Here is a 70,442-nt window from a genome sequence, read left to right as displayed (position 1 = left end):
ACTCGCCGGCCATTGGATAAATGCCACGATTTTGTCCCGCCCCCGGACGCTGAGCTTCTGCAAGATGATTGGAGGATCAGTCGAAAGGCTGAATCCCGTTTTGATTGACAGCTGTCGCTGGGAGCTTCAGTACCATCGCGGATTTTGCGAGTGAAGTCGGAAAACAAACTGCAACCCATTTCAGGCCATTTTCTTGAAAACTAAGAAAGGGGAGAATTTATACATTTATATATAAATAAATTGACAAATTTTATGATGTAAGCCGACAATGAGCTTCCCCTCTTTGAAAGACCAGCAGCCGCCTCTGATATATATACCGAATTACTTATACACCAACAAAGCATTGACTTTGCCTTATGCCTAATCATTCACAATTTCCAATTAAATTCCTAATGGGTAATTAAAGAGTAATAATTTAATCTACATTTTCCTGTCTGTCTAACAGGCAAGCCAACAGGTTATGGCCCCAGTTCACGGCGCTTGCACAACCGTGGCATTGTGGATGAATGCTGCTTTCAGAGTTGTGAGTTGAGACGGTTGGAGATGTATTGCGCCCCAGTTAAATCTGGTAAAGCACCACGATCTGTACGAGAACAACGGCATACAGATGGATCAAAAACACCAAAGGTAAGCTAATTCTATTCATGCAAGTGCTCTGGTATAACCCACATGATGTGTTTAGGAAAGCTACTACAAGCTGATTGTAATTTAATCCTTATTTTATTGCAACAAATCAAACGTTATATAATTCATTGTTTTTGATTCATGTTCATTAAATGAAAATCTTTTTTTCTTTTCTCTTTTACTTTTATTTCAGAAACCTATATCTAGTCACAGCCACGCATCCTGTAAGGTATGTTTTTCACAAAAAAGTGCTTATTATAGTTAAATTAAGAGATTGCAAATGCTGCTAGTGACCAATGGAAGCAAATTGACATCATTTATTGGGCTGTTTATGTGTGAAAAAGATGTGTGCATGACAAAGCTGTTTCATTACCAGTAAATGTTTGATCAGGTACTTTTACAGCCTCTCTAAAAAAGTCATTAAAAGGAGAGTTGGCTTAGCGATAGTAGACTTGAAGACACTTTCCTTCTGGGTTAGTCCTACTTCTATGTCATGTTACCACAATTTTTGCATCCTGTTCTCCTGTAGTGGACTATGGCTTCTAACATTTATCTTATTAATTATTCATAGTGTACATACTGGATATGCTGCTTTAACAAAGAATGTAATCTATTCATTGACAAATTGTGTCACAGTTTCAGAGAGGATGAAGTTTGGCATTAGATTGCTCCCCTTATCTTTATGTATCTCTAGTATTTGTCATCCTCTGATACAGAATATCTTCTACTCTTCTGTTTCAGGATGTTCATCAGAAGAACTCAAGCCGAGGGAACACTGGGGGGAGAAACTATCGAATGTAGCAGTCTAATAAGAAAGATAAATGGATCTAATGGACAGTGCCACACAGAGACGTGGGAAGTGGTAGAACCTGACCTGGTCCACCTGGAAAGTGGTTCACTTGGGCAGCAGAAAAGGACAATAAATGAGCACTATGTACATAAAATCAATACAACTTCAAAGACTATATTAGACACTGCACCTTTTTATACTGAGGAAAAGCATTTGTTAAAACAGCAAAATTAATGTAACTGCTAAAAAGGTAAAAATTATAACAATAATAATATCAGTTTTTGTTTCGCTCTTGTGGGAACTGTTACTTATCATGGCAGTGAGTATCCTTCTATAAGAGAGCCACTGGATACCTTAATTGACCCATACTGCTTTAAGGCACCACTTTCTAATGGGTAGGTGAAAAGGTGAAGCTTTTTTGTGAAAACACTACAACAGTCCCTTTTAAATACAAACACAGAGACATGCCTTCTCAATAAATTCCAGATTACTACCATCCAGTACAAAATGCAAGCTGGCAGGATTTCAACCAGAACCATTTCTGATTAAGCTGCACTCTTAAATAGGTGATGGCATCTCTGTAAGATGGTACGCAAGCTGTTGCACTGATGAGAAATAGGACAGACCAAGAGCTTAATTAGAAACACTGTTTATATAATATATTGTTGAAACAGATGTTACACTTTTAGGAAAACACCATGGCAGGAGAATTGCTATTTTCTGCAAGACTAAATAAAGAGTAAATGAAACCTCATGCAAAGGCTTTAATATCTGCCTCTCCAATAAAAATGATAAATAAAAATGATCAATATTTCATTTAACCTATTTAGTAAAGAAAAAATTTTTGCTTCTATTGTAATATCACATGTCACTGCATGGTTCTTTAGATGTACAAGAAAGACAGTTTGACAGAAGCATGTACACAACATACACCAGTAACCACATACACCTACATACTTAATGATATTTATATCTGAGTAAGTGAGTGCAGCAGTTAAATGATTATTTCTGTTTCACAATATCACCACTAGACATTCTCAGCACCTCTCTGGCTCTCTGGATTGCACAGCTGATTTCCAAGAGGTCGCAGGTTCATGCTCTTCAGAAAACCAGGTTGGTCCGAGCAATCTCAGAATCAATCAGACTGTTCATGTTCAAAGACCTGAAATCTGAAATGTTGCACTGACATTTAGTCATGCATTCATTTTCAGTAACCGCTTTATTCAATTTAATAATTTCATGATTTCATTGTCCTCTCTGTAGCCATGTATTAAATTACTATTGTTATGTTAACCATCTCATTTTTTTTACAGACATACATAATGGCAATGTATAAAAGACAATATAAGAACTTTACCCACAATTAATGGTGCTATTTTGTAGTGTAAGTGCTGGATAAAAGCAATGTGGAGGTAGTATATTTGTTATATATTTGTTCTTGTTATCTTAAGATTGCTAAATGGTTTTGTTTGTCGTGATTTTGAGGTTTTGTCTTGGTTGAGAATCATATGCCAAATAAGAAAACACTGTGAACTAAGAGCTTCCAGTGCTGACAAATTTGTAATGTAGCTTTTATTACATGTTACATACTTTATTTGAGCAAACTTGGCACTGAGGCTTAATGTTTTTGCTGCAGGACTGTCATTTTGTAATTTGAATATGTACTTTCAACATCCTTTTACCATTTTTAAATAGTTTAGATTTTTCTAAATCTATTTAACCTTACCTTTAAGCTGTGGTGTTTATTTATTAAATTACCAAGGACATTTGGTTGAGAAATGGAGGTAAATTCCATAAACATCATGCAAAATGGCATAAAGCAAACATATTTTATATTTTATAACATCTATTTGATGGCTATAACTTGGGGCTCTGTGTTTTAAGTCATACAACATTAAAATCAAAACTGTAGTATAAAATAATAGTAAAAATAAAGGTGACAATGAAGGTTTTTCTCTTATTTTTGCTTATAATGGCCAGATTCTTATTTCTCAACTGTATCTACTTATAATCATTCATCATGGTATGTTACATTAAGGTACTAATTTAATGAGACTATCCAGCTTGGTGAGTTACAAATGTCTACAGCTAAAATTGCATAAAATTGACAAGTGCACAAATTTGAGTTTGGGACTGAGCCAAAATAGTGGTTGTTGTTAATTCGAATACACTGGCTCTCTGTCATCATGAGACTTAAGAACTTTTAATGAAAGTAAGTTCCCTAGACTTGTTTCTTAGACATTAAACAATACGAATTTCATTTTTATCAAACGCTTTAACCTAGTCAGAGTAGCACTGGTCCAGGTTCCACCAGAAAATACTGCAAGGTAGCAATAACCTGGACAGGGTCCCAATCCACTACAGGGCTTTGTCCATCCACTCTCAGACATAGTCCATCATGTCTTTGTAGATTCCTCTCTGGCCGGGTTTGAATCTCACCAGTGGTGAGCTAGAATAATAGACTGAACCACCACAATAAAAATATTCATAAATGGTGTATTATTAAAGATATAAAATTATGTAAAGATTTATTAAAAAAATATGAGGCACTGATTTCCTCCTATTTGGACCACTCAAAGAAGCTTTAGGGGAAGAAGATTTTCATGTGATGATAATGTGAAACCAGTGGTGCATCAGTGGCTACATGCTCAACCAAATTTGTTTTTGCAATTCTTAATAAATAGAATTAAAAAAGTGAGGAAAGTTTTCGAAAAACCCTCGTATATAAAGCACATAAAAATATTAATTGTTCAAATCTACCAGTTTAGGAACACTTTAAGTAAATATTAAACAGTTGAGGGATCTTATTTTCTGAACATATTCATCTTCTTTTCATTTTGAGAATTTTCTTTTATTTAATGCAGTTCATAATCCAATGCAATTATTTTTGTAGTAATGCAAAAAGCATCACTGTTTGTTTTTCTTTTTTTTATGTTTATCTTGTTTTAGTGAGCATAAGGTGTCTTAAAACACTACAAGCCAGTAATCAAAGAAGAAAGATCTCTTTTTTTAAAAATTTATATTGTATATAAACATAAAAGCATAAACCGTTGATGTTACAAAGCCAAAAGAACTTAGCAGCAAAAAGGTTTCTCACTCTGATACCAAAGATTTTACGTATCTGGCAGTGACATTATGTGTCAAACGTCTCTGTTCTTTTAAAGGTTATTCTTTTCTGCTCTTTGGAGATCTTTAAATACTAACTCATGTACTGTAACTGGAATCATGTACTCGTATTTCACAGGGTTGCAGGATAAAATGGAGCATATTACTCACAACATCATGAAAATATGAAATCTTTGCTATTTAAAACTTTTTAATGATGGCAAAGTAGCCTCGAAATGTACAGTGTTCTGCTCTTGTAGTCATTTAACATGCTTTAACACATAAAGGAATATGTTGAACAAAAACACAGAAATATGGAAGTAAAATAAAAATAATTTGTTTTTAATTGAGAATTTATCACAACATACACTGTATGGCCAAAATTATGTTGACACCAGACCATGAACTTGTTGGACATCACCTTCCAAAACCAAGCCATTTGCCTGCTCAGGTATTAATGTTATACAAGAAATATTCACAAACAATGTTGCAATTAATCCCGAAGGTGTTTAATAGGTTTGAGGTCAAGGCTTTGTGCAGTATATTAGTTTCAACACACCAAACATGTCCAGTGAAACAGGAAAATCATTTTACATTGTAAGCATGCAATTTATTTAATATCATTACTTTTATACACCTTTTATACACCTGTTAGCAAAAAACAACAACACTGAATTTAATAATTAGAAGAGGTGTTCACATATGTTTAGCCATACAGTGTTCTCCACCGTTCTCCACTGTTGTGGAGATCAAAAGGTTTATCACTGATAATTACGTTTGTTTTTATAAGGCTTCCATTATTTGTAATTTGTTGTCTTCTGTAAACTGTTAGATTAACTGTTCACCATTCCTGCTGAATAAACCATGTCAGTATTCAACAGACGTGTGCAGTGTTGTATAAACATTTTATATTTTACATGTGACATGAACAAATATTTAAGCTTTCAAATCATATGAATTAGTCAAACTGTTTTCACAATGTTATTAAAGGCACCTAAAATGGCAAAAAATATTCATTTACAGATATGCCAGAAATGTCAAAAATATTTAATATATTTTTTAAATTGCTTGGCCATTAAGGAGAACTCTTAAGATCCATGTAGAATTTTTAGTAGCTTTATTTTAGTTTCTGAATTTAAAAATAAGTAAACTTGAAACACCTCACTAAACACAAAGTGTAACTTTTTAGCTTATCTTTTGCTCAGTGTTCCAGGTGGTTTAAGCTCTAGAACAGACACACAAACACACACCAAGAAAAGGAACACACAAAGAATAATAAAATTATTTATAATAATAATAATAACAATAACAATACCATCTGTGACCCTGAATAGTATAAAGCGCTGGTAAAAAAAAAAAAAGACAATCAATGAATGAAAAATAATAATATAAATAATAATAATGGGCAGCACGTTGGCTCGGTGGGTAGCACTGTCGAGATCTTGGGTTCCATTCCCAAGTGGAGTGACCCGGGTCCTTTCTGTGGGGAATTTGCATGTTCTCCCTGTGTCTGCGTGGGTTTCCTCTGGACGCTTAGGTTTCCTCCCACAGTCCAAAAACATGCAGTCAGGTTAATTGTAGGTACTAAAGTCCCCCTAGGTATGAGTGTTTGTGTGTTTGCCCTGTGATGGACTGGCGACCTCTCCGAAGTGTTTCCTGCCTTTAGCATCAGAGCATGTGGGGTAAAAAGTAAACAAACCATTTGTATGTTTTTGTTGTTCACCTTATTACCAATATAGCCAAAAGGGCCACAGGAAAATGCACTTCCACAGCAAGGCAAAGTGATACTTCCTAAAAGGTATTTTATTGTGCCAATGCAAACAAATTGGGTTGTGGATTCACAGACTAAAAAACTGCACATTCAGCTTTTTGGAGAAAGGCCACAGTGACATGTCAAAGCTCTTGTAGGCTGTCAGCACTTTTTGATGTATATATAATGAAACAACCAAGCTTTTTTAACAAATAAATTGGCCATCTGGCTCAGTTTCAGCAGACATAATGGTTTATAAATGTGAAACAGGCGGCTGGCAGCAACCTGGTCAAGCTATTCTAAATCTTATTTCATCCTTCTTCTCTTGTGATTCATACAAAATCAATTCTAGCTCCAATTAGGCAAATTACAGCCTGAATAAGGACATGGAATTTGGTATTCATAGTAATAACATAATCGTTCAGCCTGTCATTGTGGCTATTCATTGTTTTTAAAGTGACAGTTAAAAACAGCAATTTGGCCAATGCATTGTGCTTCTGTAATAAAAGAGGATACAAATGAGTCATATAACAACCTCCCATGTCCTTCAGAAGTAGTGAAAGTTAGCTTTCTAAGCACTTCTAGTGCATCTAAGGACAATTTTCCTGGACTTATCCCTGAAACTGAACCTCTGAGCATCTACTACTAACCCACACTCTTGTCTTTCATACAACCTTGTGGTCGGTTTCTGTGCACTCTCCCATTTCCCCACAGTCATTTTAGCAGGGAAAGAATTAGTGTTACACTGTCAAAGTCATATTTTTATTGCTAATGAATGCCAGGAATCAGTTATATCATTTTAGGGACTGATTTGCACTTACAGAATGCTGTGTCCTAAACAGTAAATTGCAAATATATGGAAATGGAACAATATCATCTTCCAAAAACATCCTGAAGGTACGTACCTGAAAATTATATTATTGTTAATAGAGAAACATCATCATGAAATCCACTGTTGTGTAAAGAACCAGAATCTTGGGAACTTGTCTAGCAACAATAACAACAATCAGATATCAGACCAATTATTGTTATTCATGGGGTGATGTTCATGCATGATTCCTGTCTCTTGGTCCTTCTTTCCCTCAGCAGTGGAAATTCACTGAGTGCTGATTGTGGCAAGAGTGTGTTGGCTCAGCTGTGGGCTTTAAGAACCCATGATGTCAGACTCTTATTTTCCTTGGAGAGCATCTCATCAGCTACATTGTTCCTGGAAACCATGGTCTGCCTTCTGGACAACACGGTACCCATTCAACAGTACCCATTCTAATATGGAACCTAGAAATTTAGAACAATGGTTTTCAAAAACCCTCAGTGTTCTGCAATGCCTGTAAAAGCTATTGCTATCTAATAATATGGGGCAATCTAATCTATATTCTCACCCTCTCAATTAGAAACTGTGGCAGCTGGGCAGTTCATTTAGTCACAGACTTATTCAACTTGTATTACTCCAATACCTGTAATAGTTACTTATAGTTAGATACACCCAAGACAACAAAACTATTTACTTTGCACCAATTGGATTATTATGCTTCACTTTTTAAATTTACAATTTGATGTTGTGTCTTTTTTGTCTCATTCCTTTTTTTCTAAGGGATTTATGAACAGACACTGGTGACAAACTTGATTCCCTAGTAGAACATAAATAAGAATTGCCCCTAAGTCTCTCAGAGCAATCTTTGAGCATTAAAATGTTATGGTTAGTTTTCTTGTTAAATGTATCTGGGAAGTGTGTGCAAAGCTGCAGGAAACTTACACAGTCAATGGGAAAACTCCTTACAGATAATGACCAGAAGCAAGAATTAAACCCTTGGATCTCCAAAGTAATGTTGCTGTATGGTAGCCACTTCACTGACTGCTCCATTGTAGTGCCCAATGATAAAATATATTTAAATTGTGTCATTCTGCACATTAATTTATCTTTTAAACTTGAATGTGTTGGGTCTACACAGAAAACACTGATTGGACAGGACAGGGTGCTGGTCCAATGCAGGCATCACACACTCACTGATGATTACAGTAGCCAGTTCACCTACTACTGACTACTCTAAATACCCCTATGTGTAAAAAATGTATGAGTGTGTGATTCCTTAAGGTATAAAGTATATCCCTACTAGAATGTTTTTGTGAAATGCCAAGAAACTAAAGTACCTAAAAAACCCTAATAGATACTGGGAGAACAGACCAGACATCATACAGACAATGCAAGGATCAAACCCAGGTTTTTTGAGCTATGCAGCACCCAAAATACTAGCTGCCCACATTGTGTAGGCTTAGTATGCCAAAGCTAATACAATCCCACTAAAACAAACATAACCAAAAGAAAGCATCCTCATTAGATATGTTGTCTTTGAGATAACCAAAAATATTAAATAAAATGATTGTAGATATGTTCTAATGGAATAAAAAATTGTAGCTGTGAATTCTGTAAAGGTTTCAAGCTGGTTTCATGCTGACAGGCTAAATATGTTTGAAAGCTTAACACTAGTTATGCAATTAACTGTGGTTTTATGAAATCCAGATGACTACCAGAGGTATTTAAAAGCAGACTGGAAACTTTGTGCGGCAGCTTGACAGCTCAATAGTCACGTATTGACATGATGCAACACAGCCAGTAATATAAATGCCCAGGGTCAGATATATTTATATAGGGTGTAATACAGAGCTGCAGAGGGGCTTGCTTTGGATGTCCTCAATGACAAGAACTGAAAAAATAAATCTGATAGATCATTTTGCTATGCACAGAGTAATTAATTAGTGACTAATTAGTGACTTTAGGTGTTTTAGCCACACATAATGTTAAAAGGTGTATAAAGGTGTACAAGCTTCAAACATTCGTGTGCAATAGTTAGGAAGGACTCTTTCCTGTTTTGTGACTGTGCCCCTATACACAAAGCAGGGTCCATAAAGAGATTTGGTGTTAAGGAGCTTCAGTAGCTTTTTGGGTAAAATGGAACATTGACTGCAAGCCAGGTCTTCTCGTCCAACATCACTGCTTAACCTAACCTAATCTTTTGATGGAATGAGCACAGATTACTACAGACACACTTTAAAGGCTTTGGAGAACACAAAGGCGGAAAGTACATATTAATTGCCCATGGTTTTGGAAAGGGATGTCCAACAAGCTCATGGTCAGGTGTCCATACACTTTTGTCCACATAATATACTTGACTTAATTGGACTTTTATGTAAAATATTTATGTTATTAATATAACTAATTACACACATTTTTTTTTTACTTTTCTTATGCACTTATTCTTCTTTTGTACACCAGAATGTTGCACTTTAAACAGGTTGCACAGAAAGCTCATGAGCCACAAGCCAGTATTGAATTATGCCATGTGGAGTAATTCTGTGCACCTGGTTGTAAGACTGGTATGAGTTTTATCTTTATAAACACTGATATTTCAAACTGTGTTTCTTAATCCCCTTAAGCTTTTGTTCTGGCCAATGAATCTATCAGCATTCCATAAGCAGGTCACCTGAATTAAAGCTGGAGCTATGTCACTCAGCTATGTGGTAGGGGCAGTTTGTTATATACTGTCTCTGCTTGAGAACGGACTCCAGTCTCTTCTCCAGATGCTGTGCTTGCTCTGGATCCTTCTGTGTTTGAACCCGCCGGCCTGTCAATGTTGTTGAACTGCTGCCCAGCTTAACTTAATTTTTGCCAAACAGAATTCAACACATTGTTTGGCCTTCCTCCTGTGGTTGTTATAAATTCTCTGTCCACTGCCAACACCTGGTAATAGTGTTGCATTTGTGGGTCCTTATGTGATGTTATGTACTCTCCGTGTCCCTAGCTAGCTAATGCTTAAACATTTTGTTTTAGCATTTGTTGATGTCATCACATGTATTGGTCCTGTCTGGCAATGCGGTAAAAGTCATCAAAGTATTAATATTGACAATATTTTTATCATACAAACCAGCAGAATCTCACAATCACATTCATGCTGTTCATTTTACTTCAAATAAATGAGCATAAAGAAAATCCCCAAAAAGTTCAACATTTAATAATGCTCTGCTATCATTGCAAAATGAAAGCGGACAATAAACAGCAGCACCGCGACCCAGATCAACCACACAGCAGCATAAAATCATAACTGCTGCTTACCTGAGCGTCTCTTCTTCAAATTGAGACCAAATCTATATTCGTGTGTTATTCTATTAGGGATATAATCCACTTGTTTTTCTTCTTGGTGGCCATCTTGTATGTTTCCAGAATATTTCCAAAATATATAAATCCATATCGAACTGTGTCTGTCCACCAACTAACGAAAACCGTCTTAGTCTGATCATTTATTCTCATGGCTTTCGCAGTATAAAGCTAAAACTGGTAATTCGTTAACTAAGCTGTCACTTATACTTCTACAACCAATAAAGAGAGTTTTTCATTGCCAGCTCACCTAAATGACACACATCGGGGGAAAAAAATAGCATATATTGCTTTGGATTAGAGGAACAACTGAAATTCTGTCCAAAATCTGAATTCGGAAGCTCTGATTGGTTTATACAGATGTTTTTCAAGGCTTTTCAAACTCAATGCCACTCGAACCAATTGACGTTGAGTTTCAAGGTATCTTTTATATGTACATTTACTTGATGTTTTAAGGTAATACTGTTTTGCTATTCTAGTTGAAACTTTAGTCACTATGCCTTGATTTAATCTGAAGTGAAAAACTAGTATTCAGGTCATATGTGTGCCCAGAATTCACCCAGAGTTGTTGGACCTCCATTCCTAAACTACAAATATCATTACTTTGAGGTATTGACTGTTTAAAATAAGCTTTAATTAAACTTTTCAATAACATATTTGTAGACAACATGCATACTATGGATTTGGCTATTAATTCAATCTTCATACAAAGTATGGAAGTAAGTTTGTGTATGAGAGAAAGCCCTGTAGTAGTGTTTTTTATTCTCAGGACCTCTTATACTGGTACTTTGCATCAGTGACAAGTTGGGCCTATGGTTCTGTTGAGATAGCTATAAAAACACATGGGCAAAATGCTTATGTATGTTTTAGTAAGAAAGTGAAAGCCTCTGAGACGAGAATGACAACAGAGTAAGTAAGGTTAGAATAACAGTATGCTTCAAACACAGTTATACCACTCCTGGAACACCAATATCTCCATAGACCAGTTCAGTCCTCCAGTAGAGGCCTTCTTTTTCCAACAAAAATACTCACAATATAAAGGCTGAGTGTTCCAAGTAAAAGCACTTCAACTGAGTTTAATAACTATTATTCATGTGTCATTTTTTCTGCGCAATAGCTTCATTGGTATTACTAGGGAAAAATTATCAACCACAGGGTTGGCTGAACAGCCTAGCTATTAGAAGCTGCAGTTTTCAGTGTGCTTTCAGTGCTGGTCCCAAGCATTAGGAAAGGCACCTGGCATAAAAATGGTGGCAAATCAGGTATGCACACCTAAATGCAGCAGGGGAAAAAATTAATGGGTTATATCCTGTACACTGAGAATGTGAGTTCCATGGCATTGCTGCCCAAAATGATATGCTTCCAACTTTGTGGCAAGAGTTTGGGGAAGACCCTGTTGTGTTCCAACATGGCAGTTTTCCCAAGCACAATGAAACTTCCATTGAGATATGATTAGATAATTTTGTGGTATAGGAACTCCAGTGGCTACCACAGAGCCCTGGCTTCAACACCAATAGACACTCACTGGATGAATTAGAACAAGGTTTGTGAGCCAGAGCTTCTTGTTTAACATCAGTGCTTATCTTATGAATGCTCCTTTACAGGTTTTTTACATGTACATTCTAAAATCAATTCTGAAAGCCTTACCAGAACAGTGAGGGCTGTTATAGCTGCAAAGTGAGGGCACTCCATATTAATCCCCGTGGTTTGGAACAAACTCATGGCCAGGTGTCATGTAATTTTACTTATAGTATTAATTATTAATTATTTAATTTCTATTAATTCTGTCATAAAAATGTGTATTGATTTGCATTGTTGAGGGAAAGTGAATGACATAAGGTTTTATATGTACCTCAAAATCCTAATAAAGAATTTAACATAAAAAACTTCTTGGTCTTTAATTTAGATGATAAAACCATTTTTTCCATCCAGTTACACTTTTGCAGCACAAATAGCACATGTTTGAGTGGTCAGGTGCTGGTGTCCCTCGTACCCCGCATAGGTAGCATGTTCAGTTTCGAAGGGCAATATGTTCTGAAATTACAGGTCACTCAGCTCTCACCAGAGGTACAAGAAATAATACATCATTCACTGGATTAAATATCTGTTGATATAATAGATGATTGTGTCTCACTTTCTCTTATTTTATTCACAGTATGAACCCTTTTCTCATTTTTTCTTATCACCGTCTTAAGATGTTATCCAAAACATGACATTTGTACAGGACCCTTGACCCAAACTGTCAGACTGGTAGAATGGTTGACATGGAACAAAAAGAACAGCTGGAAAAGTACTTTTTTTTTTATATTTGCCCTATTAACTTTAAAATTGAAGAAATAATCCAACTGTTAAACTGTGAAAAGCACTCAAAAATATAATCTTGTTTGGACATTGGTTTCCTGCAAAAGGGCATCTACCTTTTCTTAAGGCATGAAAGGCCACTTTCTTTGACGTCACCTTCCGAACCAACCATATATAGCTGGTGCATTTACATTTTCAGACCTATAAACGATGTTGGCAGTCTTAAAAAAAGGTTTGTAGATCAGAAACTGGCACCATTTCTACAAACAGGTTGACCATCTCCTGCCACAATGATCAACAGGTCCTCAATCGTTTTTGTGTTTGCACTTTTAATCAACTCATTTGTGCACTCAGCAACCTTAGCTATGCCCACAGACAGAACTGAAGATAAAACAGACAAAGAAAGTTTAAATTTATTGTTGGGAGAAGATGTGGCGAATGCAGCAGAACCTGCCGATTTTTCCTCCATGAAGTTCCCCATCATAGAAGGAAGACTGGCTGATGAAGATGGGACCAAGAGGATTTTCATTCTTTCAGTGAGTAATACTTGAAAATACTATAAAATGTAAGAGTAGACCTCTCAGTAGTGTATAACAGATGTTTAACACTTATACAGTGGTGTTAAAAAAAATAGCAGTCCAACACCATTAACTTGATAAATCAATGTTTTTAGTAGCAGTGATATTTCTACATAGCAAAAAAATTACTTGAATTACTTGTGTTGTAGAGTATTAAAAACAAAACAAACCCAACAATTAGGACATGCATGCCACTCATTCTGAGTAATCGAAGCATTGATTGAAAGGGGGTTGTTCAAAATAATAACAGTGAGGAGTTCAATTGGTGAAGTAGTTCATTCTGCAGAAGAACGGGTGTCAATTTTGGCCCTTATTTAAGGTAGGAGGGTGGCAAATGTTGCACAGGTTGGTCATAGCACATTTCCTTTTGAAATACTGCGGGTTGTTCCAGACATTGTTCTGATGAACAGCATACTTTGATTAAAAAGTTGCTCTTAGAGGGAAAAAACATACAGAGAAGTGCAGCAAATTATAGGCTGCTCAGCTAAAAAGATCTTAAATGCCTTGAAGTGGCAACTAAACCTGAAAGACGCAGAAGGAAACTACTGTTCGAATGGATCGAAGAATAGCCAAAATGGCAAAGGCTCAGCCAATCATCACCTCCAGAAAGATCAAGGAACATCTGAAGTTACCAGTGAGTACAGAAGATGATTAAGTGAAGCCAATTTACCAGCAAGAACTCCTTGCAAAGTCCCGTTGTTAAGAAAAAGACGTGTCCTGAATGGGTTCAAATTCACCAAGGAACACATTGACTGGTCCAAAGAGAAATGGCTCAACATTTTGTGGACTGGTAAAAGCAAAATTGTTCTTTTTGGGTCTAGTGGCCGTGGACAGTATGTCAGACGACCCTCGAGCACTGAATTCAGGCCAAAGTGCACTGTGAAGAAAGTAAAGCATGGTGGTACAAAATTATGATATGGGATGTTTCTCATACCATGGTGTTATGTCTATTTATCACATACGAGGGATCATGGATCAGTTTAAATATATCAAAATACTTGAGGAGATCATGTTGCTCTATGTCGAAGAAGAAATGTCCTTAAAATGGGTGTTTCAACATGACAATGACCCAAAACATCTTGGTTACAGACAAACTAGATTGAGGTAATAGAGTGGCTAGCCCAATCCCCTGACTTCAATCCCAGAGAGAACTTGTGGGCTGACATCTGAAACACGTTTTTTTGAGGCAAAACACAAAAATGCAGAAGAACTGTGGAATGTAGTCTAATCATCCTGGACTGGATACCTGTTCAGAGGTGCCAGAAATTGGTCGACTCCATGCAACACAGATCTCGGAAACAATCGTTATGCCACTAAATATTAGTTCAGTAATTTAAAGTAAAGTGAAACCTCAAACATTTTTTTTCAGTTTATACATACATTTTTTAAGTTTTTAAAGAAAAATGCTGCCACTGCTATTTTTTTGAACAGCCTAATATTCATTTTTCTTAATTTTCTGTAAAGGATGAACACAAACTGGCAAAATTTTGTTAATGTTTTGATTTAGAATTGAAAGTGTAGTATTTTCAGTGCATTTGCATTTATGGAAATAAAAGTTATTATAATGATTGCACTTTATTCACTTTTTTAAAATCACTGCTACTGTATCATATTCACCATCATATCTGTACTCACCTGATGTTTGGTTAATCATAATGTGAACATTAATGCAGTTAAAAAATAAAAATAAAAGTGATTTATTATCTGAATTGTAGCTATAATTATTTCCCGGAGGAAACCCATGAAGGCAAGGGGAGAACATGCAAACTCCACACAGAAAGGACCTGGACCACGCCACCTGGGAATTTAACCCAGGACCTTCTTGCTGTGAGGCGACAGTGCTCCCCACTGAGTTAGACCTTGGTAGAGCTTTCTGTATGGTCAATAACATTTTCTAAAGACATTCATCAGAAATGACCATTTAGAGCATGTTGCATTGTCCAGCCGCTATTTATTTTCAAATGATTACTGTGTAAATCAATTTTGAATTCATTGTTTTATTAATAATAATAATTATGACTTACATAGTACTTTTCTAGAACTCAAAGATGCTTACAATTTTTATAGAACAGAACAATAAAGACAGGCACGCAGAAGACACAAAAACATTGCATCACAGGCAGAATCATGACAGGATTTAGTAGAGGGCTAGTTTAGGGTTGAAGAGAATTATAAGCCAGCAAGAAGAGAACGGTCTTAAGCTCACATTTAAATGTGGAGATAAAATTGGCCTGTTGAACAAGTGGGGGAAGAGAGTTCTGAAGTCAGAGAGCCAGCATACAGAAAGCATTATCTTCATACTCGTGCAGGTTGTATGGTGGGACAGTAAGTAATCCAACAGAGAAAGACCTGAGATTCCGAGTTGGTTTGTAGGGAAGACTTAAATCAGACATTAACAAAGACACTAAAAAAAGATAGTCAGATTTTTGTAATGGCAGAAAGGTAAAAACAGTTGTATTGTCAATGGAAAGAAAGAAAAAAGAAAATAGAGAGAAACAGTTTTGACAAGGGTATTTGGAGCTTGTAAAAATAAGTTCTATCACTATTTAACATGAAGTTGTGCTTCATCTACATTTTAATTTCTGTTAAGCAGTTTTCTGGGTGAGTAAGGCGTGGGTTTTTAATAGATTCCGTACTAAGGTAGATCTGTGCATCATTTGCACATCAGTGAAAGTTCAGCCTGAAGCTATGTATTATGTGACCAAGACGAAGCATGCACACAATAAACAAAGGAGGTCCAAGGACTAAGCCTTGAGGAACCCCCTGAGTAACAACAGATGTAAGAGAAGTATGGCCCACAAGGGAAACAAACTGCTTTCTGTCAGACAGATATGATTTGAACCAATCCAGGGCGGTGACCCGATACTCAGATCATACAGCCTTGAGGAGGATTGTATCAAATGCCGACTTCAAGTCAAGTAGCACAAGGATGCTAAGAGCACAAGCATCCACAGACACAAAGAGGTCATTGGTGACCTTTATTAAAATGAGAGAGATGGATTCTGGTCTGGAACGGTTCAAAATGGCTGTTAGCAGATAGGTAGCAGGAAAGGGACATTAGAGATGGGATGGTAATTACTCAGATGTAATGGATTAAGAACATGGTTTTAATTATGGGCATGATAGCAGCAGTCTTATAGAAAGAGGATACCAGTCAACAAGAAAGTAATTTATTGACAAGAATTGTAAGATGAGGTACAGGGGCAGAATAACAAGCTTTAGTTTAGGTTGTTAAAAGGGAACAAGTTGTAGTTTTAGAAGTAGTTATGAAATCTACAGTGGCAGAAGGATCAAAAGTGTTGAAAGTAGAAATATAAGAGAAAGAGATGCTAGAGCTTGTGTAATTGACAGACAGAGAGGCAAGGCAAGAAGTATTTTTAGTAGGGGATAACAGAGGATATGCAGCTGTTTTTTATTTTTTCCTACAACTGAATCTTATTGATAGCCACATTGCATGTGGAGGACCATACTACTCTCTCCCATCTGCCTTGACTAGACAATAGTTTTTTTTTTAACAACATACAACATTTTACGAGTAATTAATGCAGAAAAATCACAAGATGGATCACATTTTTAAAATTGTGTTTCATAACTTGTTTACATAACACTGCTTTTATTAGAAACTGCTCTTGTAAATATTATTGAAGTTACTAGCTGCTTGTGCCTGTAGTAACACAACATGCTGTTGAGGAAAGATTGTGCCATTGTACGAAGCGTGTGTAGTGGCTTGGAACAGGTCTCACTCTGGAAATGATGGTTGATTCTCATGTTGAAACAGTTATTGGTGCAATTAAAATAACAATTGGAGGGAGGAGAACGTACAGCCACACTGGGGAAAGCCCATGGCTCTGAATGAAAGGAATCACTGTGATTTTGCAAAAAAAAGGGCAAAGTAAGGCATGGGAAACATTGATGCAGTTTGAACCAATTCTTCCATGTGGGGTTTCATACACAATACAACATATTAGAAGAGTTCAGGAGCGCTTGGGTGGGTACTGTTCAAATTAACTTTAAACATCTACAGGTGTAGGGTGGAAAAAAGACTCAAGGTTTCTGATCCCAGTAGTGGTTAGTGTAAGTTTTGTGAATGAGATTGCTTGGCCCTCATATACTGCTTGGTGGTTGTCAATTATCTTTTCTCTTAGGATTCGAGATCACAAGGGGCTTCTGGAAGTGACGCACGCTCTGCTTTTGGCCGAGCATTCCCCATGCTATCACAGTGGAAAGTGGACCGAGCTCTTACTGAAACGCTAAAGGATGAGAGGCATGGAGGAGAGGGTCTCATGCCTGTAGCCAAAAGAGACTTGGAGAATAAATGTAGGCCTTCTTACTTCTGCTCTTTTCTTCTGCTTTATGCATGAATTTAATATTAAAACTTGGATATGTATTCACTGAGGAAAGTGACAACTGAATGACCAAACCCATCACAAGACTTGACAGTGCACTCTATCATACCAAATTGTAAGATGATAATGCCCCCATAGATTCTTCTAATATTAGTTGGCTTGAAGACACTTTACATGATAGATGCCTTGCATGATTTTATTTGCCGATGTTGGACATTCACTGCCATAACTGTTGATGCTCCTCTTAAAGCAGAAATGTTTCCAATTTCTTTGATTAATGCACCTCTAATTGAAGCACCCAATATTTAACCTTTTTGTACAAGCTGATGCATAGTAGGCATACTGATTGGTATTGAACCTAATAAACCATGTTTGTGATCGTTTTAATCTCATACGAAGTTGTCCTTTATGAAAAAAAAAAAAAAAAAAAAAAAATCCACTTTAACAAAGCTAAATACAAAATATCAATTTTCAAGGTCCTGAATGACATGTTTTCACTTTCTACCTAGTGCTTCGCTGCATGATTGGAAGAGTGTACCGACCCTGCTGGAAAGACTGAAGACCCAGAACACAAAAGGCTCACCCTATGACTGACTACTGTCCTGTTTTAGTCTAGTCTGCTGAATTCTGTAATCAAAACTTCACAAAAAGGACAAAAACTGTAAAGTTAAACAACGTTTAATAAAAGTTTTAGAAAAACAGAAATTATGGTTTGCTTGATTTAAAAAAAAAAAAAAAAAAAAAAAAAAAAAAAGGCAGAAATCATGGTAATAGGACTGACCATGTGAAGGTGCTAAGTGCAATAAGTTAGAAATTAAATTAAAGCTGCAAATTGGAAGATTTTTGTTGTACTTAATACCAGGGTGGCTCTGATTTTAATTATAGTAGTCTAAATTTATCAAAATTTAAATATAATGGAAAAGACATTTTCTTACCTACTATGAAAATTACATAAAAAAAACTCATTAGTTAAAAAGAAAACAGAATGCATCAGATGAGTACACTGGCTTGAACACAAGCTCATGAACAAGCAGTTAAAAGCCTCAAATTAGCATAATGTTCCTTGACAAATTGTGCATTTCTTCCTTACATCCATTGTGTACTGTTGCTTCAAAGCAACAGTAACCCTGATCAAGATGAGGAGTTAACTAAAGATAAATTTGAAAATCAGGGGAAAATACCATTACTGAGTTAAAACATGATTATAAATACAACTGCTGTATTCTAATGACTGTTTCAGAGGTCTTACAAATTCAGATACCGCTTTAGCCAGGACTGGTCAACCCTTTACTATCAAGGTTTAGTTAACAATCATTAGGAGTCATTCATAATTTTCAGGCTTGGTGTAGTCTGAAGTAGTATAAATATTGGAGCATGAAGATACATTCTTGATTGTAAAAGGGGAACATCACAGTTCATGTTCAGAAATGTTGGGGTGCATAGACCTCAAATCTACCATCCAGCAGCTTTAAAGAATAATAACATTTTCTGGGTTTAAGAAGAACTTGGAGACCATCACACTAACGAGATAAAGATCATGACTACAGAACAAGGCAATGAACATAAAACCCAATCTGCACATTATAGACGAAAAAAGTTGGTGAGCTTGCTTTGCCCCACAATAAGATTTTTGATTTTTGATTTTTCGTTGCTGCTCTTCTTCCCTCGTCCTGGGTTACATGCTTTAGAGGGAGGTCTCTTCTGGGGTGGCTGTTTCTCATCCACACACTCTCTGTTTGATAGCTTTCTCTTAGAAGTTTTGGTACCACTGGTGGCCTTTCCTGAAGCACCTGTTTTAGGATAGCTGTTGATGCACCTTTGTTCCAGAGCCGTTTTGTGTCCCGAGTCACTACGAGCCAAACCTGCAACATCGTGTTCCAATTCCACTGAAAAGATAAAATGCAGGGAACCATCTTTAGAATGAACAAAACAGTGAAGAGGAGGGTGACGAAACAAAGAGGAAGTCATTAAAATGCTGACATTAGCCTGTAGTTTAACAGGCAGTAAGTTTTACAGAGCTGAACCTGGACATGTCATGCACTGCAGTAAAGTAAGCCCACAATTGCCCCCCCTTTCCCCCACACAGTTTTATTACTACGTAGGTGAATACAGGCAGGTTTAATGGGAAGGGGAATAATTTAAAAGGTTAAAGCTTCAATACCAGTTCTCATGCTGGAACTGGGAAATCATGCAGACAGTGTGACGTCAAAAAGGGACCTAGAAATCTCTTATTAGTCTGTGTTTGTGTGTGAAACTTCCAAAAAACAAAGTACACAAAAGCACTAGAGACTAGTCTTTCTTATCTGAGAAGTGGAGGCATTACCTTGGTTTTCATGCTGTTTTTCTGCTTGTTCAGATTCTTCCTCATGGAGAATGTCAGTAGGACCGTGGATACATTTAGGAGCAGGATGAACACAGGTGGGGAGCTGACTTGTGCTTGGAAAGTTCAGCACACGATTTAAAGGCAGGCCATCATCCGCATACGTGCAGGCAAACTGGGAGCGGATGACTTTCTTCTTTTCCTTTACCTGAAAACAAAAAGATACAATTATTTAAGGAGAAAAAGCATTTCCTAGGTTCTATTAACATTTACAGAAATTGCTCAGCATAATTATTTCAAGTTTACACTGTTCCAAACAAATCCAAAACCGATCATTAGGTAAAGTTTACTTTGTGCCATAAATGTGAAGCATTTCATTTGAATCTGTGTGGTTACATACAAAAATGATTTAATGATGTGTGTTAATGCCTTATTTGCTCCATGTGCATTTGCTCACTGATATAAATGGGGGTGACCTCTGAATACAATATAACAAATGTCTAATCAAACGAGTCTCACATAATTTGAGCCTGGGCATTTAGTCATTATTCCATGAGCTTTTCCTCTCAACATTGTGAAACAAACTACATTTTATTTAATATTTTAATTGCATAGAAAGAAAAATCTGGAATTCCTGGTCAGAATGTTCAGCTATTTAACAAAAATAGTTTGTCTTATTTGTGATGTTTATTTGCTATGAAGTATGAAAGTTTGATAAGAATACACTTGTATTACTCTACTGTAGACCCAGTTTGTTTGTACTTGAAAATTATCCAGAAAATTCCAATATCCACGGCTGATATGCAGTAATTTATAGAATTCAACACACTCCTACTAATACTGTATTTAAGTCCTTCACATTTAAAGTTATTTAACCTAAAGTTGTTGTTAAATGGATGTAAAATGAAGCAAAAATAAATAGCAACATACTTTAAAACCATTTTTCAAAAAACCTTATTAACTAAATGTAACTAATTTCCTTTGCCCTTTTCTTTACTCACCTTTAACAAGAGTCTCAATACTCAACTGTTTATTATGAGCTTTTTACATTTGACATTGAAGAAAGAGAGTGCAGATGCTATAAGTGTAATTTGCTGACTTGTGCTCTCCACTTAGAGAGAACGGTCAGTACAAACCAATACGGTTATTCTGAATTATCACAAGATCAATATTATGAAACATAATCCTAATGGTATTAGTCTATTTCAGCATGAAAATAGCCCCCATTCACATGGCACCATGGGTCTCTGAGATAAAGAGCACATGCCTTTAAATGGTTTGAGCAGTATAAATATTACACAGTCACCAGATCACAATCCAGTTGATTGGCTGTGGGTGAAATGCATGCTTCAAATACAGTACATACACTTACATATAACCTAAACATTTTAGACACCTGACCATTTTCCAAACAAACTGGATGACATCAGCTTGGATAAAACTGTTACAGTGCGACAAGGAAGACTCATTATGGAGACAACAGGAAACAATAACCTTTTAGGTTTCCTCCTTGTTAGTCAAGTTACGTAAGCAATATTAAAGCTTCAAAGCTAAACGGATGCGGAAAAGCTTCCAGCAGTCATATTCAGGAAGCAATGTGCTACCCAGGGACCATTACTAGCCACTCCTGGGAAGACAGCCAGAGTGGAGGCTGCTAAAGTGACATCTGCTAACACAATTTTCAAGAAACGTTATTTCAAAATGTGTTTAGCATGCATGCTTGGACAGAGCTCTGTGCAGTTCATCTCTTGATTAAAAAGCCCTCTCCTCTAACATAAAACTATCACTGTTTAACATTAGTCTGAATAAAACACATCTATATACAGTGTATCACAAAAGTGAGTACACCCCTCACATTTCTGCAGATATTTAAGTATATCTTTTCATGGGACAACACTGACAAAATGACACTTTGACACAATGAAAAGTAGTCTGTGTGCAGCTTATATAACAGTGTAAACTTATTCTTCCCTCAAAATAACTCAATATACAGCCATTAATGTCTAAACCACCGGCAACAAAAGTGAGTACACCCCTTAGTGAAAGTTCCTGAAGTGTCAATATTTTGTGTGTCCACCATTATTTCCCAGAACTGCCTTAACTCTCCTGGGCATGGAGTTTACCAGAGCTTCACAGGTTGCCACTGGAATGCTTTTCTACTCCTCCATGACGACATCACGGAGCTGGCGGATATTCGAGACTTTGCGCTCCTCCACCTTCCGCTTGAGGATGCCCCAAAGATGTTCTATTGGGTTTAGGTCTGGAGACATGCTTGGCAAGTCCATCACCTTTACCCTCAGCCTCTTCAATAAAGCAGTGGTCGTCTTATAGGTGTGTTTGGGGTCATTATCATGCTGGAACACTGCCCTGCGACCCAGTTTCCGGAGGGAGGGAATCATGCTCTGCTTCAGTATTTCACAGTACATATTGGAGTTCATGTGTCCCTCAATGAAATGTAACTCCCCAACACCTGCTGCACTCATGCAGCCCCAGACCATGGCATTCCCACCACCATGCTTGACTGTAGGCATGACCCACTTATCTTTGTACTCCTCACCTGATTGCCGCCACACATGCTTGAGACCATCTGAACCAAACAAATTAATCTTGGTCTCATCAGACCATAGGACATGGTTCCAGTAATCCATGTCCTTTGTTGACATGTCTTCAGCAAACTGTTTGCAGTGCTTTCTTGTGTAGAGACTTCAGAAGAGGCTTCCTTCTGGGGTGACAGCCATGCAGACCAATTTGATGTAGTGTGCGGCGTATGGTCTGAGCACTGACAGGCTGACCCCCCACCTTTTCAATCTCTGCAGCAATGCTGACAGCACTCCTGCGCCTATCTTTCAAAGACAGCAGTTGGATGTGACGCTGAGCACGTGCACTCAGCTTCTTTGGACGACCAACACGAGGTCTGTTCTGAGTGGACCCTGCTCTTTTAAAACGCTGGATGATCTTGGCCACTGTGCTGCAGCTCAGTTTCAGGGTGTTGGCAATCTTCTTGTAGCCTTGGCCATCTTCATGTAGCGCAACAATTCGTCTTTTAAGATCCTCAGAGAGTTCTTTGCCATGAGGTGCCATGTTGGAACTTTCAGTGACCAGTATGAGAGAGTGTGAGAGCTGTACTACTAAATTGAACACACCTGCTCCCTATGCACACCTGAGACCTAGTAACACTAACAAGTCACATGACATTTTGGAGGGAAAATGACAAGCAGTGCTCAATTTGGACATTTAGGGGTGTAGTCTCTTAGGGGTGTACTCACTTTTGTTGCCGGTGGTTTGGACATTAATGGCTGTATATTGAGTTATTTTGAGGGAAGAATAAATTTACACTGTTATATAAGCTGCACACAGACTACTTTTCATTGTGTCAAAGTGTCATTTTGTCAGTGTTGTCCCATGAAAAGATATACTTAAATATCTGCAGAAATGTGAGGGGTGTACTCACTTTTGTGATACACTGTATATATATATATATATATATATATATATATATATATATATATATATATATATATATATATATACAGTGTATCACAAAAGTGAGTACACCCCTCACATTTCTGCAAATATTTCATTATATCTTTTCATGGGACAACACTATAGACATGAAACTTGGATATAACTTAGAGTAGTCAGTGTACAACTTGTATAGCAGTGTAGATTTACTGTCTTCTGAAAATAACTCAACACACAGCCATTAATGTCTAAATGGCTGGCAACATAAGTGAGTACACCCCACAGTGAACATGTCCAAATTGTGCCCAAAGTGTCAATATTTTGTGTGACCACCATTATTATCCAGCACTGCCTTAACCCTCCTGGGCATGGAATTCACCAGAGCTGCACAGGTTGCTACTGGAATCCTCTTCCACTCCATGATGACATCACGGAGCTGGTGGATGTTAGATACCTTGAACTCCTCCACCTTCCACTTGAGGATGCGCCACAGGTGCTCAATTGGGTTTAGTCCATCACCTTTACCTTCAGCTTCCTCAGCAAGGCAGTTGTCATCTTGGAGGTTGTGTTTGGGGTCGTTATCCTGTTGGAAAACTGCCATGAGGCCCAGTTTTCGAAGGGAGGGGATCATGCTCTGTTTCAGAATGTCACAGTACATGTTGGAATTCATGTTTCCCTCAATAAACTGCAGATCCCCAGTGCCAGCAACACTCATACAGCCCAAGACCATGATGCTACCACCACCATGCTTGACTGTAGGCAAGATACAGTTGTCTTGGTACTTCTCACCAGGGCACCGCCACACATGCTGGACACCATCTGAGCCAAACAAGTTTATCTTGGTCTCGTCAGACCACAGGGCATTCCAGTAATCCATGTTCTTGGACTGCTTGTCTTCAGCAAACTGTTTGCGGGTTTTCTTGTGCGTCAGCTTCCTTCTGGGATGACGACCATGCAGACCGAGTTGATGCAGTGTGCGGCGTATGGTCTGAGCACTGACAGGCTGACCTCCCACGTCTTCAACCTCTGCAGCAATGCTGGCAGCACTCGTGTCTATTTTTTAAAGCCAACCTCTGGATATGACGCAGAACACGTGGACTCAACTTCTTTGGTCGACCCTGGCGAAGCCTGTTCCGAGTGGAACCTGTCCTGGAAAACCGTTGTATGACCGTGGCCACCATGCTGTAGCTCAGTTTCAGGGTGTTAGCAATCTTCTTATAGCCCAGGCCATCTTTGTGGAGAGCAACAATTCTATTTCTCACATCCTCAGAGAGTTCTTTGCCATGAGGTGCCATGTTGAATATCCAGTGGCCAGTATGAGAGAATTGTACCCAAAACACCAAATTTAACAGCCCTGCTCCCCATTTACACCTGGGACCTTGACACATGACACCAGGGAGGGACAACGACACATTTGGGCACAATTTGGACATGTTCACTGTGGGGTGTACTCACTTATGTTGCCAGCTATTTAGACATTAATGGCTGTGTGTTGAGTTATTTTCAGAAGACAGTAAATCTACACTGCTATACAAGCTGTACACTGACTACTCTAAGTTATATCCAAGTTTCATGTCTATAGTGTTGTCCCATGAAAAGATATAATGAAATATTTGCAGAAATGTGAGGGGTGTACTCACTTTTGTGATACACTGTGTGTATATATATATATATATATATATATATATATATATATATATATATATATATATATATATATATATATATATACAGTGTATCACAAAAGTGAGTACACCCCTCACATTTCTGCAAATATTTCATTATATCTTTTCATATATATACAGTGTATCACAAAAGTGAGTACACCCCTCACATTTCTGCAGATATTTAAGTATATCTTTTCATGGGACAACACTGACAAAATGACACTTTGACACAATGAAAAGTAGTCTGTGTGCAGCTTATATAACAGTGTAAATTTATTCTTTCCTCAAAATAACTCAATATACAGCCATTAATGTCTAAACCACCGGCAACAAAAGTGAGTACACCCCTAAGAGACTACACCCCTAAATGTCCAAATTGAGCACTGCTTGTCATTTTCCCTCCAAAATGTCATGTGATTTGTTAGTGTTACTAGGTCTCAGGTGTGCATAGGGAGCATGTGTGTTCAATTTAGTAGTACAGCTCTCACACTCTCTCATACTGGTCACTGAAAGTTCCAACATGGCACCTCATGGCAAAGAACTCTCTGAGGATCTTAAAAGACGAATTGTTGCGCTACATGAAGATGGCCAAGGCTACGAGAAGATTGCCAACACCCTGAAACTGAGCTGCAGCACAGTGGCCAAGATCATCCAGCGTTTTAAAAGAGCAGGGTCCACTCAGAACAGACCTCGCCTTGGTCGTCCAAAGAAGCTGAGTGCACGTGCTCAGCGTCACATCCAACTGCTGTCTTTGAAAGATAGGCACAGGAGTGCTGTCAGCATTGCTGCAGAGATTGAAAAGGTGGGGGGTCAGCCTGTCAGTGCTCAGACCATACGCCGCACACTACATCAAATTGGTCTGCATGGCTGTCACCACAGAAGGAAGCCTCTTCTGAAGTCTCTACACAAGAAAGCCCGCAAACAGTTTGCTGAAGACATGTCAACAAAGGACATGGATTACTGGAACCATGTCCTATGGTCTGATGAGACCAAGATTAATTTGTTTGGTTCAGATGGTCTCAAGCATGTGTGGCGGCAATCAGGTGAGGAGTACAAAGATAAGTGTGTCATGCCTACAGTCAAGCATGGTGGTGGGAATGCCATGGTCTGGGGCTGCATAAGTGCAGCAGGTGTTGGGGAGTTACATTTCATTGAGGGACACATGAACTCCAATATGTACTGTGAAATACTGAAGCAGAGCATGATCCCCTCCCTCCGGAAACTGGGTCGCAGGGCAGTGTTCCAGCATGATAATGACCCCAAACACACCTCTAAGACGACCACTGCTTTATTGAAGAGGCTGAGGGTAAAGGTGATGGACTGGCTAAGCATGTCTCCAGACCTAAACCCAATAGAACATCTTTGGGGCATCCTCAAGCGGAAGGTGGAGGAGCGCAAAGTCTCGAATATCCGCCAGCTCCGTGATGTCGTCATGGAGGAGTGGAAAAGCATTCCAGTGGCAACCTGTGAAGCTCTGGTAAACTCCATGCCCAGGAGAGTTAAGGCAGTTCTGGGAAATAATGGTGGCCACACAAAATATTGACACTTCAGGAACTTTCACTAAGGGGTGTACTCACTTTTGTTGCCGGTGGTTTAGCCATTAATGGCTGTATATTAAGTTATTTTGAGGGAAGAATAAATTTACACTGTTATATAAGCTGCACACAGACTACTTTTCATTGTGTCAAAGTGTCATTTTGTCAGTGTTGTCCCATGAAAAGATATACTTAAATATCTGCAGAAATGTGAGGGATGTACTCACTTTTGTGATACACTGTATATATATATATATATATATATACACACACACACACAGTGGGGGAAATAAGTATTATAAAACGGATAGTTCCAGTCCTAAAATCTGATTGGCTGAGCCGCGTTCGAAGCCGTTGTAAAATCCCCGATAAACGCACACCTAGGACCACCTCACATCATTCCATATTAATACGCCACTGAATCGAAAAAGTTAATGTTATTTTCACCCTCACACTATTACAACAACACTGACAGTTAGTTGCAAGGAACAGCCTTGGTACTCATTTACCTTACAATCAGGCTGCTCTTGTTGATTCTGAACACGATTTCGCAAGGGCTTTGGAGAGATTCCTGTGGGAGCTTCTGGAGATCTGAAGGCATAGCGAGAAGATAATTATACTTTCAAACTATTACTTTTTTTGTATACATATATACAGATTACTCAATTACCTAAAGTAAAACTGGGTTCTCTGGCATTTGCATCCTGTAACTTCAGATGTTTCTAGAACTTGATTAGAGTTCACCTGTTGCAATATAAATTGCTTGTACATAGTTTGGAAAGATACACCCGAATCTATAAGGGTCCTTAATTTACACTGCATTATCAGTACAAAAACCAAGCCATGAAGTCCAAAGAACTGTATGTGAATTTTTGCCATCAGATTGTAGATGGGGGCAAGAAACATCTTTGAGTTTTTGTCTGCTCAGGAAAAAGCTTTTAGACTAGCACAAATGTTCAGTGTTTAACAGCCAAAGTAACACTGAACTGGCTTTGGAGCAAGACTCTCTGTTAGGACTACCATCGTCAGGTCTTTCCACAGATGTTTGTTTCCCTGCAAGATGATCTGCTATAAAGAATGGGATAAACTGCTCAAATCCATGTGTGAGCTTAGAGCTTGTGGAGACATTAAAGATGACTTGCAGCTGTATTTGCTGCAATAGGGGTATTTAGAATGAGCATGTTTGCAAAAAAAATTATAAATTAAACATTCTATGCACTATTGCAAGACTTTAGGGAGGGTCACTATCAAGAGTTGGTTTAATTGTTTAATACATTTAAGTTGGTTGGTTTAATACATTGTGCTGTATAGTTAGTTGAACTATATGTGTAATCCAAATGAACATACTTGTAAAGAGTGAGCAGACATAGCCCCTCAGTTCCATTCATAAAGGCCTGATCGTTGGTGAGGAGTTGTGCTTTATTTCTACAAGGCTGCACCAATGCTTCTTCATCCAGCAAAGTGATCAGCACTTTTATAGTCTCTCTCCCCGCATACGCAGTAGCATGATTAATGGCATAAGCTCTGGGCTGGAAAAAAGGGGTAGAAGGGGAGGGGAAAAAGGAGGAGGGTTGGTCAATGACAAAAGGACCAAATTATTAAAGATTCTGTCTTTACCAAAATAAACATTTAGATATCATGCATTTTATCAACAATTATCTGATCCATATATTGGTATTTGTTTCAGCCCTAGATACCAGACAACAAAAGGTCAAGTGGAGTCTTTCATGATGCAACAACCTGACTACCGTTTTCTACCATAAAAGAAAAGTCAAGGAAGTCAAGTACTGTTTTGACTCATTGTTTTATAGATAAACGCTTTAAATCAAATCAAATGTAGCTGATTTAACTCATCATTTAATTCTGTACATATGAAATTTTTTAGACCTATGCAAATATGTTAACAAGGAATCCACATGCATTGTGTAACTCACTGTCAATTACTGTGCCTTAATATATATATATTTTTTTCTTAGATTATATTAAAAATGTACAAATGCTCTACCCGTGCTGGACTAATTCCTGTGCCAAGAGCAGACTCCTTCTGACGGGTGTGTATTTGACGTATCCTTTCTTTGAGGTCGTTTACAGCATCTTCCACAGGAGTGTACACTGGGTCAGCATTACTAAGACCCTTCAGGAGAGCTGCTCTAATGCTGGACACCATCCTGGCTCCAGCAGCACTAGAAGAGGACAGAAAAGATTTTAAAAGGAAATGAACTGATTGACTCCACTAGAAACCAGGTGTCAGGAATATCGGTTTGAGGCAAAAGTTAATCATTTTACAAGAGCTAAAAAAAAGAGCAAGGAAAACACCTTGCCTATCAGATTTCATTATCAGACTACTGATATTCCAGAGCTGCACATGTGCCTGTGTAAACTGCACATGCCTGCGTGGACGCATTAGCAAATGTAAACACAAGGGCGAAGCCGGGAAAGGAGCCGGCCTGAATCCCTGACCCAGCTTTCATGTGAGGGAATTACAGTAACAGAATCATCTGGGAAAACAGATGTGAACCTTACTAGAGACCCTGATCCGGCAAGAATGGGTGTTTGTGTGTGGTAACATAGTATTCCATGAGGTGCAGAGTGGGAAGCTAGGAGGGTCACAGGCTGATGAAAGAACCCTTTTGGCTGAGAATGAATCAGACAATCTTCTGTGAGAAGACCCATAGCTGTGAAACGAGACTTCCACAGCAGGTTCAAGGCACTTGCTTCTCAGCATGAACACACTGATGCAGAAGAAAATTATCTTTAGGCCTTCATGAGTCAATCAAAGCCTCCCAAATAAAGTTTTTTTTTTTTTTGATTGTTGGAACAATCAAGGAAAAATTTCAAAGCATGATGCTTAATCAGCAATCAAAATCACAGAAGAACATAATTTCCTTTTGGCTTTTTTAAAACTATGGACTTTGATATTTTCCAGAAAAAACATGCTTAAACAATTTAACCCATATTATTAGTGACGCTGACATCAATGGATTTTGAAAGATGAAAACTAGATTTTCAGATAATGTAGGTGTATTTTGATAGAGTTATTACATGGATAAGATAAAAATCTGTACAGAAAATCAAAAGGAGGTTAAGACATTTAGAGCAGAGGTTTCCAGAGAAGCACTTGTCTGCTGTCTACAGCAACACAGCCAAATAGTACAAAGTCAACTGTACAGGAATATTTGGTGCCAACAGTGTCTACAGTTTGGGACTAATATTGAGATTATGAATAAACAAAAAAAAAACCTCAACCCACCCACACTAGATGGATATTGACATGTATATGCTAGGAAGATGTTAAATGCAATTTATGTTGGAGGTCAACAGCTTTTAAATCAGTGCATGTACAGTGGGACCAAAAAGTATTTAGTCAGCCACTGATTGTGCAAGTTCTCCTACTTAGAAAGATGAGAGAGGTCTGTAGTTTTAATCATAGGTACACTTCAACTATGAGAGACAAAATGAGAAAAATAAAATCCAGGAAATCACATTGTAGGATTTTTAAAGAATTTATTTGTAAATTATGGTGGAAAATAAGTATTTGGTCACCCACAAACAAGCAAGATTTCTGGCTCTCACAGACCTGTAACTTCTTCTTTAAGAAGCTCTTCTGTCCTCCACTCGTTACCTGTATTAATGGCACCTGTTTGACCTCGTTATCTGTATAAAAGACACCTGTCCACAGCCTCAAACAGTCAGACTCCAAACTCAACCATGGCCAAGACCAAAGAGCTGTCGAAGGACACCAAGAAGAACATTTGTGGAGGGAGTTGAAAGTCCGTGTTGCCCAGCGACAGCCCCAAAACATCACTGCTCTAGAGGAGATCTGCATGGAGGAATGGGCCAAAATACCAGCTACAGTGTGTGCAAACCTGGTGAAGACTTACAGGAAACGTTTGACCTCTGTCATTGCCAACAAAGGTTATGTTACAAAGTATTGAGTTGAACTTTTGTTATTGACCAAATACTTATTTTCCACCATAATTTACAAATAAATTCTTTAAAAATCCTACAATGTGATTTCCTGGATTTTATTTTTCTCATTTTGTCTCTCATAGTTGAAGTGTACCTATGATGAAAATTACAGACCTCTCTCATCTTTCTAAGTAGGAGAACTTGCACAATCAGTGGCTGACTAAATACTTTTTGGCCCCACTGTAAATATTCTGTGGTTAAATCTCACAATCTGTACACATTTGCATTTCATGTTCATTATTCACCTGCATGGCTAGACTGCGTTTCTGCAAAAATACTGGCATCATTAATTTTAAACTATGGCTTGTTCTAACTAAACAAGCTGCATCATTTCTGCTTTCTATAACAATAAATAAAGTGTTAACAGTTGCATGCATCTCCTTTCTGCTTTTTATAATGGTGTTTTTAATAATGTTAAATACTGGTCCCAGCAAAGCACCTGGTTTTAATTAGCTTTAGTGTGTGCGCAAGAACCTGACGCAGTTTTGATTGCCAAACTTCTGACCCACATCTACAACTTCCTTTTCATATCCTATTGCATCCCTCAAGTCTGGAAGGTGTGCGAAATTGTGAAGGCCAATCAATTCTCCCCTCTCCCATCAACAATTACTATTAAAATTGCTAATGTCAGAGATTTGTATGACTGGCTGGCACTTTCTGCAAACTTGGTTTCCTAAAAGAGCTAACGCTGTTTTGAACATATTGTAGTACTGCAACTGTAGACTGAATGAGAATTGGCTACACAACACTGTTCACCATTCACTTTTGTTTCGCCATAAACAACTCACACATATGTAATGAAACTCTCATAGGAGAAGGTCTGGACTCTTGTCTGCTGTCTACAGCATACAGAAAATTTACAGTATCAGGGGAGCATATGAAAAACCACAGCAGTGTGTGTCAACAATAAAAGTGGAAATGTTTGATACATTTCACATCAGTTCACCAAGGTTTTACAGTTTGTAATAAAAATATGTACATTCTAAAAATAGGTATGATTTTACATACCCAATTTCAAAAAGGTTGGAACCTTAAGTTAAAATGCAAATGATAACAGAAAACAGTGATTTATAATCTGTTTAAGAGATATTTAATTGAAAAATCACAGAGTTGTTTTACTTTCATGAGAAATATAACCACAAGGTTCCAGTAATACCTCAGAAAACACTTGTCAGTAAACACAGCTATTTAATGCAATTACATACTCCATATGCAAAGCAAAAGCCTTAAATCATTCAGAAACTCCACTAACTTTCATGGGCCTAAGCTCATTTAAACTGGACCAAATCATGTCTTCCAGACCAATGAGAAAAGGGCCATCCTGATTGCCGCCAAAGTTCAAAGGCCAACATCTGTTATGGTATGGGGTGTGTTCTTTCAAATGGCATGAGTAGCATACTCCAAAATGCGATTGCCCCTCTTAGCATTAATGGTGCCATCACAATGTGCAATTTAAACCATCCAGACAATGATTCTAGGGGGAAGTAAAATATTGTTTTTGCAAAACAATGCCATGCCACATTCTGTATATTATATGAGCATGAGTTTGTAGTAAGCATGCAGTCCAGGCCTCTCTCCCAATAAAATTATAATAATAGTTTTTGCACCAAATAGGAAAAAGAGACCTATCTGATGTATATCAATAAAGAATAATTCAATTTTTACTATAACTGATGCTCTCAGTTCCCAATTTATTACAGAAGAAAGGGTGATGTAAAAGTGATAATTATGATTGGTCTAACTCATGCGTCATCTAAAACATGTGTTTTGATTTTCTTATGGCCTCACCTTTTTGGAACTGGTTTTGTAACCTATTCAACTGGGAGGTTTTATATAAAACACCCAGAACTCAGACTCTGTGTATTGTAACCAGTTATTGCAACACATTTTCAAATGTCAACTCTATTACAACAAATATATTCATATACAATATTTGTACAGGGTATTTGAAAATGCAGATCTGGCTACCTAGCTAGTCTGAAAAAAATTGGTAAAATTATGTTGACTGTGTTGTGGCTATATTATCCTGATCACTTTTACAACAGACTCACAGTGGTTGATTAAATCAGCTCTTAAATGGCAGTAAAGGTATTATTCAACCAGTGCTTTGTCAGCTATGCTAATAAGAGAAAAAATTAAACATAAGAGAAAAACAATACCTGGGGTCAGAGATTTCTCCCAAGATCTCTTCTAACTGGTCTGTAAAGTGGACGAACTGGGACAGGCCTTTTATGTGCTTCCTTAAGGGGTCAGATTCAGGAGGTGCATACCCTTTGCCACCCAGCTGTATTGCCCGCACAAATGAAGTTGCTGCCTGAAAAGCACCACAATAAGCAGTTAAAAGCATGGTATTAAACTATGACATGCTGAAGAATTGTGTATTCGTAACAATAGCAGATTCTGAACAATTTACCAGAAATAGAGATGTACTACTGTTGCGTGCTGCATGTTTGATGTCAGTAAAGGCTGTGTGCCCCAGAGATCGGCTAGGGGTATCAAGGGTGTGTGCAAGCGCCAAGTCGTTCTTGGTGTTTACAAGCAAGCTCATATATGAGCATAAAATCCTTTGAACTGCTCTCTGTAACTGGGGAGAGATTTGAGTTATGAATAGTCCAGAAACAAGTTTGCAACAATAAGATCACATATCCTATGTTTACCTATGCACTTAAACATATGAAGGCTTTAATGCGGAAAAAAAAACCAGTATGTATTTAAAAGTACATTTGGTAGAGGTTTTGCTTTAGTGTTTACTTGGTATCTACATGATTTCAGTGTAAAAGGAACTTGTACATTTCAATCCAGAAATGTAAAAATAATAATTGACAAATCAATCAGCTTCATTCTGTGTCAGGACTTTCTTTAAGATGGTGCCAGACTGCATTGGGCCATAAGCATAGACAATATTTGAGAAGCCCAGCATATACACTCATTAATCTGAAGCATCTGGAAGTGTCTGGGTATAAGCAAGACCCAGTTTTAGCCCACAGCATAATGCATGCCTAATTCATCCACACTTCCCTCTTAAATTACAGCTAAATGACTTAATGCTTGTGTTAATAAGGGGTGAATGGATCCTTGAAAAAGTAAAGAAAGCAGGATCTGGAGAGAAAGCCATATTGAAACACCATTGTACCTATTCGGAACGGAACTGATGGTGGGAAGAGAGGAAAAGAACAATTTCCCTTGAATAAAAACTGTACCAGTCAGCAAAATCACTGCCCGTTTGATTTAGATGCAAACAGAGTATTTGCAGACTGCTAAACCATACTTGTGGATTGCAGGATCTGGCCTTGTTTGATGGCGTGGCTGGAAACTGAGACATCAACCCAGTTTCTTCTAAAACTTCCATGTTGCCCAGCAAAAACTCAAACAGCTGCATCTGTGTGGGAAAAAAACAATACTTTGAATATGGATATTGCCAGAATTAAAATTACTGCTTGGTACAAATTGTTCCAAGGTACTCACTGCAGTTAAGGGATTCTCAGGATCCTCATCCAACCTCAACTGCTTATACATGTTGTACACATCAATCAGGTCCATTGTGTTGGTGCGCTTCAAAAAGCTGTCATACTCTTTTCGAATAAGGTCATAATTCTCTGCAAGTGGGGAGCCTTCATGGGAAAGGTGAAGCTTGTCCAAAAGCAAGCATTTCCAAGCCACCAGTACATCGCTTAAAGCCACACTGAACTCTCCACTTTCCTGGAGTAAAAGCAGAGACACACAGTTGTCGCATATTAGAGAGCAAAGGAATGGAAAAATAAAAAGTTCACTTATTTTCAAAAGATCTGTTCAGAATTTCTTGGTCTGCAGTATAGAAAGGAAAACTAATTTATATGGCCACATAAATGAAAGGGGGGCTTCTTATGTTTAAGTGTACAGTTAATACATTTTAAATCATTAAAATAGAGCAGATTAAATCCAACAACCATTTGACTTTAAATGTAAAATTCTGGAGCAAGACAAAAATAATTTCACTAACTAAAGATGAAATACTTAAAGTAATGATAGAAAAGCAGTGCCATCGCCAACCAAGTCAGTCAACCAAGTAGTGGTCAATCAACCAAGTAGTGTTAGCTATGTGAATACTGCAGGGAAAAGCAAACATCTTGATCCTAAATTGAAGGCCAAAAAAAAAAAGTTATATGAACACTTCTGACTGCCCAAGTCCTCCAACAGCACAAAACCAAATCAGCCATCAAAAGCAGAATCACAGTATTAATTGTATGAAATTTCTAAAAATATTACATCACTTATTATTACTAATTGACAGTAATTGTCTATGTAAAACATGACGAGATTAATTTCTATTTGTATTGTACAAGATAATGCAACATATAATAACAGTTTAATTAAGAACAGTTTTCAATCCCATTTAGCATAACTGAATTTTTTTGTGTATGTGGAGGTTTGTTAGTTAAAGTAAAACTTGTGCAATCTTTGTTTAAATGGTGGCTCAATATTTATGCTTTATGCAAGACCAACATCTAAGAACCTGTCTTTCTCTTGCCTAAATCTTCTTTGGTAGGATTCCATTTACACTTCAACTTGAAACGCACATTAAAACATACTACTATAGTTATTTATGTGCTGTGACTGAATGTCATTTAATTCATAATTATAAAATGTCTTCATATAATAAATGGAAAAAAAGGTTTCATACTTACTATGTGGTTTGGGACACAACACCTATTTTTTATTTTTTTATTTAAAGATTCTATTTCACTAGCTCACCATCACAGAAAGCTTATAGTTTCAGGTTCTGGGCTAAGCAATGCCTCTGGCCTAGTTAGGCAATTAAAAAACATAACGTGTCTGAGGGAGGCATTAATCATGTCATAGGGGATAGCATTGCTCTCTCTGTGAGAATCCAGCACTGGCTGCCATAAAGAAACAGCCAGCAGCTTTACATGTTGGAGGGGCTGATATTATAAGACTTTCTTGCCTGGAAGTTAAATCCTCACATTCTACATCCTTGTAAAAAGAACTAATAATTCTGGTGGATCATGCCCAATAAAAGTAATAAGGGCCAATCAGGAATAAGTTGTTGCTTAAATAATGATGACAACTGAATGAAGGAGCTAATGTTAACCATAAGTTCATGTAATGCTTCTAAATGTTTTGCCAATATAAATACCCGCTTGGTTGAAACTACACCAAAATGTTATTGCATACATTAGGGTATATTGTTTCAGCTACTTTACTAAAATGGACAAAAATATTGTCCCAAAGCTAAAAACAGTAGCATTAAGTAGCAATAATTTCCCTCTGGATAAATAAAGTGTGTGTCTATCTCTATCCATCAGTAATAAACCTGGAATTTGGTCTTTACTACTAACTTTGTTGTCGCGTCACAATCATTACACTCAAGTAGAAGTTTAAAATGTTTAAATATAAAGTGTTTTTATTAATACGACTACATACGAGGGATCTTCCAAAAGTTTTCACACTTATATTTTCGTTGGAAACAGTGAGGGTGTAGTAAAAGTAACGGAGAGTAGTAATTGGTTGTGTCGGAGAGACAGAGAGAGAGAGAGCTTCTAGTCCAGATTTGGCGCCATCTGATTTCCACCTTTTTGGACTGCTCAGATAAGCTTTATGGGGAAGAAGATTTACATGTGATAATGATGTGAAAACAGCGGTGCATCAGTGGCTATGCGCTCAACCAAAAGTTGAATTGTATAAACTGTAACTTTAGCCAATTTGTTTTACAACTCTCTACTCTGAACTAAATCTACAGAAAGTCCAAGTCAAAAGTTCTAAATGCATTTAGATTTGAAGTTGTAGAACAGGTTTGATTGTCAATACCTGTTTGCAGACCTCAGCAGCCACCAACTGGAGGACCATCAACATACTATCTGCACCATGTATAGTAGTCCTCTCTGAGTCTAGAACCCGGTGACACTCCCTTCTAAAAACACAGATCAGTGTTTTTAGGCTTACCTCATAGTTCACCATTGTCCTATCTGTACAGAAAAAAAAGAATTATTTAGGGAAGAAACAAGAAAGGGAAAAGTAGATTGATTTATATCCAAGCACCTACATATAGCAAAGTCCAAAATTGTTTAAATTACAAAGTGTTTTACATTTATTTTAACATCTATTCAATTGCAGACAGTATGGCCCCAAGATATTTCATGTTTTGTCTGGTCAACTGCATTTTATTTATTAGTACTGCAATACATTCCAAAAAAAGTTGGGACAGTAAAGCATTTACCACTTTGTAATGCTGCCATTCCTCTTCACAACAGTTAAAAGAGGTTTTGGCAGCAAGGACACCAAGTGATGGAATGTTTTAGGTGTTATTTTGTCCCATTCTTCCCACAAACATGTCTTAAGGTGTGCAACAGTAAGGGGTGTCATTGTCTCATTCTTCGTTTCAAAATTCCCCACACATTCTCTGCTGAGGACAGGTCAAGACTGCAGACAGCCCAGTGCAGCACACATACCCTCTTTTTCCATAACCATGCCTTTGTAATGTGTGCAGCATGTGGTATGTTGAAAAATGCATAGACGTCCCTGGAAAAGATCATCTTAAAGGCAGCATATAATGTACTAAAATGTCAACATACTTTCTGCATTAATGCTGCCATCAAATAGGTAAAAATTACCTTTTTTAGGTGCACTGACAACCCCCATACCATGACAGATCCTGGGATTTTGACTTATTTGTAGCAACAGTCTGGCTGGTCCTTTTCATCTATGGTCTGGAGCAAAAGGTGTCCATCTTACAAAAAAAAAAAAAAAAAAAAAATCTACAACACTGATTAGTCTAACCACAATACACGTTTTCATTGTGTGATGGTCCATCCCAGAAGTTGCCGAGCCCAGAGAACTGAATGCAACTCTGTATTATCTTGCTTGACAAACTAATCCCTTGCCCATATGGTTATATAATGGCTCTTGATGCAGTGCCATCTGAGCGAGAAGAGATCACAGGTGTTCAGCTTAGGCTTGTACCCTTGCCCTTTATGAGCTAAATTTCAAAGTCATGATTACAATCACCCATTGACATCACCTGTATAAAATCACATAATTATTTAACTTTTCCCCTCACTACTAGCCATACATTTCCCCTTTCCCAACTTTTTGGAATGTGTTGCAGGCCTGAAATGCAGAAATGGATGTAGTAACAAAGGACATGAAGTTGACCAGACATCAAATATCCTGGCTACACTGTTTTTTCATTCTTCGATCTTTTTCTGAATATGATGTTAACGTATCTGCGGTGAAACTGAGAAACGAGTAAATAAACATTTTAAATAATAAATGTAAGGACTTTTTACAACAACTAGGCAGGCAAACACCATTTACTTAAATTTGACCGTTTGACCGCTATAAAGCGTAAAATGAAGACTGAATGTAACAAATTGTTATAAGCTTTTTTTTATTTCATTATATTTAATATAGTGCATTTGTGAAATAACAGCGATTTGTGTAAATCACAAGCAGAGATATTCACCTTAAGTAACCCATTCTCTATCGATTGACATAATAACCAAAGAACACTATACAAAAAACCTTACAATACACTTTAGTTCGCATGTGGAAAAACTTACCAGGTTTTGTCAAGAATATTATGTAGTTTATTTAGAATAACGTTGCAGGAGCAGGATCTATATAAATAACAGCTGTGGTTCGGTTTCAAACCCAACGCCGTCTGAAAATTTAAATCCACATGAAAATCTCAATGAACCAATCATGTTTAAGCGTTCTACTATAGCCACGCCCATCAAATTGCTTTAGTTCCGGCTTTCTCCTTTCTCCATAACAGTCAACGATATAAAAAAATGTGTTGGGGTATTCAACACCAGCTCAGACTGAAGAAGTCATTCGGATTGAGTGACGAAACGTATCTCTACAACAAACTTGTGTCCAGATGAACTGATTCAACTTTGTGGAGATATAAAAAAATCTTACACACAGTTGCACATGTACTTATGATTTGGTTGTTATTGTGTTATTTATTTTATTGCGGCTGTAATTGCCGTTATTATGAAAATTTAATTAAACATTGTTGGATATCTGACTTAAAAATCATATACAAAGCTGTTCAGGGGAGATATGATTTGTATATCAGCATATGTGCACAGCTTTGGCTGTTAACCCGGATGTAAACAGTGAAAGCGTTTGAACAGATTGAGAGGCGGTTCTGGAGGACAGGCATGGAGTTAGCACACTGAGGATTTCAGAACTCCGCGCTCAGCTTAATTAGGTAAACATGTGTTACGTTAAACTCTACATCAGTTTATTTATTTATTATTCATTTTATCACAAAAACTAAACATTTAAATAACCTGTGTGATGATGATGATGATGCTACCGCCATGTATCGACGCCTAGGAAGCTGGGCTTTAGTGGGTCAGAAAGTTTTATGTTCACAATTTTCAACAACCGACTTTGTCTTGGTTGTAGTCGCGGTGGGTCCGGTTACATTCGAAAATAAAACTCGCACAAATCAGGAATACACCCTCGACAGGGCACTCACACATAGAGGCAAGTAGCCAATCCACCTTTTGCATGTAGGGGAGGCCAGTGATAGCTCAGTGGTTAAGGTACTGGACTAGTAAACAGAAGGTTGCCAGTTCAAGCCCCGCCATCACCAAGTTGTCACTGTTGGGTCCCTGAGCAAGGCCCTTAACCCTCAATTGCTCATTGTGTAAGTCGCTTTGGATAAAACCGTCTGCTAAATGCTGAAAATGTAAATGTAAATGTAAATGTAAATGTAGGGGAGGGGGCACAGTAGTTATAGAAAACCAACGCAGACTGTGACAGGAGGAAATGATCGAACCAAGAACCTGAAGAGCCACGTAGCTGTGCGGCACCCACACTTCTTTCTTTTTCACTTCAGGCGTATAAGACTTTGGATTCTGACATCACGCCCAGACAGGCCACCTATGTCCAGGATCATACAGAACATCCACTAACGATGTTCTATAGTTACTTTACAAAAATGCCCTCAGCAAAACTGTACAACTTTGATAAGAGCTTCACTGATGCTTCAGGCCAAGAAGTCATTTCTTTAGCAATTAGTCGTGGCTTAAGCTAAGAGGTTCATTGTTTATTTGAAAATAGGCAGCATGTGGAATATAATTACTAGCACAACTTTGATCATCAACAGTACATCAGTTTAAGGGCATTTCTTAATGCACAATTGCAATGACAGTGAAAAGAAGCTCACCATCTACAGTCCATAACATTATTAAAAGATTAGAAGAATTAAACCACTTTCACATAATATAAATAAATGTCAATGGTTAACTGTAAAGGAAACAACTTGAAATAAATAGCAGTATAAAGATTTTGTTGAAGGGTGTAAGTGAAAATCACTACAATTTTCAAATTCAGTTTTTTAGTGGAAGGAAAAGATTTTTTTTGTGTGCATTTAAAAAAAAATATTAATGTTATTACATAATCATGGTTTTTGGATGACATCTAGTTTATTTGATTATATTGTGTGTCTACACAGGACAAAACATGACTGACAACAAATACACACTTGACTTCTATATAATGTCTCCTCATGCCATTTTGTATGTCAGTACATATTTAACAGTCGGCAGCAGACATGGTTGGCTAAACAGTCCTTTGGTGTTTTTCAAACAAAAATCTATAAAAAGACTGTTGGAAATATGGAAAAAAGTAACAAAAAACAACTTGTGTGTTTCTCCATTTAATGGAAATGAGTCATGTGCATTAAAGATTTTTTGTTGTTTGTGTGTTCCCTATTTTTTAATTTAGGCATAAAAGTTTTAGCATCATGCAGGAAGAGGCAGGCCGTACAGCCACATACACTGTACCTTGTGAGGACAGCATCTATGTTGTGGAGTTTAGCCCATATGACTGTGGCTCAGCCTCCTCACTTTTAGCCTACGGAGGAAACCAGCATGTGGTGGTGGGCGTGTGTCAATTTAAGGTGAGTTCTAACGGTTTTAAGCAGCACTTAAACAATTAATATTACTTATGGGTGGGCTTCCTCCCGGAGCTCTGGTTTCCTTCCACAGTCCAAAGGCAAGCAAGTCCGTGACTGTGTTTGACATTAAAAAGACTTAAACTGATGAATCTTGTGTAACGAATAACTACCTGTCCTGTCATGAATGCAGGTGCAGTTTATTGCCTGTTGTCCACTGTGTAACTGGTCTTCCTGCTGCAATTAGTTTGTTCTGCTTCTCTTTATTAATGACTGCTGATTGATTTCCTGTTTTTTCCTATAATAACTATAAGAGCTGATTGGGAATTTTATGCTATATCTGCCATATACAGTGGGGCCAAAAAGTATTTAGTCAGCCACTGATTGTGCAGGTTCTCCTACTTAGAAAGATGAGAGAGGTCTGTAATTTTCATCATAGGTACACTTCAACTATGAGAGACAAAATGAGAAAAAAAAAAATCCAGGAAATCACATTGTAGGATTTTTAAAGAATTTATTTATAAATTATGGTGGAAAATAAGTATTTGGTCAATAACAAAAGTTCAACTCAATACTTTGTAACATAACCTTTGTTGGCAATGACAGAGGTCAAACGTTTCCTGTAAGTCTTCACCAGGTTTGCACACACTGTAGCTGGTATTTTGGCCCATTCCTCCATGCAGATCTCCTCTAGAGCAGTGATGTTTTGGGGCTGTCGCTGGGCAACACGGACTCCACAAATTTTCTATGGGGTTGAGGTCTGGAGACTGGCTAGGCCACTCCAGGACCTTGAAATGCTTTTTACGGAGCCACTCCTTCATTGCCCGAGCGGTGTGTTTGGGATCATTGTCATGCTGGAAGACCCAGCCACGTTCCATCTTCAATGCTCTCACTGATGGAAGGAGGTTTTGGCTTAAAATCTCATGATACATGACCCCGTTCATTCTTCCCTTAACACGGATCAGTCGTCCTGTCCCCTTTGCAGAAAAACAGCCCCAAAGCATGATGTTTCCACCCCCATGCTTCACAGTAGGTATGGTGTTCTTGGGTTTTTCTTCTTCCTCCAAATACGACGAGTTGAGTTTTTACCAAAAAGTTCCATTTTGGTTTCATCTGACCACATGATATTCTCCCAATCCTCTTCTGGATCATCCATATGCTCTCTGGCAAACTTCAGACAGGCCTGGACATGTACTGGCTTAAGCAGGGGGACACACCTGGCACTGCAGGATTTGAGTCCCTCTCGGCGTAGTGTGTATACTGATGGTAGCCTTTGTTACTTTGGTCCCAGCTCTCTGCAGGTCATTCATCAGGTCCCTCCGTGTAGTTCTGGGATTTTTGCTCACCGTTCTCATGATCATTTTGACCCCACGCGATGAGATCTTGACCCCAAGGGAGATTATCAATGGTCTTGTATGTCTTCCATTTTCTTACAATTGTTCCCACAGTTGATTTATTCACACCAACCTGCTTACCTACTGTAGATTCACTCTTCCCAGCCTGGTGCAGGTCTACAATTTTCTTCCTGGTGTCCTTCGACAGCTCTTCGTTCTTGGCCATGGTTGAGTTTGGAGTCTGACTGTTGAGGCTGTGGACAGGTGTCTTTTATACAGATAACAAGGTCAAACAGGTGCCATTAATACAGGTAACGAGTGGAGGACAGAAGAGCTTCTTAAAGAAGAAGTTACAGGTCTGTGAGAGCCAGAAATCTTGCTTGTTTGTTATTGACCAAATACTTATTTTCCACCATAATTTACGAATAAATTCAGTAACTGACAGTATTCTATCAGTTCAGTGGATGATTTCAGCATGTTTTCTTGTAAGTTATTTATGAGTTAAAATCTCAATGTTAATGCAGGAGGAGGACGTGGACATCGATGGAGTAGAATTCAACATCCTACGTGTCTTTACTCATGGAGTTCGTGTTGATGCTCTAGCATGGAGTCCAGAATCCAGGCTGGACAAACTACCTCAGATTATCAGGTAAATGTGATGTAGTTATTGTATGGCTTTTTTGTAATGTTTTTCACTTTAATTTATTTTGTAAAATAATCTGCAATGCTTGCAGGTTATTTAAAACAAGATTAAGATAAGATAACACTTTATTAATCCTGAAGGAAATTGCAGTAGGACATTAAATATCAGATTACAGCGGGAAATAATTTTATTACTGATCCAATTACTGATATCCAATTACTGATCCTATGATGGGGAAACCTGTACATTTGTGTCATGAGATACTACCCCCCCCCCCCCCCCCAAACAAGGTACAATTTGTTTCTTCAGAGCTAGATTTTGCTTTAAATACAGTCTTTATCAGCTGAATAATGCAGCAAATGAACAAAGAAAATTAATGATGTTGTACTGTATTTTACTGTAGCACGATATTTTGTTAAAACCACTATGTCACAATTATTTAAACCCCTACATAATACTGCTGTCTCTTTGTGATTTACTTGTGTTTTGACCAGTGCCTAGTTCAACTTAACTGCTACTTACAGAGAGCAAAGCAGCCCTAAATATATAAATAAAAATAAATATTGCTCTCTCTTACAAACCTACAGTAACTTTGAATATCTTGGCTTTGCACTGCTAAAATTTTGAACCATCTTGAATTAGATAGACTCTGGAATAACATGGCTGCCATACATGTAGTGATACTAACTGTTAGGGCTGGGTATGGCCACTAATTTCCTGGATCGATTCGATTCCGATTCACAAGGTCCCGATTCGATTCGATCTTCGATTTTCGATTCGATTTTCGATTCAAATTCGATTTAACACAGTTAGGCATATTTGAGTTACATTAACAGGTTTTGTTTAAATATGTACAGATGTTCAGAGAACGAATGTGATAATTGTACAAAGAACACTCATTATTAAAAATATTTGTGTATTTTGTTTACATAAATAATTATTCCAAAACAGAAAACAGTAACATTCATTTTTTATTATTATTTTTTATGTCTGACACGCTACAACATTGTAAATGTAATGTAAACATACACCTGGCTGTTGAACAGCTTATGCCAAGTTTACACTACACGACGCTCTGATTAACACCTGGTCGCTGTAATGTTCACACTACACAACTGATCGGCGATGGGGGGTTTTACACTACACCATCTATCACCAGGGGGAATCACAGGCGAGCTTCTCTGGTCTCCAAAACTACGTTTTGTCACGAAAACACACGTGAGAAGTGATGAAAGGTTTAATGATACCACGTCCAAACATGCACATCAACAAGTAGCGAGAGATCAAAGTTTGTGCACTGATGAAATAAATGAATCTGAGTGGATTTGGCAACACGAGCAGCATGGCAGTGAGTTGGAGGTTAATAAATATTTTGTTTTGTATAGAACGATCAGGTCAGAAATACTGTAAAACTCGCGTGTGCTGATCAAGGACGGATTAAGGATAGTCTGGGCCCCTGGGCAAAGAGTTGTCCAGGAAAACAACCCCCCCCCCCCCCCCCCCCCCCCACGCCGCGCCCGCGCCCCCCCCCCCCCCTCCAAAAACATAAATAAATTAATACATTAAACAACCTGTCAATAACTACCCCTAACACAAGAATCTGTTTTATATAAGTTTCTTTCTACTCTTCTTTCTTGCAAAGTCATCCACTAATTCATCAAAATTAAGCTGTCTGACCAAATCTGATTCGATGGCCAGAAGTGACAGTGAGTTCAGGCGGTTTTGGCGCATCCTAATCCTGAGTTCATTCTTAATACGAGCCAGTTTGGAGAATGAACGCTCCCCTTCACAATTTGTGATAGGCACAGTCAAAAAAAGTCTGAGTGCTATGTAGACATTTGGAAAGGTTGACTGTAAATTCAAATTTATCATGGTTTTGAGCATTTTACTAGGACATTTTTCTTTTTCTGTTATGAATGATTTGTATTGTATCAATTCATCTGCCAGGCTCATGTTCAGATCTGAAGGATATGCTGCAGCGAGTGAGTTAGCCTTTAAAGTGAGCTCACTGTTGGACATATTGTCAGGCATGAAAAGAACATCAAATAGCTCAGTTAAGTGTGTGTATGCATTCAAACTGCTTGAAATAGCTTGTCTTAAATTTAAATAATTGCAAAATTGCTAAATTAATTTGTGTCTCTGCGCTTAAGAGAAATTGAACATAATAATTTTTTTGTGATTAAGGGCCCTCTAATGGTATGCCCTGCTCTTCTCTAGGGCTCCCTGGTAGGGGCTCTCATAACCAGGGCCCTCTAAAAATATGCCCCCCTCTTTCCTAGGACCCCTAATAGCCAGAAGTCGAAGTCAGAGCAGTGCCACAACGCCTCATCCATTTTCATAAGCATGGCTAGGGCCCCCAAAAGCATGGCTAGGGGCCCCAAAAGCATGGCTAGGGCCCCCAAGAGGCCCTGGGGTCAAAGTCCCTAATAGTCAGAGGATCCTTAAAATGGAGGGCCCTCGGAAATAAAAATATGTTGTATCATAAATGTTGATAGGCATCGCAAAATGTTTTGGGCAGGGCCCTCCCGGGGCCCCCTGACCTCAAGGGCCCCTGGGCGCTGGCCCCACTGGCCCGGTCAGTAATCCAGCCATGGTGCTGATGTATTCTGATAGAAACTATATTGCGCTCCACCACCTGTTTCCAACCTCCCCCCTGTGTTTCCCCTCGCTGTTTCTCACATTGATTGAGAGCCGAGTTTTGATCGCAGAGCGAACACCGAGTTCCTCCTGAATCCAGCACTGACCCGTCGCCGAGCGAAAATCAGTGCAAAAAGTTGTGTAGTGATCATAACTTGAGCTTCTGCCATGCTAAACTGATGTGCAGGTCAGATCTCGTTGCGTGAAAAAACACTGGCTGGTCACACGAAATTAAAGGGGGTAACCATAGTAATAGATTTCCGTGTGCACCGTAAAAAGGGGCGTATTTAAAAGATCGATCTCGCGTTTATATGAATCGATATCGGATCGTTCAAATAAAGATCGATTCGAATCGAAAAATCGATTTTATAAACCCACCCCTACTAACTGTGTGTGTGTAGTTATTTATTAGACCTATGAATTTTAACGTGCATTTTTGCTGCAGGTTTTGCACTGCAGCACCTGACAGAAAGCTAAGGCTCTTGACTTCAGATCTTCAGAACAGAGATGAAGTAAAGGTAACAGCTTCTATTGTTCAGTAGCAGTGCATTGTATGAAATCTAATAAATGTGTAGTTTTTACAAACACATTTCAGTGTCCTGATTTTTTTCTGATTGTCAAACAAGATATAATAATGACAAAAGAGTCTGAGTGAACATATTATTAATCATTTTACTTATTGCCAACTAGCCATGTGAAGTATTAGCCCCTGCTTAATCAATCCAATATACACTGAATATTACTTAAATGCAGCCTTATTTAGCATTGTGAAATAGCGTAAAAGGTCAGCCATTATCAAACTATAAAGTGGTCAAAAAGATCCGATTAAATTCCAAAGAGAAAGGAAGTTATAATTCTGTAAGTCTTGAAAAGGCCATTATATGTCACAGTGTTGTACTCTAGTGAACAACAGTGAGAGCCAATATTAATAGAGAAAACTTGTAACGGTAGTAAATCTTTCCATAAGTGACAGCTCCCCCAAAATATATTTCACAGGCCATAGAAGACTTACCCAGGGTGCCACAGTTGAACATACTGATTCCATGTGAATGCCTTTGATTTTTGAATTGGCTGTTCAACATACTTATGGGTAGCTGTCCACAGGAAGCATACTGATCTGATATTGACATCTGCACTCCAACAAATAGTCTCACATCAGGCAGAATAAGTATGTTGTAAGTAAGACCCTACCTAATTCACTGCCGTGAAAATCACATCAGGGCGGCACGGTGGCTAAGTGGGTAGCCCTGTCGCCTCACAGCAAGAAGGTCCTGGGTTCAATCCCCAGGTGGGGCGGTCCGAGGCTTTCTGTGTGGAGTTTGCATGTTCTCCTCATGTCTGTGTGGGTTTCCTCTGGGTTTTCTAGTTCCCTCCCACAGTCCAAAGACATGCAAGTGAGGTGAATTGGAGATACTAAATTGTCCATGACTGCGTTCGATATAACCTTGTGTGAACTGATGAACCTTGGGTAATGAGTAACTACCATTTCTGTCATGAATGTAACCAAAGTGTAAAACATGAGGTTGAAATCCTAATAAACAAACAAACAAAATCATGTCATGAACCATGAAACGAGCCTTTTCCTTTATAATATGCAATTTGCTGTAAAATTCAAAAAGGTTTGTGTTTAATGATTTAACATTTTTCATTAATGTAGCATTCACGTGCCTGACGTTTACTAGGTAATTTGCACTATTAGGCAGCCCTAGCAATCCTACAGCAATTAAGTTAGCAATCAAATGTCCAAAGTCGAAGTGTAAAGCAGCTAAAAACATGACTCAGGTAACTGAACTCGAGTAAAACTCCTAACCAGTTCTGAGACACAGAGGGGGTGTGTCAAAACATGGATGAGAATTTTCGTCTTTGAGACGGAGCCTCGCACCATTGCTGAATGTTGTAGGTTTACATGCTGGGTGCTTTTTGTGAATTACCCTGCCGGAAAAGAGGATCCACTTTAAACGCAGCATACATAAATGTTCCTCTGCTAATGATGGTTTTTCTATTTCTTAGTTCACTAGGGATTGGACGGAAAGGGCTATTTCCTGTCTGTATTGCAATTATCTATATGTCTGTGATTTTCATGTTTCCTATGTTGCTTAGGTGATGGAGGGACACAACAGCTACATCAATCATGTAGTATTTGAGCCCACAGAAGGAAAGCAAATAGCATCGGTCAGTGATGATCACACCTGCAGGTCAGTTGGATTTTAAGCTTGAATGTGTATGCCCTATTGTGTTCTGTTCTCTGTTAATGGTTCAGAAAGTTCTGACTACGTTTTCCAGCACGAAACCCGACCCTAAACACAACACGGCAGGTCTGTGTTAGTGTGAACCCCTGTTTCCTTTAGTAATTGGTTAAAGGTGGAAATCTAATCAGCAAGCTGAGTTTTTTTTTTCCTTTTTTCTTTTCCTCGATGATGGTTAACAAGCGCCTCAAATCAATCGTACCCCTGAGGTACTGTGTGGTTTCAAGCCAAGCTGAGGTAACTTAAGCGACCTTTCCTGGAGGCTCAGGGCTTCCCTTTTACGTCATAGACGGGTAACTGACACACCTGGACACTGCAGCGCACTTTTCCACCCCCTTTCCCAAGCCACAGTCCAGGAAATCGAGAAGTCCTAATAGCTTTGAGGTTGAGGGGGACTAAAAAAAAGAAAGAAAGATTTCTTATACAGAAAGTTGTTCACAGCTGCTATTCTCAGAACAGCCTGGTGTGTGAATTGTTGAGCCATAACTAGAGCGATCCAGGTTATTAAGTGAATCCTAGATCAGATCTGCTTTTAGCTTTTCTTCCATATGGTTAATTTAAATGGTGAATTAGTGGTCAGGTGATTACATTATTAATTTGAGCTAACTAATTGTTCTTTTCTTTTATCTGAATCAAATCTGTAAAGACTAAGAAGTTGCAGATTAAAAGACCCCTAAGAGCATGTTGAATTAAAATCTGAATGCATGTTTTTTTTCACAGCACGGCACAGTAAAACATCATTGGGTGAGAGTAATGAAAGGCAGGGCTTTGACTTTGTCCATTAAGATTTGATTAGCTTATGAAAACTGGAATTTGTAAATGGTAAGCTAGTGTTAATCAGGTGGTTTGTTTGCCTTACTAAGCTCAGATCTTATTAAAATACAGTAAAAGTAATTTTTTGGAGTGACTTATAAGGCAGTCAGATGACAGGTAGTGCTTTTACCTACCACTCAGTTATTGATAAGATACAGGACAGCATGTTGATGTGCCATTATTTATGCAATGTGCTGTATCCCTATGTAGTATTTTGTTTTTTTTGGTGTGAATCTAAAGCACTTTACTTTTAGAGGAAGACTTGGGAAGACAAGTGTTCAGATTTTTTCTTTCACAAAATTCCAGGACCTTTAATATACCATCCCATAGCGACTGCATGGCCATGCCCACATTTACTGATGGGAAGGGCGAGTTTTGGTGCAGCCTGGTATGTGTGCTCCTATAAAAACTGTTACCTTACATTCAGACCGGCAACAATATGATGTGACAAAGCAACCAGCTGTCATTCATTTTCTTTCTTTCTTTTGTTTTTTTTGCTATTTTGTTTATGAATTTTTCCCCCTTTCCCCCAGTTTACAGTAGTCAATTCGTCTTCCGCTGCTGGAGGCTCCAGTTGTGTCCGAGGCGGGTATTTTTGCCTGCTTCATGCTTCTTCGGAGGCGTGTGCAGTCCACCGACCACTTCTTATTCGGCCACACATTTGGTGAATTCGTGCGTGATCTCTGTGCTCCTCCTCATTCTGCACAGGCACCTTGGGCTACAAAGCAGAGTCCTTGCACAGCGTTGAAGACCCCACTCACGTTTCAGTTCTTTCAGTCTTTTTCCCACCCACCAGACTATAATTGTCAATTTTGTCTGCTACAGGCACTGCCAAGTATGCCCGCTAGAGGGCGCCCAGCCAGGCGGCAGCAGAGCTGAGGTTCGAACTTGTGAGTTTAGAATCCCAGTGCTGGTGTGCTAGTGGATTATTATGACATTTTTGCAAATGAAGCAATGTGACGATTACTAATAAGAATTTATCAGAGCTGTACAAGAGCTGTACCACTGAAATGTTACACTCCATTTTCAATTCCTAGGTTATTCCTACTAGAGAGAGAGCAGAAACTCGCTGTTGCTGTGTCAAACTTCAGCAAATAGACAGCAGCAAAGTACAAACACAGTTTTCTTGTGATGTTGATTTCACAGACTGTGCACTACACAGGAATTACATTTATAGACAAGCAATTTCCCTCCAGGATTTTTGTTTTTAGCAGGAACATAACTGATTTGTGGTAAAATGTGGGTGGGAAGTAATCTGATTTGTGGTGAAAATATTTTTTCTTTATACTCTGTAGCTTCTATCCAGTAAAGTATGCAACACTGTCACCGCATTTGCTTTTTAAATTTGATTTATTATTTTTTGCTTGGTGTCAGTTAAACCATGGCAACCAAAAGTTCACAGGCAATGATGACGCCTTCAGTGTGAACACAAGGCAATGAGCGATCAGAGATTCGGTCATTAAGAGGTGAAAAATTGCTGCTGGTTTGAACATAGGGTAACTAGAGAGTTGTCACTATTGAATCATTTAAAGACATAAACTGATTTTTCGTTTCTATTAATTATCATTTTTTTTACTTGCTGTACACTATGTCAGGGTTCTTTAAACCCTGGGTGGGTCGCAAGCCAGAATAAATGGGTCGCAGAGAGAAATAATAATAATTAAATAAACTTGTACATGGACATCCCCTTGTGGAGGCTTTATGTTACATCTTGTATAGAGAGAGTAAGATGCATTGTGTTGCCTGGGTCGTGTAAAAAGTCATGGACAAAATATGGGTCGCTTGAAAAAAAGTTTGAAAAACCCTGATCTACGTGATACTTACCATAATAGTCGTTTGTGTCTAACCATTGATTGATGTGTGTATATAATTTATTTAATAATCTGTTGTATATTCCTGCGCTAGTTATTGTTCTTCTGCTCGTCCGGGTGCCTGTCTACTTCATTTTATGTCCACTTTAATTGCTGCACGGCATGGGTCTAGACGCTCTGCCTTTGCACTGTTCAAGCAGCGCCATAGCACTATGCTAATGTTTTGTTGCACTCGTCACCCTCGGTTCTTGGAGAGCCGCGCTCCTCCTGCGGCCGGCCTGTTGATGTTGGTGATGGTTCAAAAGAGAGAAACACTGGTCTTTATTACACTCTGGGATTTCAGTTCTACACTGAGTAGTTAGGAATTAATATGCTTAAGATCACTTTCGTCCCAGATAAAAGCTGGATGCTGAAAATTCTTTAATCTTCTGGATGAGCTCAGTTTGAAGCTCCCTAACTCTCTGAGTGGTTAAAAAATGCACATTTTGATAGCATATCCACTGTCTGATCAAGGGCACACAGCAATTAGTGCTGACTGCTGTGATGCGTCAGCAGTTTTCGTAACTCTTGAAGGGTATTGGAAAGCCCTGCCGTTTTTAAGCCACACAAACCTGAACTGATATGTGAGTGTGTGTGAAAGTCAGGAGGCCGGAGGAGGCCTGCAAGAGGAAACATCCGTACGAGCCTCTCCACCTTCCTCCCTTGTCAGGCCAGAGAAAACAGTGGACTGCTCCATCTGCAAAAAATTTCGATTCTGTCACATCAAGAAAACATAGAACACAGGAGGAAGCGTGTGAGAAAGTCATGGCTTTTAATTTAGCCCACACAACCTGCACTTTGATTCACTGGGAGTGGTTGGTCTCAGCTGATCTGACCTCGGTCTTGTGGAGCCTCAGTACACATGAAGGTATTGTGGTTGGTACCTTTGTGGTCGGAACTGTGCTTCTGGCTGCGCTCGTAGCCACAGTACTTTATAACCTTTGGTTCAGCAGAGTCTGTTTTATTTAATCTTTCACTGGTACTTTTAGTTTCCGTTTAATACTGTTTCTGAGGGTGGTGTTGAAGTACTTTTTGTGGTTGACTGGTGTTACAAAAAGCTTGAAAATCAGTCCATGATTATTTATCAAAGCCACATAGAGATGGAAACTGGAATCACAGATCACTCAGGGGACAGAGTTTACAGAGTTCATTATTAAAGAGAATGAACACGCGAGTACAGCCTAATTAAACTGTTTGACTGTACGTAAGCTGCATTAAATCTAGAGCTGCAACTATTAAATATTTCTGTTTTGGAATATTCTTACACAAGACAACACAAGAACAGTTTTAACCTGCCTTGCAGCCATAAAAATAAAATGAAAATTTTATCTTGTATTTATAATATAAGGTGCCCCAAATTATAAATACAAGATAAAATAATCAGACAGAAACATAATACCTAACTTGCCATAAAATGACACATACGTGTTAAACATGGCATTAAAATCTAAATAAATAATACATTTTAGAATATTCTATTCTGTTCTGTTTAGAATAAGGAAGGTTTAAATTGTGTTTCATTTGAATTTTTTAGAGGTGCTACACTATTTATTTATTATTATTTTTAAGTAGTTAATTAGTCCAAAGAGGTCTAAAAACCCAAATAATTTTGTAAATGACTAAAATGATTGCAAAGTCTACTAAGTTTATTACTACACCGCTGACATTTACACAGCTTCTTGCAGCAGGTTAGCTCAGATATTGGGGTCTGTATTGGTTTATATCAGCATCTGATTAAAATTGGAATTTGGACATCCCTGTATAATAGTAAATCAAAGCCTTTTATTCATAGAACATAGTGTGTGTGTGTGTTTGCATGCATGCATGCATGGCTATAGCTGCTATTTTCCCTATCAATGTACACTCAATGACCCACAATGCAAATTTATTCAAAATACAAAAACTGGAATTTTTTGTTCACAAAAAGATTCAGACTCTATATTCAATACTTTGTAGAAACCCATTTGGCCACAATTTCAGCAGAATTTTGGCAGCAGTTTGTCAAGATTTTGTATATCCCACTTTTTATGATGGATCCTCTCAAGATCCATCTCATTAAATGGCAAGCTTATGTGAACTGCCATGTTCAGGTCTTTCCACAGATGTTTATTCAGGTTTAAGTCTGGGCTATTGGTTTGGTCATTAAAGGTCATTTAAACACTTGCCTTAGAGCTGTTTCTTCGATCATTATTTTGTTGAAAGGTGAGCTGTTGCCTGAGTTTGCGAGCATTTTCTTGTTCCTGTATTTGGCTGCATTTAATCCTCCCCCAATTTTTAGCAAAGAGTTACATTTTTTCTTATCAGACCAGAGGAGATATGGAGTGCAGCAGAGATGGTCGTCTGTCCAACAGCTTCTCCCATGTCAGTACATGACTTATGTAGCCTTTTAGAGTGACCAAAATGGAATCGCAGATCACTCAGGGGACACAGAGTTTACAGAGTTCATTATTAAAGATAGTGAACACACGAGTAAGTCCTGACAGGTACAGGGACAGTTGGTAGCCTAGTGGGTGGAGCTTTGGGCTATTAACAGGAAGATTGGCGGTTCAAATCTAGGCTCTGCTATGCAGCCACCGTTGGGTCCTTGAGCAAGGCCCTTAACCCTGTCTGTTCCGGGTGCGCTGTACGATGGCTGACCCTGCGCTCTGTCCCCAGCTTCCAAAACAAGATGGGATATGCGAAGAAAGAATTTCATTGTACTGTACATCTGTATATGTATATACGACAAATAAAGGATATCTGATTAAACTGTGTATGACTGTATGTAGGCTGCATCAAATCTAGAGATAGTTGTCTGTCCAACAGCTTCTCCCATGTCAGTACATGACTTTTGTAGCCTTTTAGAGTGACCATTGGCTTCTTTCTTACCGTCCTGACCAAGACCCTTTTTGCCTAGATAACCAATTTGGCTTGGCGGCCAACTCTAGAAAGGTTTAAGGTTAAAGTTTCTTCCATTTTCAGTTGTGCTTCACTATCCTTCCCAACTCTAAATAATCTGATGGTTATAAGTGGCAAGTAAATATCACATTTAAAGCAAAAGATGTTGTTTAGTACTAATTAGACATTGTCATTTAGGTAATAGCAATGATTTGATATAAATAAATGCAGCCAGTACTGTTCTATTTGTGTTAAAGAAACAGAGGCTTATTCAAAATAAATGTATTTTTGCTTTGACATTTACATAAATATGCAAAAGATTTTTCTACATAAGTCATAGCACTGGGTGGGATCAGTTTTCAGTTTTTAAAACGCTTATGGTCAGAACATAATCGTGTAGCTTGGGCAAATTTTTATCCTCTTGTGTTAAATCTTTCATCTGCTAATAAATCATATCTCTGAGTTTATGAAACATGGCTAAAACAATTTTCTCATCCCAGACCTGCTGCAACATTAATCGCTTTTCACCTAACTCTTGTTGTGACACACACACACTGCATTATTCTGAATGCTTTATGTAAAGCTGTGTTGCTTCTTTGGTGCTTGTACAAATCTTGTTTGTATGCCTTGACTCAAATGTTATCTGCTGAAGTTTGATAGAATTGGGTCAGTGTTTTTCTTTTTTTAATTCCCACCGTTTGGAGTTCACTGCAGGTTCATAAGTGCTCATGGCCGGTGTTGCGTGCAAATGATCTATCTTGCTTGGCAAGAGCGTTGAATGGAAGGGTTGCAGCCAATGTTTGTGTGTCACGGTTTAAATCACACTCATGTTTGATGGAGTAGAGGGTTTATTCCAGACAGGAAAACCCCACGATTGGGAAAAGATTGTGTACACTAGATATCTGATCTGTGTAGCTTTATTTCCTCACCTCTGTATTACCTTAAGACCCTTTTTTGATCCTTTTTACCCAGGAAAAATTTAATGTGAACCTTTAGTTCCTGGACACTGTGCCACCGGTTCAATAACAAAAGCTTCAGTTCCAGCTACTTGGGTGAGGCAAGCTGCACTGTTCATGCTGGGTGGGGTGAAAATGTTTTTTTTTTTTATAAAAATCTTGAATAAATGGAAAAGCAATTGTTTAGAAACAAAACTATGCTGACTCAAGGTAGTGTTGTTTTATCCATGCTTAAGAGATTTAATTTGATGGCTTAAATGTGAATTAATAAACACTGGCTTTTATAATAAATGTATTCAAGCTTCAACCTTTTTAGCCTGCTTTCACCCTGTTCTTTAATGGTCAGCCACCACAGAGCAGGTATTATTTAGGTGGTGGATGATTCTCAGCACTGCAGTGACAATGACATGGTGGTGGTGTGTTAGTGTGTGTTGTGCTGGTATGAGTGGATCAGACACAGCAGCACTGCTGGAGTTTTTAAATACCATGTCCACTCACTGTCCACTCTATTAGACACTCCTACCTGGTTGGTCCACCTTGTAGATGTAAAGTCAGAGAGTATCGCACATCTATTGCTGCTGTTTGAGTCGGTCATCTTCTAGACCTTCATCAGTGGTCACAGGGCGCTGTTGGCGGGATATATTTTTGGTTGGTGGACTATTCTCAGTCCAGCAGTGACAGTAAGGTGTTTAAAAACTCCATCAGTGCTGCAGTGTCTTATCCACTCATACCAGCACAACACACACTAACACACCACCACCATGTCAGTATCACTGCAGTGCTGAGAATGATCCACCACCCAAACAATACTTGCTCTGTGGTGGTCCTGTGGGGGTCCTGACCATTGAAGAACAGCATGAAAGGGGGCTAACAAAAGCATGCAGAGAAACAGATGGACTACAGTCAGTAATTGTAGAACTACAAAGTGCTTCTATATGGTAAGTAGAGCTGATAAAATTGACAGTGTAGAAACAAGGTGGTGGTTTTAATGTTATGGCTGATTGGTGTATATGAATATTTAACCCTCAGGGATTGGCTGTCATGTGACCAATAAAAAGGTCAGGAATGCTCTTCCACCTCCTTAGCCGATTAGCTCCCTTCTTACAGCCAGAAACATCTTGCGGCATGCCCAGTGAGTACCCAGGGTACTCAAACTTGTGAGGTTTGGACTACAGGGTATTTTCTTTTCCCTTCTCAACACTTTGGAGTTTACATTTCTATTTGTAAGGATGAAAAGTTATCAAAAATATTACAAAGGACCACACAACTGGTGCTGTAGGGCCTCAGGGCCTCAGGCACCATGCAGATTCAGATGTGAATCGACCAGAAAACACTTCAGGGAACTTCAAAAAAGGCTCAATTGGAAGAAGATATAATGACCAGATCAATGGTCCCAATAATGTCTTTTCCCTTCTGTCCATTCTGCTTTTTTGCATTCCCAGAAACCCCTACAACAGCCTCATCCCAGTCAGGGAACTTGTGGCTTTGTTCAGTCGGTCCACTCTGATGTGGCAAACGTGGTTCCTGCATTCAGAAGCAATCGTTTTCTCCATCCAAGTGATTTATTACATCCGCACACAAGGCCTCTCGCTGTATCTGCACTCACTGTGGCCAGACTGTGGCCAGGCTTTGTGAGAGGCCAAATTAAAGAGCAAGAAAGCCTGTTTTCTTGGGAAGGAACGCACTGGCAGTCCAAACCATCCCTTGGACATGGCTCAACCTACAAAAGTAAGGGATTTATGACTTGTGAGAAGTGTATGCTCTTGTTGGAGAACAGGCATCTTTATCATACCCCTGCTAATCGTCTTTTTACTGCTTGTTCGTCACTGAGTCCTCAGTGGATCAGTAGCCAAAACTGAGCAGCCCCCTTCCCCCCCATTTCAGCACTTATACCCCACATAGAGTGCTTTACATGCATATTTATAAACTGACCATTATCAGTTTTTTTGCAGGTTACCTCAAATAAATTGGACGCTATTACGGTCCCTAGCCAGTAATAAATTGGGGATTGCTTAGTTTTCTACGGCGCTTAATTTTCACTAATAATGTGTATTTACATCTGGATGTAGAGCCTGGCTACACGGCACAGTATACCCAGTGGGGAGGTCAGTAAAAGGCTAGTGTCCAAAACTGTACACTGTCTGGAACATGGAGGACTGAGCCTGACTTTTGAAGGGTGACTGTTCCCCTAAGCACAGCATGCTGACAGCCACAGACTAGGTTGATGCTCCTTCTTGGTTCCAGTCCTTACCCACACAGCCATAGAATAGATTTTTTTTTTCTAGATCCTGACCTGCACATGCTGGTTTACTGATGTATTTATTTAGAAGAGGTAAAAAGAAGAAATCATGAGAAGTATGCCACAGAGTCAAGGATTTCTCTATACATTTACAGCTCTAATACAAACAGACAACAATATATGGACAGAAAACCCTGTTAGGACAAAAGTATAGGTAAAACAGTTTTTGTCAATTTAGTCGTATCCAATTACCAAGATTGCATTAAGCGTTCTCTCTACTGATGTTGATCTTTACCCTGGTTGAGGAGAGCCGAGACTGACACACACCCCCTCCGACACGTGTGCAGTAGCCGACTGCATCTTTTCACCTGCACAAGGCGAGTTCATATGCGGATTAGCTTTGTGTACGAAGAGCCACACCCTGATCAACGCATTATCTCTAATCTCTGTGCAGGTGCCATCAATCAGCCAGCAGAGGTCTTTTCAAAGAAAAAGTTTAGTAAGTGCAGGTTAGTTTTAGTTTAAGCACTTAGTAAAGTGGTTTATGTTCAATTGTCTTTTGAAGACAGTGAGAGCCAGGGGAAGTTCATTCCACCACTTGCTATTACAGAGAAAATGCCTGTCTACCTCAAGTTCTGATTGGTGGATGAAGATGAGCTAAACATGTGGCATGAAGGGTGTGTGGTACAGAAAGGGTTTTTGATAGGTTCTCTTGGTTGTGGCTTGTCCATTTTTGGCTTTGTAGGCAAGCATTTTAAACAGAATGCAGGCAGCTACAGAAAGCCAATGAATAATGCAGCAGTAGGGTAATGTGGCACTGTTTGGGTTGGTTGAAAACCAGATAGGCATCTGTATTTTGAATCAGTTGGAGGAGTTTGTGACTGATGAACCTGATTGTTACAGTAAGCACAGTGTTCTTTTTTTCCACTGGTCACACATCTGTAATGGAGTGATGGTAAATAAAAGCAGCATGAGCTCTGTTTACAACTCTATTCCACCCGATGTAAAATACAAAACACAACACAGTGTAAAAATGACCTATAATAAGGGCAGACATTTTAAGGTTAACTCATTTAAAATGAATCATAAAAAAACCAGATGAAACATACACTGCCTCTTTTTCTTGACTACACTCCATCCATCATTTTTATACTTTATACGTGATCAGATATCTGTTTAAATTTGTCCAATGTGTGCATACTTTATATGGCCGAAAGTGAGATGACAACCCTATTTATTCAGTTTATAGCTGCATCCTTTATAGCTAACATGGTTTCATAATCAGTTATATAAAATGTTTTATGCTTTGTGGCAAAAGTTAGCAGAAGGAACCTTCTTGCTTTCCAGCATAACACGAGGTCTGAAAAACACAATTTGAGGAGTTTAGTGCAACCAAAGCTTTGGGAATAGGAGCTTCAACAAGCTTATGATTTTGTAAATATCTGCCTGTACTGATATGATTCTAATATTACTGTGCAACCCTATTCAGTAACTTCTAGTGTTTTAATAAAGCTACGATGGATAAAATGTATAAATTAATTAATTGATTAGTCAGTAGTGCTTGCTTAGTGGTGTAGCATAAGACTTTATGTGGTTAATGCAGTCTGCCATCTTTGGTCAAATAGATTTGAGCCACTTAGGTCACATCACAAATGTAATGTGATACTAGAAGCACTAGCTGGCTGATGGTAGACATAAGCAACAAAATAGACACTTTTGTTCCTTTATGCTTCTTCTCTATAAACAAATGACAAGTGGAAAAGAGTGGCTTGGTCCAGTGGAGCGGTCCGGGTCCCTTCTGTGTGGAGTTTGCATGTTCTCCCCATGTCTGTGTGGATTTCCTCCCACAGCCCAAAGATGTGCAAGTGAGGTGAATTGAAGATACAAAATTGTCCATAACTGTGTTTAACAAACTGATGAATTTTGTTTAACCAGTAATTACCTGTCCTGTCATGAATGTAACCAAAGTGTGTAAAACAGGACAATAAAATCCTAATTAAGAAATAAATAAATGTTTTCTTCCTGGCTAGTAGGGCTAGACAACTACACCTGAGCTGTTGAAGTTCCCCACCCCACTTTTGATAAAATCATAGATCTATACAATCATAGATAAATAGCATTTAAAAATATTAAACTAATTATGAGCTGCTTGAGGGGCTCAGGTGGCGCAGAGGTAAATTACACCAGCCCACTTGCGCTGGGATCCAGAGTTCGAATCTTCAGTGCTGTCGGCCGGTCGAGCATTGACATAAAAGCCTGGGGGGATGGCCAAGTCATGCCGATGGATTGGCATTCTATCCAGATGTGTTACTGCATTGTGTACAGTGATTCAGGGGAAACCAGACCCACCATGACCCTGAACATAACAAATTTATAAATAAATAAATGTATAAGTTACTTGATTAAAAAAAAAAAAAAAAAAATTGGCAATGCAACCACCATATTATTTTAGAAAGTAGTCTTTACAGTCCATATAAAAATAACTCAAGTCCATGAAACCTAGATTTTTTTGCCAGTCCAGATGTATTACATTTCTCTGTACTGTAATAACTGCTTGGTCCACTTAATATTTTTAGCGCTTTATTGCAGGAGGGCACTTGAAGGACCTTTAAACTTCATATCCATGCACAGTGGGTGTAAGGGCTTTCAAAGGCTAGTTTTATGTTGCAAACCTCAGCTAGTTATTTTTTCAGATTTTAATTGGTGCTTGCTTGAAGCATTTTGCCTGATTTAACAGTGTTTGACAGCGTAGTTAATTTTTCAGCTTCTTCCTTGCTCATTTGTGGCTTTTACATTTCCTGTCTGTGTGTCAGTGTGTCTGTAGGAGACAAAAGGGGGAAACAGGGCACACAGGCTTCTTCTATTGTATGTTTTTTTTTTATTTGTGTTAGCTGTTTGAAACAAGTCTTGGGTTTATAAATTAAAACAACTGCTTTATTTTTCTGCAACTGCAGTCTGCCTTTACATAGCAGCTGTTTTTTGCCTTTTAGCTTTGCTTTCACGTTTAAGTTCCATATGTGAGTTAGCCCATGCAAAAAAGCAACTGTTAAAACCTAATGGTACCATACATTTGATTTCCGTTGTTTTCACTGATCAACGTGATTTTTGTAAATATGAACACATTCAAAATTTGACATCTGCAACACACTCCAAAAAATTGAAAGGCATAAAAAATACAACATTTTGATCCACACTTTAAATTCCTTACAGTTTTAACTGTCAGTGAAACTAGATTAAAAGTAATAATCTATTTAAATGACATTTTCCAGACTGGTGTAGCACCAATGTTGTACTAGTGTAGCATGTGACAACATGAGGTTGGTTGTTTAGCTTACTTTAACTATTAGAATTTATGAGCTAACTCAGTAGAAAAAAAGAAAAGCCAAACTAAACATTTATGCAGAAATATTTTTTATTATCATGTAACATAAAAGTAGACATTGTAAACAAGGTACTTCATTTGCATCTATTTTTGTAAAGCTAAGTATGTAAACTAAAGTTTATCAGTTTCATACTGCAAAGATGTGTGGTTCAAACATACTTGGACCACTATTGCTCTTAATATATGTAAATGATCTTTATCTGGCATCTAAGAATATTTTTACTAGTATTTTTCTCTCTGATAAAGACGGTCATAAATTAATATCATCCATCAATTCTGAATGATCTAAAATTGAGCATTGGTTCAAAGCTAATAAATTATCACTTAATACAAAATCATACATGCTATTTAGTCCCAAAAATAAAAAGGGCATAGATACACTTCCAGCAGTGCATATGGCAAGTCATAACATAACACAGGTCCATTATACCAAATTTCTTGGAATTATTATAGATGACAAACTGTGCTGGAAAGAGCACATTTCTCTAATTGCCAACAAAATAGCAAAAAAACATTAGTGTCATCAGAAAAATCTAATTTCTCCTATCCAAAAAAATACTCATTAATCGGTATTATACAATGATCTATCCATATCTTTCCTACTGCAATATTATCTGGGCCAGTACATTCAAAAGTAATATTACCTGTTTACATGTACTTCAGAAACGTTTTGTTAGGATGAACTCTACATCAAATTATCTTTCAAGCTCTTGACCTCTTTTTCAGAATCTTCAAATATTGAATGTTTATGAAATCAACCAAATTCAGATATGCATGTTTATCTACTCCTATCTACATGACCTTCTGCCCGATTGCTTTGAAAATAGCTTCCATTACAATTCTCAAGTTCACCATTACTCCACAAGGTCATCTAATAACCTCCATACAGCATACTTTAGGACTTCACTAGGTCAGTTTGCCATCTCTTACCGAGGACCTATAATTTGGAACAACCTACCACCTCATCTAAAGGAATGTAATAATATCAGTAACCTAAAAAAAACAGCTCAAACCTCATTTCTTATCACATTCTTAAGTGTGACATGAATATTATATATAAGTTATTTTATTTTTTATTTTGTTGTTTGTTTGTATGTATCGTTCTTATGTAATTTAAGCACTCTCTTTTGATCTTTGATTGGTATGTTTTATATACATGTATGTATGTGTATATATGTATTTGTTTCTTTTTTTATTTATTTTTTTCTTGAGGGAAAGTTTGTTTATATAAGCCCATTATCATTATGTTTCCTCTCCTTTTGTGTTCATACGTGCAAATAAAAAATAAAAATAAAATAAAAATAAACGTATTAACTGACAATAACTTCAGAGAGCATGGACACTTCTAAGACGTCCCTGTCACAGCAGAGCATGTAGTAATAAAATACCTACGTCTGATCGACTCGCTTGTGGTCGGCAATTCAGGGCAGTTACCACACTTCCACCAGCAGGTGTTGCCCACCATCTCCACACATCGGGGAACTGATAGTTGCTCTTCTGCACAATCTTGAGTTTGTACAGTTAATCTTCTCCTCACTGGCTCAAATTCGTAAGCCATCGAGTTTCTTTAAAACCCTCAAAACACAGTTCGGTTTCGTCATCTGCCATATTGTAACTATAGCAGCAAGCACTTTTCACTTAATATTCCACGCACTTACTGCAACTGCTGTCTCCCTGGGTCAAAACCTCATGATGTTGTCACTGACTGCATCAACATAGTAAAAGAGTAAAAGCTTAATTTAGTATGAACCATAAATCTTTTGTACTTGTCAAAACTAAGTTGTTTCATGCCCATTTTAAGCCTCCTTATTTTACAGGAAGCCTAATAGGTAGTGCAGCAGTGGTGTAATATAGAACGATTTGGGTAGAAAACCGGGCACACAGCTGCGCACCTAATTGGTAGCATGGGTCCGGTGGTGCACCAAAAATTATCGTTTTACTCCTTCCAGTAGCCCATAACCACTTAGTGACAGGAGTAGCTTATAATGCAAGTAAACAGTGATTACAAACCATATTTGAAAATACGCTGAAACTTGTTAGCTACTTAAAGTAAAGCTTTTAGATTAATGCTGATCTTTGTTTTATTTCATAATATTCACAGTTTATGTAATGTACATTATGTAAATTAAGGATTTTGCTGAATGGAATTTCTGCTTCTGCTGTGGTTTTGAAATGGTACAGAGAATTATCTTATTTTACTGGCATTGACTACCGAAGTTTTGTTATTATTACAACTCTATCCAGAAATAATCAGAGGTTTCTTACATTTATCCTATTCTCGTCTGCCACTGCAAATGTTTTTCCAAGATAATTGAAATGACAGAAAAAATAACAATGCCAGGACACACAGGATATTTTCTTAAACTGAAAACTCAAACCAAATTAAAATGGTCTGGGCTGTCAATTGCTTTTTTGCAGAGTTTGGGACCTGGACGGCAATGAAACGATGTTGTTTCGACTGTGGTCTCCAGGTGTGAGCGTGTGCTGGCACCCTGAGGAGGTTTTTAAGGTATGCTATGACATAGTTGCTTAATTTTTGACTTGGGTTTTGAACAGGTGTGCCTGGGACATCTTATCTGGGTGCACAAAAAGTGCAAGCAAAAATTAGCCCCACATTTGTGTAAAAGTTGCTCTTAAATATAAACATAAGTTTTATTAAAAGGGTTTAACCTAGTATAACATCATGTTACAAACCTAACACTCATTCTTGATTTCCTCCAGCTGATGGTGGCTGAGAAAAAGGGCACAATACGCTTTTATGACCTCGTCACCCAGCAGGCCATTCTGTCTCTTGACAGCGGGCAAACGCCATTAATGTCTGCAGATTGGTGCCTCACCAACACCATAAAGGTGGGTGCTGTGGTTGGCAGTGACTGGGTGATCTGGGACATTACTCGCTCTAGGTGAGGACGAGGTTTGATCCTGTCACAATAATTACATAATTGCCTAAATGCAAATATTTAATGATTTATAAATCTGTACCAATCTGATAATCCTCTTTAAATCTGTATCAACAAAATCATTTTTAATAACAAACACAACTATATCTCTTAGACTGCGATTTTTTTACTGGTAATATTGTACCTTCAAGTTTGTGCCATCACATTACGTCTTGGGAGTTAAATTTTTTCCTTGCATGATATCCATTAAAATCATTGGTCTAGTTTTCACAGGCGTTGTTTTAGATTAGATTTAAAAAAGCCTTACATGACTGTTTTCCTTTTTGTTATTGTTCTATCTAAAGTCAATAGAAATGATTACACTACTGTGTAATATATTAATGAACATATTGGGGAAAAAATCTGATGTGAGTGAATAATGGATATTGCAGTAAATGTGTTTTTTTTTTTTTTTTTTTTTTTAAACTAGTTACCCTCAGGAGAAAAGGCCAGTCCATTTGGACAAGGCACGACACTTCAGGTAAACATGAACATTTTATTAAATTTGGCCAGGTTTTACACATTATGGCCATGACAATAATCATAATTATAAATGTATAATTATTTTCCTTAGGTGGTCAAGAGCTAATGAAAATATTTTTGCCACCACTGGCTGCCCTGGGAAGATAAATAGCCAGTTACTGGTGCATCACCTCAGTCATCCTCAGGTAGGTGAAAGTATATAACAATATGGTCAGAAGATATTGTGGTTGTATAGTTTTACCGGCTAAAGCAACCATTTAAAACACAAATTGAAGCGATAGCAAGAAAAGTAAAGAAAATAACACGCACAAATAAAATAGAAAATGACACTGGCATATCTGAATTCTGTGTGTTAGAGAGTATCCTAGAGCGAGAAGTGAAGTGTTTGAAATGCTGTTAGAAAAACAGTATCTTTATACAGGTGTAAACCATACAGCATAGCACCAGCATTTCAGTGAAACTGTAAGGTTTAATGTGACTTCCCTACTTCACTAATGCCCAGTTTATCTGTTCCATCACTTCTGTGCTTTGGGCTGCAGATTTTATTTGGTCCTTTTGTTTTTGTTTTTTTCCTTTAATTTATGTTTAATTTATTCATTCATGTTTTGGCCACCTTTTTTCTAGTTTTATTTTTGTTTGTAGCCATGTAGCCACAGTATTGTTCTCCCTTAGTTAAGCATCTTATCCTCCCTGTTCTCACAGGTACAGGGCTACACCCAGCTGCCTCAGTGGCAGGGAGCAACCTGCTTTGTTATAGGATAATGCATATTAAGAGATCACATTTTAGATTATATAAATTTTAAATGCAAAATATTAGAACAAAATTGTGATGTAAATAGATATGACATGTGCTTTCACATTTGGTTTGCACAACCTTAAACTGAAGATGCCCCATATTTTTTTCTTTTTTGATTCTAAACACTACCACATCACCCCACTGCCACGTTCTCTTTACTGGCTTCCTGTTAATGCACACAGTTTGATTCAGTTTAAAACAATGATGCTCGCCTAAAAGCCAAAAATAGACCAGCCCCAAGCTACCTTTGAGGTCTGTATCATGCAGCCTTCGAGCCACTAGTCTCGCTCGACTTGATCCTCCACCCAGAACTCGAGGAAGACAAGCATCAAGGCTCTTCTCTGTACTTACACCCAAGTGGTGAAACAAACTTATTCTCTCCGAACATCTGAGTCTCTCGCTGTCTTTAAAATGCGATTAAAAACCAACCTCTTTACTAAGCACTTAAGCTGACATGTACTTACTAATGCTCTAAAAACACCTTTGGTTCTAACAGGGTTTTCAGCAGATTTGTATTCTTTGACTGTTGTCTACTTAAGCAAGAGTATGTTCACTATGGAAGCACTTTTGTAAGTTGCTCTGGATAAAAGCGGCTGCTAAATGCCGAAAATGTTCATGTAAACTTTTTGTAAAAAGAACATTTGTAACAGACAAAATTGCCTAATATTTGGCAACAAGCCCATTCTGTGTTTACATATGCTATTTGTTTTTATAAAGTATATTCTACCTCAAAGCTAATGACTCTAAATATATTATTACAGCCAGTGATGATTGGCTCAACTTCTGTTGGATCAAGTCTAAGCTGGCACAGGACCCTCCCCTTGTGTGTGATTGGTGGAGACCGAAAGCTCTCTTTCTGGATGACGGAGATGTGAGCTAGCTTCCTGTATCTTAGGTCTTTTTCCTCAACCATCTTAATAAACAATTTTTGTAACTCACATTTTAGTAAATTATTGTTGTTGTTTTCAATGTTTTATATTTTTATTTTTAAATTAGCTATTAGGATTCAATCCAAATAGTCTCCACAGTTCTTAAATTGTGGCCTGTACTTTAAAGAACTATGATCAATGGCATACATTTGATTTTAACATTATTCAAGAGCACAAGTACTGTATGACTGTGCCCCCATTTGGTATACATACTGTGGCCAGTAAAGTATTTGCCCCCTTTTTGTTTTGTTTAATGTTTTCATATTTGATTCAATTCATCATGCAAAGAAAGATCTTGAGAAAACACAAAACAGTTATTCACTGAAGGGGAGTCTTCCTTCAAGAAAAGTCTTCCTGGGAAAAGTTGTCACCTTGATAGCTGCATACGTCTCTCTAAAATCTCAGTATAAATATTTGCGTCAATGGTAACGTCACACGTAAGCAAGTTACCAATTCCGTGGGCACTGATGCACCCCCGTGTCATGACATAAGTTGACTTTTGCACCTTCCAAAAACAGTTTGGATGTTCCTTTTCATCACTGGAACTGAGACCACGTCATCTGTTATTAATGAAAACAAGCTGAAACATGGACTCATCTGACCACAGCACCTGTTTCCACTGTCTTTGAGTCCATCTGAGATGAGCTCAGGCCCAGAGAGCTTTAAAGTTATCTTCATGTGGCTATATTATCACAGTAGCGTGACGGTTTTTAATGCAGTGCCATCTGAGAGCTCAAAGGTCGAACATGTTTAACAGTGGTTTTTGCCTTGCCCTGGAACATTTGGGTAACTGTGACTACTCCAAGTTCAGCACAAAATGTCAATATTTATTTAAATCCTGTCCATCTTGTCATTAGCCGTGTGCCTGTTTAAAAGGGAGCATCTGCAGATCAGGTCATTTCGTTCCACTCCTTCAGTACAGCACGTTATGACCCACCACAGCATAGATTCATCTGCTTGTTGTAAAATGTTTTAAAATGGTGAGTGTGCCTTTTCATAAATGTGATTTGTACTGGGTAACATACATGCCCAGATGATTAAAAAGGTTTAGAACCACTGGCTGGTGCAGATGGAAATGGTAATAATTTTTTCTTATTGCTTGTTTTTCCCTTTCTGTGATTATATCATAATTAGGGCCCTACTAAAATGTGCTTAATTTCACAGATTTTGTTTTTCAAAAATCACAGATGTTACAGATTTGTAAAGAAAAGTGCCACATTTCACAGCACTCGTTAAATAACACTCATAAATTGAATGATAATAGCTCCAATTCAAAGCCGAAAATACTCATCCGTGTTTTGACACACCATGCTTTGCGTCCACAGAATTGGTTGACAGTTTTCCAAACTCGGTTACCAGTCATGTTCTTAGCTGCTTTAGACTTCTTGGACATTTTATCTAACCAATTGCTAATGTAACTGAGCGTCTCTAGAGTTTGCTGAGTTTATAAAGAAAAATAAACTGTACAGTACATAGACAAATTATCAGGAGCATAATACTATACTGGCTTGTTTGTTTAAGGTGCAGCACAGAGAAGCACACTTTTCCTTTGACTTTGAAATCCCCGAAGGGACAAAATGCACTCAATACGTAAAGACATACATTAAGCATTATCAACACATTATAGCACAGAAAAGTCTGATACACTTGCTTAATTGCCGTATGATTGCTAGGACCGCCTCATATTTCATATGCTATGCGAATTATAAATGTTAAATGGCTAAACACACACCTTAAATTTTTAATTTTACAGCAAATTGCATATTTCACGGAAAACGGCTCATTTTACTGTCCGTGGTGCGATTTTCATGGTCATGAATTAGGTAGTGCCTTAGTCATAATGGGCTGTAGTGAAAGAGTAGAAACAAAATTACCTGATCCACAGGTGCTCTTTGTCTCACAGTCACACTGTTAATTAGAAAATGGACAGGATTTAAATACTTATTGACATTTTATACTGAACTTGAAGCAGTTATAGTTTATTATCCAACATTATCCTTGAGAAAGGATTAGAAAAACCTCAAATACAAATAAGAATAGAATAGAAATAAGAAGGAAAATAATGGGATGTTCCTGCCCAGTCTTTTCATTTTCTGTTTATTGTTTGTTTGTTTATTAGGATTTTAATGTCATGTTTTACACTTTTTGGTTACATTCATGACAGGAACGGTAGTTACTCATTACACAAGATTCATCACTTCACAAGGTTATATCAAACACAGTCATGGACAATTTAGTGTCTCCAATTCACCTCACTTGCATGTTTTTGGACTGTGGGAGGAAACCGGAGCATCCGGAGTAAACCCACGCAGGCACAAGGAGAACATGCAAACTTCACACAGAAAGAACTCGGACTGCCCCACCTGGGGATCAAACCCAGGACCTTCTTGCTGTGAGGCGATAGTGCTACCCATTTAGCCATCGTGCAGCCCCATTTTTTGTTTAACTGCTGCTTATTGTTTTTAATAGTAAACACCTTCGCGGGTCAAATAACTCAATTTGACTATGTTGACTTTTAAATGAGAGTCTGGATACAGTTAAAAAATTTGACAGCAATAAAAGAAGCAAATATATAGAACAAACAAGGATCTCATATATTTATATGGTTTATATGCTTTATGTTTTGGTCTGTAAACTATTTTTTGTATTAATATTATTTTTGCATGAGATGTGTAACAATCAGGCATATAATGCTCTCCTATTAAATAACCCAATGTGGGTGCAGTGGTATGACTGAGGTGGCTGGATACAAAAGAGGATTGGGGAACCTCTGCTCGCTCAAGACAGCCTCTCTGTTTTTCTTGGAGAACATGATTAAAACCACCATCCTCAATCATAACATGCTACTGCTCTGCAGGTCCTCTGGCGTTGTTTAAACAAGTCCAATGTGGTGTGAACAGAGTGCTGGAACATTTACATGTGAGAAGTCGACGTCAGTCGGTACCACAGCTCACCACGTACACACGGTTACTCTCATTCTCTCACACGCACCCGGGATGTTCTTCCAAAAAGCATAATCATTTACGTAGTGACTGGAGAGCCAGAAACATGTAGCCTATTAGTGCTGGGATTTCAGAGCTTAGCCTGAGGTTGCCATCTGGTGGCAATTCACTTGAAGCAGTTGAGGAGACCAGGCCAGATCTACCTTGGAGTAAAATAGGTGTTCTCAAGCTTTTCCATCTGGGCTAAAAAGTCATCAAAAGCGAATCTTGCTGGTCGTACATATACTTAATAAATAGTATAAATAAATATAAATATATAATAACAAAAAGTCTTAAGAACACAAGGGCTGCTTGCACTTGCATGTGTCATCCACTGCAGGTAAAGACTTCTGTCTTAAAGTTTCCCTTGTCCTTGGACATTCCATCTTTACCTTTACCGAAACAATTTGATAGTAGGCTTTATTAATATATGTTTCATCTTTTAAAACATTATTTTGATGGTTGAGTGTTTTTGTGTGTCTGGAGCCTATACCCGCAACACTGGGCACAAGCCGTTGTCTAGGTGCACATCTATCTTCAAACCTCAGGGCATTACACTCATTTATTTACTCATTCACTTTTACACCTGTGGGCAAAAGGTGGACAGAAACACAGATACTGGGAGAACAAATGAACCTTATAGTTATTCGAGGTAAGGACTGACTGAAGGCCGGCTAGCTAACACCCAGGTTAAAGGAGTCAGTATACAGATGTAATTGATCACCTGCATTTCTAACATAAACCTTAAACCTTATGAGTTAAAGTTAACAGAATATTCATGTTACACTATTTTGGAACATTTCACAACAAGCAGGTAACAAGTCATGGTATAAAAGTAGAATTCATCAGTCTTTGTAGTTCTGTGCCAAACTTTTGGAAAATCAGTTTAAAAAGAACGTTTTCCAAAGCAAGATTGTAAATAATTAAGGTTTTTCACCATTTACCATACATAATATTGTGAAGATTCGGGGAATCTAAAGAAATCTCAGATTTGCAAGGGAAATGACCATGCCACTGCTATAAATATAGCCAAATGGGCTAATTAAGAAATGCAGCCTAAAACGCTATTATGCAATGAGAAATCCATACATTAATTCTATGCAGAAATGCTTTTGAGATCTCTGGGATTAAGCTCATCTCAGATTGACAGAAAGACTGTCAAAAAAGTTTAAGTTTAAGCTTGTTTTTAAGAAAAATGGACATTAGGTTTTCCATGCTACAAAAAACACACTCAGACTGTTAGCAGTAAAAGGTGCAAAACCCAACATTTCTAATGGTATGTGGGCATATCAGTGTCCACGGCATGGGTGACTTGCATAAGTGTAAGGGTATTACTAGAGTGAACGTGTATACTGGGATTTTAGAGAGTCAAATGCTGACACCAAGAAGGCATCTTCTCCTTAGTTTCCAAAATTAAAAAGTGTATTTAATGTTAATCAGTGTTAAACATGCCTCTGAGTGTGTCAATCAAATGTGCTTATATTTACAAAATACAGTAAAGTTTGGAAAATGTTTTCTTTGTACTTCTGTCAGTTAAGTAAAGGTTCAATAGAATTAACAAACCACATATTCTTGTTTTGACACTGGAATTCCACCAATGCTTTATAACACTGCAATGTCCTGTAATAGATTGGCACTGTCCAGGGTGTTTTCCAGTATAATGTCAGCTTGTTCTCTCATTTGTATTCAACAAAAGTGAGCAGAGAAAAAGACAATTCTGTAGTAATTTTCTGTGGATCCCTGATGCTGCAGTGCACTCACTGACCTTAGAAGCTAATGCTGCCTATAGTGTTGGTGAAACACGTTCTGTGGCACACCAATAAGCGTTTGGGATTTGTGGGCTGAAAGAGAGCAACAAGAACTGCACCAAAACCCTCAATGGTTATCTAAATGCTATGGTAACTCAGATTTGTTTTGAATCTGGCTTGCTTTTGATCCAAGCTGTGGTTTAGCTGGAGGATTTGCGGACTGGAATTTGCAGAGTGTAAGATGAGATATGGGACATGATTAAGCACTTGAATTTGCTTCATGTAAGTGGACTTGTGTGCCTTTGAACTCCCCTCTCAAATAAAAGCTCATTTTCTACTCCACTTTTGCAAATCACACGGTCTTCTATCCTTTCTCATGTGTCCTCTGTATTTATATTGCAGAATTCTCCCAATCTGTGGTAAAAGATGGCAGTTATCTGGTTTAACCTTGCTTACACGGCAAACATATGACTTCATCTTGCTAACGGAACTTTCCAAGAAGTTGTGTTTTATGGTCAGCGTTGGATAATGGTCCATTTGTATTTGGACACAAGAATTAAAACAAAATGAGTACCAGTGGAAGACATCCACGATAGCTTATGCTTCATAAAAAGCTGAAACATGAATATTTATTATTAGTAAAGCACCAGAACAGAAAGGGAATCCACCAAAAGGTCATCCTGACCTGCTGCAGTTCAGAGAACTGGCAGTGTGTTTATCCTTATGTACTTTTATTTTCCTGCCCTTTTATTTTTCTGCCCAGGGGAACATATGCTTTCTGAGCTATAAAAGCTGCTTTCACAGTTCAGAAAGCATATGTTCCCCTGGTTTGGAAACTGAGGACACTAATTGTTGCAGTTTTGTAAGTGATTTTTTCTCTATTTATGCTTGATACAAGACTTTAGGTGCTCAACAGTCTGTGGTCACCATTGTCTGATTCTCCTCTTCAAGCTGCTAGGCAAGCACACACATTCAGTGTCTACAGTTGTAGCACATACAGAATGTGACCTTTCTAAAATCCCAATATTCACCTCTGTTTCAACGGTACCTTCACACATATGCCAGATGACAGATGTTGGCTTTTG

At 38.1% G+C, this 70,442-nt stretch overlaps 4 protein-coding genes across 4 annotated transcripts in view; 3 read left to right on the top strand and 1 right to left on the bottom strand.

The window, feature by feature from the left end:
• igf1 (insulin-like growth factor 1) overlaps nucleotides 1–2,235 on the top strand; it is a 15,393-nt gene extending 13,158 nt beyond the window's left edge. Inside the window, exons 2-4 of the mRNA XM_062995510.1 lie at nucleotides 446–627; nucleotides 818–853; nucleotides 1,366–2,235. Of these exons, the coding sequence (XP_062851580.1) occupies nucleotides 446–627; nucleotides 818–853; nucleotides 1,366–1,425 (278 nt within the window). The 3' untranslated portion in view covers nucleotides 1,426–2,235. The remainder of the gene's footprint in view (nucleotides 1–445; nucleotides 628–817; nucleotides 854–1,365) is intronic.
• Nucleotides 2,236–11,666: 9,431 nt separating this feature from the next.
• pmch (pro-melanin-concentrating hormone) lies at nucleotides 11,667–18,311 on the top strand. Its single transcript, XM_063008626.1, has 5 exons — nucleotides 11,667–11,681; nucleotides 11,893–11,962; nucleotides 13,075–13,256; nucleotides 17,444–17,615; nucleotides 18,154–18,311. The coding sequence occupies exons 1-5, from the start codon at nucleotides 11,667–11,669 to the stop codon at nucleotides 18,201–18,203; spliced, it is 489 nt and encodes a 162-aa protein (XP_062864696.1). The 3' UTR covers nucleotides 18,204–18,311.
• Nucleotides 18,312–18,573: 262 nt separating this feature from the next.
• Nucleotides 18,574–36,552, bottom strand: parpbp (PARP1 binding protein). The gene is made up of 10 exons (XM_063005643.1): nucleotides 36,403–36,552; nucleotides 34,063–34,296; nucleotides 33,866–33,976; nucleotides 33,011–33,181; nucleotides 32,757–32,911; nucleotides 28,634–28,811; nucleotides 27,976–28,157; nucleotides 27,138–27,219; nucleotides 19,968–20,166; nucleotides 18,574–19,530 (listed from the first exon to the last, which is right to left on the bottom strand). Exons 1-10 carry the CDS (start codon nucleotides 36,550–36,552, stop codon nucleotides 19,226–19,228), a joined length of 1,767 nt encoding a protein of 588 aa, XP_062861713.1. The 3' UTR covers nucleotides 18,574–19,225.
• Nucleotides 36,553–38,651: 2,099 nt separating this feature from the next.
• Nucleotides 38,652–64,637, top strand: nup37 (nucleoporin 37). Its single transcript, XM_063005629.1, has 10 exons — nucleotides 38,652–38,809; nucleotides 40,336–40,510; nucleotides 42,363–42,487; nucleotides 45,564–45,636; nucleotides 47,219–47,313; nucleotides 61,900–61,990; nucleotides 62,203–62,384; nucleotides 62,851–62,901; nucleotides 62,995–63,088; nucleotides 64,461–64,637. The coding sequence occupies exons 2-10, from the start codon at nucleotides 40,355–40,357 to the stop codon at nucleotides 64,572–64,574; spliced, it is 981 nt and encodes a 326-aa protein (XP_062861699.1). The 5' UTR covers nucleotides 38,652–38,809; nucleotides 40,336–40,354; the 3' UTR covers nucleotides 64,575–64,637.
• The last annotated feature ends 5,805 nt before the right edge of the window (nucleotides 64,638–70,442 follow it).

Source organism: Trichomycterus rosablanca, chromosome 1 (assembly GCF_030014385.1).
Source record: "Trichomycterus rosablanca isolate fTriRos1 chromosome 1, fTriRos1.hap1, whole genome shotgun sequence".
Lineage (NCBI taxonomy): Eukaryota > Metazoa > Chordata > Actinopteri > Siluriformes > Trichomycteridae > Trichomycterus > Trichomycterus rosablanca.
The sequence above is the reverse complement of the archived record's forward strand: the minus strand, read 5'-3'. Positions and strand labels throughout refer to the sequence as shown.

Coding starts and splice junctions, on each gene's coding strand:
- parpbp (XM_063005643.1), bottom strand. CDS start 36,552: ATGGTGAACTATGAGGTAAGCCTAAAAACACTGATCTGTGTTTTTAGA. Junction 28,812..32,756: donor GGAGAAATCTCTGACCCCAG/GTATTGTTTTTC, acceptor GTCCTCTTCTAG/TGCTGCTGGAGCCAGGATGG. Junction 19,531..19,967: donor AAAACAGCATGAAAACCAAG/GTAATGCCTCCA, acceptor TTATCTTTTCAG/TGGAATTGGAACACGATGTT.
- pmch (XM_063008626.1), top strand. Junction 11,963..13,074: donor ACTGGATGAATTAGAACAAG/GTTTGTGAGCCA, acceptor TTGTGCACTCAG/CAACCTTAGCTATGCCCACA. Junction 13,257..17,443: donor AGAGGATTTTCATTCTTTCA/GTGAGTAATACT, acceptor CTTTTCTCTTAG/GATTCGAGATCACAAGGGGC.
- nup37 (XM_063005629.1), top strand. CDS start 40,355: ATGCAGGAAGAGGCAGGCCGTACAGCCACATACACTGTACCTTGTGAG. Junction 40,511..42,362: donor TGGGCGTGTGTCAATTTAAG/GTGAGTTCTAAC, acceptor ATGTTAATGCAG/GAGGAGGACGTGGACATCGA. Junction 63,089..64,460: donor ATCACCTCAGTCATCCTCAG/GTAGGTGAAAGT, acceptor ATATTATTACAG/CCAGTGATGATTGGCTCAAC.